Consider the following 72,089-nt stretch of genomic DNA (forward strand, 5'->3'; position numbering starts at 1 on the left):
ATTCTTTCGGCTACACTGCGAAGATTCACAAAAAGAAATGTGAGTGCCTATTGAAAGAGCCAGTGAACTCAGTAGCGATTTCGGCACTGTTTTCCTAATTCCGCTCTTAAAAGACAAGTTTTTCATAACCAGTGGTGATGTTGGTTCTTTTTTCTTTTCCAGAAACTATTCGTGCGTTAAGAAAATACCGACTCTTCAAGACAAGACGTCAACATTGGCCTGACTGTCTGCCTAATGCTCTTCGACTCTGTGCAATAAATTGTTTTTATGTACAGACCAAGCTGGTTTCGTAGCTTTTTTACTCCTAGGTGCCTAGAAGTGTAAGTAAACGTGGCGGCACCTTTAAGCCACCTCTTCTTAAAGTGCTGTGTAAGTAGAAAATTGAGCTTAGCTTCATTCATATAATATCAATTTCCACCTTAGCCGCGTACACAAACCCAATTTCATGCAGCAAAATGGCGCTAGCTGGTATCCCGCTCAGTTTTTGTGGTAGCCCTTAAAACCGAATTACGCTCTATCCGCACAAAAAAATTAGCACCTAACTCCCAACCATTCTAAACTTGACGGCGACATCAGGTGACGCCATCGCTGCGATCATGTGCCGCAAGATGATCATACAAGGACTGTGGGATTTTACATCGAGGAACTGATATCACGTCATGCTCCAAGATAAGCGTTTAACACAGTATTCCCCTAAAAAGTTAAATCAAGTTGGTAAGCTTCGTCAGAGCTGTTCCAACCAACTGTAAAAAATAAATGGCTTTACTGCTTTACTGCGCACTGCTCAAGCGCTCTAGACAAGGCTGCTCACCACTGTACTTGTTTTGTTTTTTTTTTCAATATCTAGAGCATCTTCACAACAATATTCCTGGACCAAGAAAAAAACAGACTGCTTCTTGGAGTTAGTCCAACGACAGAAGCGTTATATCTGCATATTTTAGCACGTGGCACTGCCTATACCAGATGGAAGGTGCCGAAGAAACTACAACTTCAAGGAGAGAGGCTGTTAGGACATCTTTGGTGGTGGTGGTGGTGGTGGTGGGACACTTTTTATTAGCAGCCTTTATGTTAAAATATCCTGCGTATGCCTTGTGTGCATCTGATGGGCACTTCCACCCCGTGAAAGAAAACGGGTTTGTGTCAATTTCCATGTAACTGCTTATTAATCTACAACGCAGTTCTGTCAGCAAAGCAGTTTGGTATCGTCTGAAACCGACCAGGATATCAGAGTCAACAGTATCCGAAAAGAAATTTTTTCTTGTCGCTAATTAATTTGTCACAATTTGGTCACAGCCGCTATCGAAAACACGTGCGCTAAACTTTTTTTCTGTATATTTACTGTTGTCAGGGCAGCAATGTACTCAGTGGATGGCGGTATTTATTCGTGTCTTCTGTTATTTCTTGTCGGCTTAGGAAAGAAATGACAAGAAAACTGAGAAGCATTAGAAGAGCTTGGCAGCCAACCCTTTATTTTTCATCGACGCAACACATTTCAATGCACAGTTTAGCGCCCCAAAGCTGGATACAGTCAACGAAGGCACGACGCAGTGAAGAGCTCCTGATTAATTTCAAAAACATGCTATTATTTACCACACTCTGATGTCGCATAACACTTGCGCATGTCTGTATATCGCCTCTGTTTGCACACTTGTCATGTGCACTCTAATCAAACATCTTCTCACAGTGCATATAAGATTGCATGCCTCTCGCAAGAAGAAGGGGCGAACGGCAAAAAATAAATTGGGGTTGTGCGGTCAAAAGTTTCACTGACGTCACGGTAAGGCACTGGTGGCAGCGTATTCGACCTGGCGACCTGGCAGATGGCGAAAAGTGCGTGATCTTGTTTGTTTCTTTGCTCGCTCGTTTTATTTTCACTTTTGTTTTTTCTTACATCATCAATAGACAAACAGTTTCAAGCAACAGTTCGGCTAACTCCTCTTGTGTCCTTCTTGCAGGATATAGGTGCAATACATTCCATTCAGTATTCAATTAAACCATGAAAACAAAGGTTATCGAGTAGACCAGCTCCTGATCAGAGATGAAAACAGTGAGAGGAAAGTTGTGACCACTGATAAATTACTGCAATTTTAGTCACGCTGCGCGATTAACTTGCGTTTTAGAGTTCATTTACAGTATTTTGGGGCAGAATGCTCTATTTTGTTTATTATCTTATTGCAATGCGCGCTACTGCCTTCCCCTGCTCGCATCGCGCGAAACTCGAGCGGGAAATTTCTCGTATCGCGGCCTGGAACGATTCCTTTACTGAGATTATCAGTTTGCATTCAGTCCAAATACAAAGCACGTCTTTTATTTTCACTCAGTGGCCAGAATCCGATGAATTCAACCATTAACACCAGCTATCGACAACAGACTCGCGCTTTGGACAAATGCTAATGCGCGCTGTGAATTCTTCTCCACAACTTCACGGCGCCAGTTATGCCTTGGGCAGTTCTGAATTTTCCGAGCCTATTATTTCGCTCTGGAGAGTAAGAAATTTCGTAGATATAACTTCAATATAAAAAGAAGTCGACAGCCATTGTCGAACGAGAACTTGATTAGGACTTTCGTCAGGACCGCTGGATTTATTCACGTGCATGTTCAGTGTCAGACTTAGAACATCCTACAGGGAAGCTATAATATTATGCGCAGAAGATAAGGTAGGGTTATGAAACGAAGGAATGACTGGATTATACCCAGTGGCAAACAGATTGAACCAACCTGTTGAATTCGCGCATTGTAAACAAGGTTTGTTTGACAGGTTCCGCACGTACCACGAGAGAATAGCTTTGAAAACAGAAGGTTAAGATTTTTTTATTTACAAAATACTTGGAAAATCAGTGTTGCGGTGTTCATTAACGGTGCACATGCGGACTTTCAGATATGAACTTAATGTGTTAAATAGGATATTGCAAAGGATCGCAATGGATGTACTGCATCGCACAAAAAATCCGTCAGAAACTTAACATGAGATTTGAAATTCTTAACGTAAGTATGCTGCTACTGAAGCATATTATAAACAAATATGTTCGTTTCAAGTTCTTTCAAAACCAAAAACATAAAACAGCATGACTTACCTGTCACTGAAAAATTTGGTCTACCAAGAGTGTCCTCTAACTACGTAAACAGGAGTCGAGATTATTATATTCATGTCTATAATAACCAACTGCCTCAGGAAACAGCACCAGTCTTTATAAGTAAGGCGATCAAATGAGAACAAGGATGGGATAATGGCTTAGTAATTGAGTGTTTCTACACTCATCATGTGGTTTGTTTGCTTACCTCAACAATCTTTTTAAATTGAAAAGTTAAAATCTCCCGCTTTTTTCTGTTTCGTTACATACCTGTATTTCTACAGAAACTTTACTATTTACGGTGCGTAAGGGTTCTAACTGACTGAAAATCTGTTTTATCTAAATCCACAGCTTTCTTGTCACTGTTCCTTTTTTGCTTGCTTCAGCAGTTGGGCGATATGCTCTGAGCTCACGGCTGTGTATTCATTTGTAGTATTGAATTTATTTGGTCTTGTCCTTTCGCCGTGCTGTTCTGTCTTGTAAAAAAATGTGAAATCTTGTACAAACAGGTATCGGCAGAGAGATTGTAATTTTGTAGTAATAAATAAACACAAATGCAAATATCAAATTCTCTCCGCAAAAAGTGGTAGAATTGATGCAGGGTGGTGATTTCGGCTTGTTGGTTCATCACACAAGAAAATAAGCAGCGCAAAAAAAACGCATAGATGACGGAAGAAAGGCAGACAGCGCTTGTCTCTGTCTTTCTTCGGTCGTCCGTGTGTTTGTTTTTTTTTTTTGCGCTGCATATTTTCCTCTCCTATGGTAGAATGTCTAAGAGGAAATTTTACTTTTAACTGGCACTTTTTACAAATTTGTTTAGATTTTAATGACCCAGACGCCAGCCAATTTGATCAGCGCCAAATGATTTTTTATTTTTTATTTTTCATTTTCCTCTTTCCATATTGTCAGGTTTTTCTCGATTAGCCTTCAGATTAAAGAAAAAAGTGAAAGCGAACGTGATTTCTACCCGGTACAATCCGGCAGCGGCTCACAGTGCCCCACTAGCCGTTGTTTTTTTTTATCGTTTTTCCTCAGTAGCGTACGAGGGGGAAAAACTTTAGTCCTGCAAAAAACCTCGCCTCGCAGTAACTCTCAAGCGTCATACATTGAGAGAATGTCGTCAACGTGCTTCAATAAAGCATAATCACTTCTGCAAGGCGAACTCAAACCCCTCATTTGTGTTTTCGTGCTTTCATTCGTTCAGTATTGCCATCTCAGAAAAATTCCAGCGCGAACTGCCATCCCTCTCTGCTGAAAACATGCACAGTATATAAGCCTTCTGCGTCCGCCTTGAACCAGTGCTCTTCGGAGAGCAAAATTCCAGCAGCCATGATTCTTGCAGTAAGTATCAGCCAACCGTCTAATCTTCATTGTTCTTAATGACATTTATTCTTGTTTTAATAACCAAAATATATGGCAGAAGCGCCTGAAGTTTTTTCTAATAATTGAAAATTGGTAGCAATAAGGTAAAAAAAAACGTTTGCTCCATTTTTAGCGATTATCTTGTCACCTGTCAGAAATTCTTCAACTTTTAAAAATCATCCGAAGCACACTATCACAGATGTTGGGCAAAGCAAAAAATATTTATAAAAAACAGCGCTCAATCGATTGATGTAGGAGCCATATAAAAATTTTTTTTTAACTCGTTCCGCTCGAAAGCGTGCAGTGAACACAACGAAATTCTTTAATTAGCACACGCATTGTTTCTGTTACCTGCTTAAAACATGATAAGACATATTAACAGCACCTGAGTCAGGACTTCATTGCTTGTGTGGTTCGCAGTTTTGAAAGTAGCATCTTTTAGGAGACCTTTATTTTGTAGTGAAAATACTTTCGCAATTCACCACATTCAGGTTCGAGTAACGCTAGTACAGTATCGATATAAGCAAATAAGCAATGTTTTGGTGCCTTCCGGTGAAAGCACGCAAGACTCAACTACCCAGTAATTTGGTTTATTGGTTTATTTGGGTTTAACGTCCCGAAGCAATTCAGGCTAGTAATTTCGCCCTATTGACCGCACGGCATTACAAAATTGACGATGTCAAAAATCTCACCATGGGATAGAACCTTGGTATGATATTACGCTGAATATACTGAGACCTAAAAACAAATAATGCATTCTTTAGCTAGCAGAACAAAAAAAAAACTATTAATGCTTTCGTTAGCCGTTTTCCTTTCTTCAGTCCCTTCCGCAGCCCGTTTTAAGATAACTGCAAAAAGCTCTATGTATCGAACTGAAATATTACTGCCTTTTAGCGTAAGAATTATATATGTGGCCGAATAATAATGAGTAACGTGTTTATTCATTCCCTGCCATTCAGAAAATTTGACGCGACGAAGAAGCTAACGCCGAAAAATGGACGCTAAATCAAGCGGCAGCAGACAGAAATAGCCATTCCTGTAATCAAAGCAGTGCGTTTTGTCAATAATATTAGAATCGAAAAACGCCACCTGTGCAGCCTACAAAGCTCTCTCTGCTCCCGATTCCACTTTCCAAATGTGCTTCCCATCTGTAGACCTGTATCCTTCTGACTCCGCTTCAGGTTCAAGTATTTCTACTGCTGGCTCTGAACGTCAGTTCCTGCGCCGGCTACGCCCCTTACAGTAACTACCGCGTGGGCTACGGACTCGATTCTACGTTCGGATCCTACCCGCTACACCCGTCTCCAGCGGTCGAGTCCTATCATCCCGCTACAGCCTTTGTTCCATCTCATAACGAGGTCACCACTTCGTCTCCAGCAGCTATGACTTACCACGCTGGCGCTGAGCCCTACGTGTCCCGCTTCCAAACGTCCCGTGCTACTCCTGGGGTTAGTTGCGCTGTGGGTGCTGTTCCTTCCTACTTTACCGAAAGCACAACTCCGGCTATCGCCCGTATTTACCAAGCTATACCAGCCATGCACCAGTCTACACCAGTCTACCATTCCGTCTCTAGGGTGACGCAGGAGGGCACCAACACCCAGCTCCAGCTTTCGCTACCGTCGCCGTCACCCTTGCCTTCGCCACCTACCGTTCAGCACCGGTAACTTTCCACCAGTACCACTGCACTCGCGCCTTTGCTTCTTCTGTGTCCACATCCGCTCCTGCCGTCATCGTAAGCAATGTGGCTACCTACAAGACAGCGCCGGCATTCACCACATACCGCAGTGCGGATGCTCACTTGCGTCTACCACAGTGCCGCCGCTGTCGCATCCCCGGCTGTAGCTACAGGTCTTCATGCTTCTCAAGCCGTGCTGGTGTCACTTAGGTCACTACCAACCACTCGGTTCCTGCAGTCACGGTTTACCGTGGCCACGTATAAGACTGCACCGGCTGTCACCGCAGTCAACCATGCCACTTCTGTTGTGGCCGCCGCACCAGCCGCCACCCTTACTGCTGTGCACACTACTCCAGCCTTGGCCGTGCTACACACCGCACCAGCTGTAGAAACCGTCCCTTGAACCAACTACGGCATCTAAGGTGACCAAGGCTGACCCGTTCTACGATCTTAGCGTCACGCCGTCAACACTACCCCTCGGTTACCAGAGTTGCCCGTGCATCTGCTTCGGCAGTGGCCCACCTACCAGCCCCCGGATATGGAGTCGGAATCGTGGTATGCATCCGGTGTCTGCATGAGTACGGCCACAACTACGGGTACAGACTCGATGCATTCGGCTATACTGCCAGAGTCCACAAGAAGAAATGTGAGTACACAATGAAGGGTAGGACTGGATGCAGCAGCTTTAGAGGCAAATCACATTTCTAGGGGTAATTTTGCGCGCGTCGTCATTAAATGGTACGCACCGACAGTGCACATTTGTTAACATTTAAACATAGAAGTACAACCGTTCTTTTAAAGTGGACTTTTGCTGCCCTTTTTTTTTTAAGAACACCTCAAGCACATAGCTAGCCTCGAGCTTTGTTTCGCCATTGCTTGAATATTTTTGTCTTTTATTTCAGAGACGCCTCACTCCCGGCGAAAGTAACGAGATGACGTCGTCAATGCCCATAACGTTGTTGCACCGCTCTGGAGGCGATGTCATCAATTTCCATTTATAAGTATAGTATTTAGTTTTCTTCAATAAATGTTTTGTATCTTCTTTATCTTCGTCATGCTGACTCATACTCTGCCAACGGCACAAATAATATTATTCTGTCCGGTAAAAACGAAAGGGTTCACTGTTATTGGAAAATCCATTGCTTGCTCCAATATCAGGAATCACTTGTATTTAGAAAAACCAGCATCAGAAGCCTTCGTGAAATATGAAGAATATGGCAAGCCTTTATTACAATTATTGAGACCCTAGTACGCAGGTGAAGGCCGGTAAACATCTTAAACTTGCTGGTCTGTACTCTTTTGCGAATGTGGTTTTGCTGTGTGGCACCATTTGCCTATATTGTGTCCTCTTCTATAAACAAGAGATTTACATCCATTGCGGATTTTGCTTTCCTGAATAACTTTATTTTAATTAACGTGCGCTACTGGACCCTCCTGCATTCTGAGAAACAAACTCGGAATACGGCTCGTTCCCTCTTTTAAGCGGCTTTTCTTCAAGAAAGCCTCTATTTGGCCCCTTGCTTACATTATACATGCTCCTCTGCTGAAAATTTCTTTTTCTTTGTCCGCGTGTTCAACACAAAAAAAAATAAGCAAAAACCTTACCATGAACACCACGTGGGGACTCAGCAGTTGTTTACTGTGACTTCCGTTGTTTTGCGCTTAATCTGTCTGACGTGCGCGACAGTTCGCCACCACTGAACCTTGCGGTCATATGCGTCCGCTCAGTACTGCTTGCTTCGTAAAGCAGTGGACAGTCGGTGCTACACATTCGTCGGTACTGTCCTTCAGCTTTCGCTATTGTGCCTGACATGGAGGAAACATAACCTAAAATGGGAGATGGTAGCGAAACAGTGGAAACAGAACTTCGCTGAGATCATTCTACCTATATGCACGTTGCCCGCCTGCGGCAGCAACGGCATGGAAGGGATACTGAGGGCAACACCCTCCACCCTTTGTTCTTAGTCACAAATAAACTTAAGGACCGTTTAGCGTGGTAAGGTCATATGCGAATTAGGGGCGCTCGTCCTGCGGTTTTAGGTATTAGTTTCGGTTACAGGCTCCGTTTAAGAGTGCAATCCGATAGCGGTGTGTTCTGTATTCATTGCGCACGGATGGAGGCTGAATAAAACGACGACATCAAAAGCCCAGTCCGAGAAACTGGTACTTGAACACGCGCGCTCTTTGGCTGCGGCGATGACGTAGAAGTAAAATCCAGTTACCAGCGAAATGTTTTCATGACTCATTCATACCCCGAACTTGTGTCAGCTGGAATCACCTTCCCCACGACATCACAGGTGTTTCTGATAATATTGCATTTCGTAAAGTCCTTAATGTTTTTTCTGAGTATGTGTCGTTTATTCCTGTATAAAAGTTGTATTTCACTGTTTAGACACTGTTTTAATATATCCCCACTGCATTCTAACCTCATTACCTTCCTGTGTTTTCACTTTGTCATGTATTCCTGGTTTATTTTTGTTTTCTCTGCTTGTTGTTGCTGTTTAGGCTGATTTTTTATGTATTCCTACTCCCCTCTGTAATGCCTTCGGGCCCTGAGGGTACAATAAATAAATAAATAAATAAACAAATAAGTAAATAAATAAATAAATAAGCTAATCTGTTCATGCCGCCGCAGCTTCGAGACTGACTCACGGCAGTGGAGTGTTGTGCCTTAAGACGGTTTATGCGGGTTTAACGTCCCAAAGCGACTCAGGAGATGAGGGACGCCGTAGTGAAGGGCTGCGGAAATTTATACTACCGGTGTTTTGTATCCTGCACCAACATCACACAGTACACGGGCCTCTTGAATTTTGCCTCTATCTAAATTCAACTGCCGCGGCTGGAATTGAATCCACGTCTTTCGTGTCAGCAGCCGAGTGATATAACCACTGAACCACCACGGCGGCGATTTTGTTTTAAAATGTTTGGATTATTTGGCCACAAAACCAGCGGGCAGGTTGCCCACAACCCAGCTTCCACCTACGCTTCGGTCGGACAAACATCGGCGAAATCTGAGATTGCGAGTTTTATTGCCAGCGCACTCAAATCAATTCGGTGGCCCTTTTCAGGTTTATTTACAAATGAAAATTGGGTCAGTGACCAAGTCAAAAGATGAAAAATGACGTTTCGGGCCCCATACGGGGCCCTTGTTCACAATAAGGCTGTCACAGTAGAAGGCATGGTTATATACGCTTTAGAATCTTCTGCAATCTTTTCACGTAGATATGATGTAGCGTGCCCTTATTCTTGTTAGCGTGTTGGCCGTTGTCTGGATGATTAGCGATTCTAGATGCAGTCTTGCAGATTTCAAAAGGTTTGTTGGCGCTTGGAAAGGAGCAAAATACGCACTTATTTTTTATGCAAATTTCATATAAAATATTCCCGGCACTATTTCAAACTCGCGACTTTTACGCCAGAAAGTACTCCTTGATCGCCAGTTTGAAACCTGTGGTGGTGCAACCTAACCTCCTGGATCTCCGAAGAAATAGATCGATACAGGCATCCGAGATCAGACGTGATGGCGAAACCTGTGTTTTTTTATGGACTTTTGTAGCTGGCAAAAGCTCAATTTTAATTCAAGGTATCATCTTTTTCGGTAATATGCAGCAATCTGTCAATAAAGCCCAAGTTTGATTTGTCCTCAATGTCTATTTAACAACAAACATCCCTGCCTAATATCAGTATATTGATATGCAGAGTCTGAGACTGGCGTTGCGGCCAACTTCATGAAAACCGCTCTTCGTACGACTAGACCTTGCCGTGCCCCTCACGAAGAGTCAAAGCAAGGACGACGTGTGCGCATAAACGCTGAGCACGCGTCATTTCTTAACTTTCGCTGCTCTTTCTTTTGAATGGTCTCTGCTTCATACCAACCCCCCCCCCCCGCAAAAAAGAAATTGCTTTTTTTTCCCTCCACAACTCGAGGAAGCATCTTAATCTGCATGCCCAGCATTGGAATCCTGTGTAAATTTCCAGCTAATGCGGCAGATTCTTACACTCCTCCTGAAGATTCCCCACTGTACAGCGGTGGAGTTTTGTTGTTTGTTATGTGGGCCTGGTAGCTTTTTTAAGGCTTAAAAGGCAAAACGTAAAGCGCGGATTCCGCATTTTGGCGATGAGGAAGGACGTCGAATAAAACGATCGACTTGGTCCGTTGCCAGCAAGCAGCGAACGCTATCCACATCGCTCTGACGTGTATGTGATCACCTGTGTGCTTCTTCGGCGTATAAACAAGCTCCTACCACTTTTTTCTTGTCTTTAATCGCTGAAAATCTCCGATTCTGCACAATGATTTATATTTCGTTCACAACAGGTCCTCAAAATGCATGTAAGATTGCGTGTCCTATTTGCAACAAATAGCGGCGAGTGGGTACACATAAATTACGTATGCGTTATGAAGAATTTCGCTCACATCACAGTAAACCGCTTGTGATCACTTATTCGACCTTAGAAAAGGCGAAAAGAATGGGATCTGGCTTGTTTTTTTTTTCGTTCTGTTTTTTGTTTTGATTTGTTTATTTAGATCCACAATCAATACGAAATTTCGATTAACAACTCCTCTCTACTTTTATTCATTTGTTGCACAAAATGGTTGTGGTAGTAAATTGCATTCAATGTGTTTTTTTTTTTTTAAAGCACGAAGATAAACGTTACCGAACGGGGCCTCTCCTCGATACAAGTATTAAGACTGAAGTGAAAGTGGCGATAACCGAGAAATCACAAAAATGGCCATCTGGCTAAAAGATTACCTTATATTTCAGAATTTATTAAACATGTTTTCGTGAGCACTGGTGTTTTTTTTTTCATGAATATTTCAATGCACGTCATTCTCTTCTCGCGAGCGCTACGGCGTAAAGGCGACCGTGACGTCACTTTTACCGGGGCTTAGCAGTTTTTTGTGGGTGTTTGTGTTTGGAGTTGGAGTTGGTCCAAACAAGAAAGCGTGTATTTTACTGCCACGCAAAGGCGAAATTTTGGCAATTTCAGCCACTAATACCAGTTATGGAAAACAACACCTTGAACACACACCCAATGCACACAGTAAATTGCAAAGAATCCCAAGTAGCCAGGTAAACTTCGAGCAGTTCTTGAACTTGTGAGCTTTAAGTTTCATTCCTAAGAGTAAAGACAGCTGAGACATGTAGTTTGGTTTATTCCGGCCCTGGCTGCCGCACTTTGATTGAGACAAAACACAAAAGGCACCTGTGTAGTTGTTCGCACGAGGTTCGGATTATGCAGAAATAGTCGTCGAAGTACGGCCGTGAATTCTGCCTGCACACACCACGCAGCACTGCAGGAACGGCACTAGAGTGAGGATCGGCAGAAACCGACACACACCCGCCGTAGAGTTTCAGCGGTCATACATCTGTCAGGAGTGTCGATGCCTGCAAGCTTTCCCAATAGTATCGACCCGGACATCCACGCGGCTGCAATCAAAACAGCTTGCTTCCATTTCCCGGTAGCGGCTAGCGAGAATTCGTGGTTGTTTTGCAGTTCTTCTCCAACATGTGTACTCGTTGTCTCGAAATGCTATCATGACAGCCGCGGTTATCGCTCCACGAAGCTGAAGTCTTAGTTTTTATTGACAGTTGAGGCATGATTTCGGACCCCTGCCTCTGAAGTAAGCCATGGATATGCCATGCGCATTCCAAATTACATTCGCAAAGGTCTTTTCGCGCCCATTTTATTGGATTCAGGGGTAACCAAATTTTCCTCCGAGTCTAATACAATAAAAAGTTGCACTCCACCTACACATATGTTCTCAACAAAGCTCCATACGTAGCTTGTGTTTCATGACTACCGCTCGGAGCTTGGACCCCTATGACTCAGGCACTACAATCGGGTTCGTTGCAAAGTAGAATAAAATGTAACACCCCTGTGTTGTAACGCCGTCGTAGAACATCTTATCTGGGGGCGGCTAAACCGAACCGAGATTTTTCTTGGTTCTGGCTTCGTGCTGCATAGGAATACGTCTCCACTAAAATTACACTGCTGGGTCGAAATGAAGACTGCGAAGGCGCCGAAATTCTGGTTCACGCATTTCTAAAACATTTTGTATTTCGTCACTGCTCAGTTCACTATGACACATGGGTAGTAATCTCACGCTATTGAAGAGTTGTAACGAGTAAGGCTCACGCTTGAGCTCCCGTTTTTTTTCCACTATACGCTGCGAAGCGGACCATGGAAAACTGCAAAGCGCCTGCGAACGTCCCTGTCTAAAATGAAAAAAAAAAATAGTTCGTGTTTATTTTATTTTCTGAACTAGAACCAGGGGCCGAGTAAAATAATACTATGAAATAGATATGCCAGTTGTTCTAGCATATTGTATTCAATTCAAGCAACCCGCAAATCGTGTTTATTCCTCGTAAATATTTATCTGCGCTGCGGTCCAAGATTACCGCAGATGTGCATCATTGCACTCCCTTCACTTGGGTGAATATGATGAAAATTTAGCAGTAAGGTAAAAATAAATTCTACGGCTATCGGAGCTTTTACGTCTTTCTTATAACTGACCTTTAACCTTTGGCATTAAACCAAAACACGTTCTTTTTTTTAAGTTTCTGACCCCGTAAGCTTTTTCTATGCCCCTATCGGATTAACTGAAGGAGTTTTTCACTGTCTTAATATCAGGTGCTAAAATAGAGAGAGTCGTAAAATGTGCTTACTGAATCTTTGATACCCTTCGTCAATATGAAAGCAATAAATTTTAACTGATCTGTTTTATATTTTCTACTGAATTTATAAGAGCTTTCGTTATTGGCTTTCTTCCGACGCAAGAGAACCCCTATCTGCAAAATAAATGCAGATGTTAATCCTGGTGATGTGTGAGACAAAATATATATTTTGACTACCACGGACTGATTTAGATAAAGAGGGGTGCGTCCAAACAGAAAGTATATTCCCTGTAATACGAATACATAGCTTTTTAAGACAAAAATAGCAGCACGCGTCCTTGGAAGTGTCATGGACAAACAACTGGCCTAATTATTGGGCCTTGTCACCTTTAAACATTTCAATGTAATTTTAAATAGTACACTCTACGTTATAAAACATCCTCCTCTCATTTCTGAAACAACCAGTGCTAGCTAAATATTGCAAAAAACATAAACTCTTTCAGTTTTCTTTATGCCACTTAAAGCTAAAAAAGCGACAGCTGAAAACCCTAGCCTGATATTCAAGTACAGCTTTGTATCTGCATCATGAAGTTGTTGGCTTACGTCATTGCTTTTATTATATTTTAGCCAACAATGTAGCAAGGGACACAAAACCGCGTGTCATAAAATTTTTCACAAACAGAAATAATAAAAATTGTTCAAAAGACGACGACTTCCGGTCAGAAACTGACCGCCTTTGAGTCTCTTAATTTAAGGCGCCGGCGCTTAAGATTCTCATTGGGTAATCGAGCTTTCCACAGGCGTAGCTCTACTCCATTGACAAAAGTTTTGCGGTTGAGTAGTAACAGGCGAATAATTTGTCGCACAGCGATTGAGAAACCGCTTACGGTGACTACATCACGCTGAAAGCATCAAACAAGCGTCGGAATTTCAGCTTTGCAAACAGTATTTCATACGTTCCCCTCATCTCAACAGGCAGCACTTTTGAAAACGCAAGGCTGCGACCTTCCCCGTTTGAAAAGCGTGACAGAATGGCTAGGACCCAGTGGACTGCTTTATTGATGTTCTGTGCAAATGGACTGAATTCTGATGATCAAGATGCCAGTCAATCTCAACTGTGTTACATTAAGTTTTTTTTTCTTCTTTTTTTAATTGCCGCGTCCGCAGGTATTTCCCGAGCAGCCTTCAGACTCAAAAAACGAACGCGAACGTGATCTCAATCCCGTAGCATCCGGCGGCTGCTAGCAGAGCTGCGCTAGCCGGCGCCTTTTTTATTCTATCGCTTTCCTTCAACAGAGGGCGTGGAAAACACATTGATCCTGCGAAGAACTTGGTCTCGCAGCAACGTTTGAGCGTCCATCTGTTCTTAGGGTGTCGTCATCGTGCTCCGATCGAGCGTAAACATATCTGCCAGAAGGACTCAGGCACCTCATTTGTGCTTTGCCCTTACATTTGCTTAATATTTGAATGTAAGAAAAATTCCAGCGCGAACTGCCCGCCCTCTGTGCGGAAAACATCGGCAGTATATAAACCTCCGACGTCTGACGACAAGCATTACTTTCCGGACCGCACTACCTGAGCAGCCATGATCGCAGTGAGTATCAGCGCCAGTCTTTGAATGTTGTTGCTGCTAGCGGCGCATATTCCGCTTTTAATGGTCAAAGTTTATATAAAGCGGCCGGCAGTTCTTTTATTTAATTAAGCAAGTGGTAGCAACACGACCAAGAATAGTTGCTGTATTTTCAGAAATTATCTTGTCGCAAGTTCTAAACAATTCAAATTTAACTAAGTATATCATGTTTCACTTAAGATGTTCGGTTGTTTTAAGAAACAGGCTTTTCGAGTTAAAAGTGCGTTTTTTTGCGGCACAGTGCTGTGAGCTGTGCAGCTCATTAGAGTACACCTAAGGCTTGCTAACAAGTAGGCTGCCTAACTAATAATGCATATCATGATATGCGTATGTAAACTAATATGAGTAACATATATGTATAACTATGCATATCAATTTTTATAATTTCGAAAAGGCAGATATTATTTCCCACTGAAACGAAAATGGCGCTGAAGCGAGGCATACACAATAAAGGCTTACGTAGGACATGCGCTAACTTCACCTGAATTTATTCACTGCAAAGATGCAACTATATAAAAAATTTAAGCCATGAGCAAAAAAAAAAACAAGAACACGAGGCATAAACAAACACGTTCAAGATATGACATCTCGGTCTTGACGAGGCAAGCCGAAGTATCACTCACACAATGTATTCCCCTCTTTTTTATGTGGAACGCTTCCAGAACCTCCCGTGTCTTTGTACCTCTACTCCCACCTGTCCAGAATCATTAACTCTTGAAGTCATGGTTCGCACTTCTTGCAGTGCTTGCGCCTTTTTTTCCCCCATGAATGTTCTGCCGCACGGTTACACACGAAGAATTCAGTACACTGCTGTGAAATATGTGCACCTCCTAGCAACCATCAGCGCTGTGGCCAAAGAATTTTGTCTACATCGCGTGAAAATACTTTCGCAAGAATTCCATGCAAAGCAAATCCTCTAGTGCACGCAACTCGCAGCAATAGACAAAAATTTATAGTGCAAAAGCGCCGAGGGTAAAGGTTTTTTTTCAAAATTATAAAAATTTATATGGGTGATACTTACGGTATGCTACACATCTTTCAGTAATATGTATAATGTTAACAGCTGAGTATTATTTGACAAGCCTACTAAATAGCAAGTCTGAAGCGTATCCTGATCCGCTATAGCCCGCGCTATGTTGTGCCAAAAAATGGTGTATTCTTGCGAAAAAAGGAGTATTCTAACTCAAAAACACATTTTTTTTTCAATTGCACATCCTAGATGAAACACGCATTATATAGCCCAGTTGCACACGGGTTGTGCAAAGCATGAAAATTCTTAGAACAACAGTGCCTAACCGAATACAGTTCAAGGCAAGAAAAAGTTTCATTTGTTTCGTCTTGCTCCGTTAATGCGAGCTGCGATTAGAAAGAAAGCATTTGATTCAGAAGAGACTTTTATATCCAACCAGTTCGAAACGTAATAAGTTATGATTACAACAACAGCGAATCGTCTCCACAGCGCGTGTGGGTTTCAGTCATTCATATAGCAGCTTTGCGGGAGGTTCATTACGTAGTGAATATATTTTCGCAGTTCAACATGTTATGACTCTTTAATAGAGCTCTCTTACCGAAAGAACATCACGCCGAGCATAAATATTGATATACACATTTAAAGAATGTCTACTGGCCCTCCGGCGGTCGCGCGCAGGCATTGACTAGAAAATATGCTTTTCGCACGTTCTATTTGTTGAACGCAACGATGTACTCTGATATAAACATATAAATTAATAATGTTAGAAATTTCATGACAGGACAAGACCCTACTCACGACATTGCGTAAAATATCCTCAGACATGAAAAGCCTTAATGAATTCTGTAACCAGCTGCATAAATAATTATCAAAAAAGGGCTACATCTCTCTCCCACAACATTTTCCAGTCTGCGTTCTAGCGGTGACCACTGCCCAAAACCTTACATGTTTGAACTCAGATACAGCTGTCTTTCAGTGCAAGAATGTATTTCGCTTATATACGTGACGAGAAAGAAATCAGCAGCATGTTTGCGCACACCCCATTCGTATTTCCTTTCGCACCATCACACATCAAAATTTAGGGCAAACATTCCCCGGGCGCTCATAACAATGGCGAGCACAAGCATTAACCAAAAAAAACACTTAAAAAGCAAAGTTATCCCATTAATCAATACTCTGCATTTTGAAATGCCACTACAGGCTACTAGTGCACTAAGAAAATTCTCACTGTTCCCAATTAGAGCCCCCATATGTGTTCCCCTTAAGCTAACCTCTGTCACTATCATTTCGCTGCAGGTACAAGTCTCTCTACTCCTGGCTCTGGCCGTCAGCTGCTATGCCGGTTACGCCTCTTACCGCAACTACCGCGTGAGCTATGGACTCGGCTCTGCATACGGAGCCTACCCACTGCCCTCCGCTCCAGCGGTCGAGTCCTACCACGCCACTTCTGCCGTCGTTCCATCCTACAAAGTCGTCGCTTCGGCGCCAGCAGCTCTGTCTTACCACGCTTCCGCTGTGCCTGCCGTTTCCCGCGTGCAAACGTACCAAGCTGTACCTTCGGTCCGTGCCGCTGTAGCTGCTGTGCCTTCCTACGCCACCTACGGCAGGGCTCCGGCGATCACCCGCGTTTACCAGGCGGCCCCTACTGTCTACCACTCTGCACCCGTCTACCAGGCTGCTCCAGCCGTCGCCACCGTCTCTAAGGTTACGCCTGTGGGCACCTACCACCAAGCTCCAGCTGTTGCCACCCTCGCTGCCACCCCGGCCTTTGCCGCTTACCGTTCAGCACCGGTGATCACCCGCCAGTACCAGAGCGCCCCCCTGTTCTCTTCCTCTTTTCGCACCGACGTTGCTGTACCAGCTGTCAGTAAGCTGGCCACCTACCAGGCTGCACCAGCTTTCGCCACGTACCGCAGTGCACCCGCTCTGACTCGTGTCTACCAGAGTGCCCCTGTTCTTACCGCGACTCCAGCCGTCGCCACAGCTGTCCACGCCGTGCCCGCCGTGGCTACCTACAAGGCTGCACCAGCTGTCACTGGGGTCTACCATGGCGCTCCTGTTGTGGCCACCGCACCAGCCTCCGGGCTTACAGCTGTGCACGCTGCCCCAGCTTTGTCCGTCGTCCACGCCGCGCCGGCTGTAACAACCGTCCACGCGGCCACTGGAGTCTCCAGGGTGACCAAGGCTGACCCCTTCCATGTATCGGAGCACCACACCGTGCACACCTCCCCTGTGCTTTCTACGGTTTCCCACGCCCCTGTGTCAACTGTGGCCCACCTACCATCCTACGGATACGGGGTCGGAGCCTTGGGGTACACCCAGGGCCTGCCTGTGTATGGCCACAACTACGGCTACGGCCTGGATTCTTTTGGCTATACCGCCAAGATCCACAAGAAGAAATGTGAGTAAATGAGAAAAGCTCGACTGAACACCGCATGTTTATAGATAGATCTCATTTCTCACAGTCATGTTGGGCCGGGTGCCATTAATATGGCTAAACAGCGCAGGTGCACATTTTTTAATATTCAAACACTTAGCACGGGCGTCCTGCTGACAGGTCCTTTTCCTGCCTTTTAAGTATACCTCAAACAAGCAGTGAGCTTCGAGCTTTGACATCTTCGTCTGCCATGTGATCAACTTTTGTTGTTTTTGTTTGTTTTTTTCAGAGAGACCCCACTACCGACGAAAGGCGAAGTAAAGATGAGTCATCAACGCGTCCGACGCCGTCGCGACGTTCCGGGAAGACATCCCAAACTGTCATATATCAAAGTCATGTTCACTTTTCCTTAATAAAACCTTTTTGAGTTTGGCACTCTTTAGCAAGCTGAATTCTTTTTTCATCACGGCACAAATTCGTCGTACCGCATAGTAACAGGCAAAAGTAGTGTTAATGCAACAGGATTGTGTGCCGCCAACGGAGGGATAATTTTTCGGCAACCAAGAGCCAAAACCCAAATCACTCATAACTACAAAAAATATGAAGGACTGTACCACATACTGAGCTTCCGATGGCGAGAGAAGACATGCAAGAGACGTAATCTTCTATGACATCCTGGATGATTTCTTTCTGCTAGTTTGTTATTGAAGTGTTGTGCCACTTGTGTTTTGCCCTAATCTAGCATATGCCCAGCCGCCAGATGAAAGTTGCTGGGCTGCATAATTCTTAATGTACCTGTTCTTTAAGTCTTAAACATTTCTATGTGTAAAATGACGACAGACGTTGAATATGTTCTCTCCTTAGAGAATACTTGAGATTTTTCCTCGTTTTGTTTTTTGCAAATGCCTTACGCTTTGTTACAAGCCCTGGGCGGCAGCTTTACGTCAAGCACTAGTTGGCTTTTAAGATGTGCGCCACTGCAGCAAGGATAAAATCTGAAAATCTAGCACATAAATTCTACTAGCCTTGTCGGAACGTTGCAAGCATCAAAACAAACAGTGTAGCAGAACAGTACTTACTGTTTATATTTCTACCTTCCTCGTCACTGCTGATTTCCACCACACCTGTTAGGCAGGTGGCGCAATGCGACCGACTTTTGCTAATCTGTATTCCGACGAGCAACTTTTAGCTCCGACTTGAAACGATATCTTTCTCTCTAAATCTCCTTCAGGTGCTCGTTAGCCCACATTGCTTCCCTCTTTATACACTGCACTGAGTCTGGAACGCTTAAAGTTTTTCCACTGCTTACTTTGTACAGTCTTGTTTAGCAAAATTTCGTCTAGCTCGTGCACTCCGCAATAAATAAAAGCAGCAAACAGCGCCGTGAACGCTTCTGAACAACTCAGCAGTCGTTCCCAGCAGCATTTTTTTTTTCGAGTGAGGGACAAACCTGCCTGACTTGAGCGATAGCTCGTCGGCACTCACACACCCGTCTATGGATCCGGTCAGTGCTAAGGGTCACTGAGTTCTTGCGCCGTAGAGGAATGGACAGACAGTGCACTGTACTCAGCCTGGTTTCTCTCGTTCACTTTTAATTCGTGTGTATGAGTGCATGGAAGAGGGCAGGGGGGGGGGGGGGAGCGCACGCAACGCATATATTTAGAAAAAGACAGGTTAAAACGGACCCGCCCGGCTTCTGGTTGCTACCATAAATGCCTCCCAGTGCGAACTCTACTGCCCCTGTCTGGTTTTCGAGACCTTGAACTCGACTCCACGATCCTGTCACTAGCCAGCTGAAGCCATGAGTGTCTAGCGAGTCGGCAACCGAACCTCACTTTCCTGCCCTTTCACCCGGTGCATAGTGATATCAGTTACTTTAGATATGCAGACTGAAGTCCTGCAGTGAACTGAGAAAGAAGAAAACCAACGAAATGTGTTTTTCACCATAGATACCGCAAGTGTTGCAAGAGCGAAGAATTAAAGAGGAGATACAGGGCCGGTTGGAGGGGACCCTGGCCGGTGACTTTTTCGTCTATAAAAGGCACTCGCCGCGACTGTCGAACTTGTCCGCAGTTGCAAGCCTCCTGCAGCAGAGCACCTCACCGCCCAAAGCCATGATTTCTGTGAGTACAAAGCTTCACTCATCGGTAGGATTGTTTTTGTTCCCATATCGCAATTTTATTTGGTCAACATTAACACAGGAAGGATCATCTCCAGAGCTCAACTCCTTCTCTATTCTTTACTGGTCGAGCAGTCCGACTATAAACGCCTCTCTTGCTGCAAAGTATTCGACGCAAACAACAGTGTACAAACCGGGCTATCACAAGCAGCAGATTGCATAGGCAATGTCACTTTGAACTTGAGTGAAAGGCTGCGCCGCTCGTTCATCCTGTGTTCTTGACTTGCTCTTGACTGTTCGGCGCTTTGTACTTTGTCATAGGGATTGGCAATAGCTTCGTAGCGTGTATTAATTATATTAGAAGGAAACCTGAGATGTCAAGATTACACTTGTCTCCCAATGAGAAGCTGACACGATGAAATTCACTCATGTGAACACTTGACCATTGTTGCGTTCCGCTCTCGCGAAATCGAAAAAATAATTGAGAGAGGTGGTGACTTTATGAGCGGAATGTTCGCTAATTTCTTTGATCAGCTGGTGAAACCGCTTCCTTATTGCAGACTATTTTATGCTACATCGTTGCTTCGGAGGGTACCATGAATAATATTAATTATAACAACGTCCCCTTAGTTAGGTACCTCCACCTAAAACACGCGAAATTATTGGTTCTTCTCTTGTTCTCACGTGCATCACTAAAGATCACGTCTTCACCAAATTGCATATGCCCACCGTAGTCACAAACCCACTGTCATGATCTCGTTTCGACTTTCTTGCGTTCTACGTAGTTCCTAAACCGTATGGAAATGATCTCGCAACTATATTTTTATACTCTCAATGACCAAACGCATGATTTTCGAATCGAAAGCTCTTTTCAGCTGTTCAATACTACCAACTAAGTGCTAAGCACCCGATATTGAACCTACTTACCTAATTTATGTACACGTGGCGTCAAAAGTCTACAGGGCACGCAAATTTCGAAAATCGTAGATTTTGTGGAGGCCACTGGATTACTCTGGAATGAAAACCTGCAGCCGGCGGTTCAGGGCGGGAACTCAGCATCGCCGCCGTCATTTTGAGGCGATGTGCGCAGGCTGCACGGTAATAGCATATTTCGGTGAGACGTCTGTCCCGCACACTGCACGGCGTCCCGAGGGAAGCAGAGAAGTTGACGTGGCATAAACCATTCCACATGTAGCATAACGTTCTCAGTCATCGGCTGCACTGATATCTCTTTGAGACCACCGCAGCTCTCATCCGTATTACTTTACGGCCTATTAGTTCTCTTACCTGTGCCATTTCCCGAAACTTAGACCTAAAGTTGGGCCTGCAGGCGGCGCCAGCGACCCACGGGTCGGATTTCTAAAGCATGTTGTGCACATACAAACGGTTCAAGACTGCCTCGCGCCGGTACCTTTGGCATTCAACATAAGCGCGGTCGCACCATTCTAAATAATCCCGCAGTCGAGATAGTCCCGTACCATTGGAATACGAGAACAGCATTTTAGAACTCTAGTCATAACGTCTAGTTCGGAGCAAGAAAATTGACGAAGTACTTTCGCATGCTAACGATGTAGCAGTTCTAGTGTGATTGATATATTTCCTTTGCACTGTGTTGCACAGCTGTGCCTCTTCCTTGCCCTGGCCGGCTGTGCCTTCGGCGGCTACGTGCCCGTCCACCACTACGGCGTCGTGGCTCCTGTCTACACGACCGCCCACCTGGTGGCGCCTACTGTTACCAAGGTAACCACGCTGCCCGCCGTTCCATCCAAGGTCGCCGCTTATGTGCCCACCGTGCACACCGTTCCCGCTGTAACAACGACGACTGTGAAGTACCCTACCTACGGCTACGGTTTCGGCTACGGGTTTGGCTACCCCCTGGGAACCTACGCCTATGGTCTCGGCTACGGCCTCAGCCCCTACGGACTGAATTATGGCTACGGCCTCAGCGCTATCGACTACGCCACCCTCCTCAAGAAGAAATGTAAGTATTCGCCAGTGCTCTTCATGCATACATGAGAGGCTCTGCCCGTCGATTTTTTTAGCTTCATTTACCTTTTATTTAATTTCTCATAGACGTCAACTTTCTGGCCAACAGGTTTATTCTCAACCCTCTGACAATGACATGATTTCCGGATATTGCTCCAAGTTCGTTAGGCGCCTCTAAAGGTCATTGGCTCTAGGAAGTTATTTTTCCGAGTACAGAGTGCATAAAAGCATCTAAATTGGTTTCACTTTGGTATAGCTTTACAAGGACATGCATATCAGTCAGTGGTAACATACCTCACGTAAAACATACATATTACGTGTTTCTCTTCTTGATTTCTTCTCAATTGCAAACATTTACTCGCGTTACTTGGTTTTCAGAGACTGCTGGACCGAAATGGAACCTTTCAACCTGCCATGTCGTCCGGCAAGCTTGGCTCTATCATTGAAGCACTCATCAAGTCGCAAAATTACCGCAAAGCAAGCAAAAAATAAAGTCAACTACATCAGTCAACTTCTCAAACTTTTTTGTCACACTGATTCGTAGCCCGGAAACCAATTCTAGTGGCTAAAACTTTTTATGAGCCCTTGCACAAAAGATACCGCAGAAGTCTGATGCCGAAGTTTTTTTACCGATTCCAACTACTTCTCTAGAAAAAAAATTAGAGAAGGGGCAAAGGAAAAGAAAGAGAAGAGAAATGACACTTAAGAGACTTTTTCTATTGATGGTCTTCGAATGTTAACACTTACAGTATACTTAGAAATTTGACATCAAAGCCAAGTGTCTTTCTGAAGAACAGAAGAACACCTTATGAGTTAAAGTCACTGAAAAAAAAAAACATTGCGCTGGCACCTTCGTGTTTACACTTACAATTTTACTCTCGTGGATACGCCGATGCACAACTGTGCACACCCGGTACGCAGTAGAAAATTTTAGCTCCATGGCATTTAAGCCCTCGGGGCACAAAGACCATCAACCGCCAGGGCCAACGGCGGCTGTGCCAAGGCTTCGCGTCAGGAGAACCTTATCTGAGGCGAGTGCTTCGTGATCCCTCAAAGTCCGCAAAGGTTCCCTTTGCAGGCGCCTGGGAGAAATTTGGGCAAAGAAAGCTAGGGAACTGCAGTGGCTCTTGCCGAAGCTCGTCCGTCTTCAGAGAGACGAATTACCCGTACAAAAAAATAAAATAAGTTACCAAGAGTACACAAATAAACATAGAAGCAACGAGCAGGCTTCTAACATCGACTTTTGTGTGTCAGGTCGGTTAGTCTGGTAGACCGAGCGGAATATACCACCGGAGAGGGCCCAGGTTTTTTTCTTAATTGTATTCATCAGGTGAAGAAAGACGTTCTCCTGATGTCCAAGAGATTTTTCAAAGGATGGATCACGAGTGTAAAATAAGCTGGGCACCATCCGGTTATTTTAGAAAGCGCTGCAATCACCACGCACGCACAAAGACATAGGAAAGGACACGCCCGTCCTTTACTGAATCTATCTCTGCGTCTGTGTTGATAGCAGCGCTTTAGAAAATGATGGATAGGCACCAACTAGCCCGATCTGCAAACGCTTCTCCAGTTGTTGGGTTGCTCACTTCATATACACCTCAAGCTCTTCGCTTTCGAAAGGTGGCGCTGGTGGCACTCACAAATGGCTGCAGCCACAAATTACCTTAAGCAAAATAATTGATCACCAACAGCCACGAAGCTTCAGTGTTGGCACTTGAAGCTGTAAAGCTGAGCTGAACCATGCACCTCGATTCTTTTAATATAAAGGAGAGAACTGCTGTTTACAAGATATCGCTTTGTAGCAAATCATATTGGTTAAGAAATAACTTAATGCCTACAGATTAGTGCTAGAAATTGAGTGACACAAAGAATAAACTACCTCTTTAAGGGGTTCGAACTTTACGTAATCCTTCCATACATCTCAATTCGGCTTTTCCGAGCAGCACAAGCACTTTTCATTAAATGCTAACGGCGTGACATCTTTTTAGCCAGGAACGTCTGTTTCTGGCAAGAGCCCTATCACATGCATACCTGGCGCCAATGATGCAGCTCTTACTTTGGCATACCACTGTGTTGAGGAAGACTCTGGCGCTGCTAGAACAGCAGGCTTCTGCTCATCTTTAGCCTTAGTAGTAACCTCAACTTCCCATATCGAATGCCGTGAAATATGAAAGCGCCAAAAGGCACGTAGTGCTGAAAATATATATATATCTGAAATTCAGCATACATTCTTGTTTATATAGAACTTGGAATGTTTTAATCTCGGCAGCATGTAATAAAAGTTCGCGGCGCAAAAAGTATTAAATGAATTTTCAGGTTCCGAATAAGTCCTGCTTGTTTTCCGGAATCCCATGCTAAGTTTTAATGAAGAGTTAACGGCGCACAAGCGTTTTCAACCTGAAATGAATAGATTTGGTTGCAGTGGCGTTAAAAATGAAAAGGTTTTACAGTCGACCGAAAAATTTTATCCTACTTCAAATGTTTTCAGAAGCTGTGGAAAAGTCTAGCACATTATTCCAATTTTTCTTTGCCTTCTAACCTCAGTTTTCTCAGTAAAATCTCATAGTTCGATCTCTCCTCAAGGGCTTTTATCACCACGTCTGCTCTTTCTGTTGGCCACAAAGAACTCCTGCCGCTAGTGCAAGGCAGTGCTCAGCTCATGAATGCTTTGCGCTACTTACACGTGGGTGGCTCAAACAAGTCGAGCCGATTACGAACTGATGTGTTTCGAGTCACTTTTGCGTTCGCTGGCATTATTATTATTGCGGTTGTTGTTATTATTACTAGCATTTCTAATAGCGGCAGTAGTGGTAGTTGTAGAATTAGCATTATTGATTTCGCGGAAAGATTAAGTCTTGGCACTTGCGCAGACTGGTACTGCTTTTTCTCTACATTGACTTTACAGAGTGGTTTCAAACCCCTGAAAGCGATACACTACTTTCTTTTCTCCGTTTTTCTTCGCCGCGATGATATCGGAAGTGGAGCACCCAACAGTCGTCTTAGAAAAACGATGAAATATTTTGAGTGAGAGCGTGTCGTTTCTACAGCCTGCGTTATATCCATTTACACTGCCAAAACTACGGAACAATGTAGTGGATCTAGCCTCTCAAATTTTGCAGTGTCTTCTGGCGTTCCTGGTATTAAATTCTTGTGATGGTCGAATTCTACCCATGCCAGCGGCAGGGGTTCGTTCGTGGACAAGACGACCCCCAGCTAGCACATGAGGCGCTTTGGAATGCAGCCGAACAGATCATTCGGATCAGCTGCCAGGGCTGACATCTGCCGAGCAATCACAAACTCCGTAAAAAGAGGAAGTACGTCTTCTGCCACCAGATGTCTGCTTAAGCACGCAGTGGTGTGGGGGCCGAGCTCTTAGCAATGCCAGTCACGAAACCATCTATAGCGGCCGTCTATCCTAATCCCTTATTGGTAAAAAGTTGAGAGCCGGTTATCTTTCTAGTTGCAACTTCCAAATTAAGTGTTCATGCATGTGATGAAACGAGTTTCTCGCGCAGCTCGTAACTGACAACGCAAGTCAGGAAGGCACCTCCTCAGGCTGACCTCTAGAAACTAGCGGCTGTCTATGCCTGGATTTCTATTCATAGTTGCGTAACTGGAAGTACTGAAGGACTCTGGAGTGACGGCCATGCTAGCCACCCGAGTGAGTAGTGTTAATAAATATGTGGAAGGACTAATACTGTCAATGACTTGTTGCAATTTGAAAATGGAAACATCTCCCGCATTACTACCCCGAAATCTTTAATATGACCCGCCAAAAAATTATAATTTCCGCCAGCAGCATTCTGCACGGAATACTACAGAAAATTGTCCGAAAGCTTTCATTTTAAGCAGCCAAAATTTTATCGTTATAAGCTTCCAACATGGTTTTTTCGTAGTTCACAGCTGTACCTTTGGCATTAGTTAAAGGGAATTAACTTTATGTCTTTGCATTCTAATTGTCTTCATTATTGCAATGGCTCCTTCTTGCTGGGCTTTTCGTGAAAAAAAAGAAGGCTAAAGCATGTGACGACCACGTTAAAGTCCTGCGGTCATAATGACCCGTTTAAACATTTTTCCCCGAACTTTACGAAAAATATGCAAGTAGTTTCCAGATACTCCCGGACAAAATTATAATTCTGCCGTAAGCAACTATTATTATTCCAAATTTCTTTCCGAAACATTGTAAATGTTGCTAATGTTTTTTTTTAAATATCGCTAGTGTCGCTAAGTAACTCAGCCATATTAATTTGCGCGCGTGGCAGCGGCACTGTTATTGAGCATGCATCTTGGCTCAAACTCTCCACCAACGTTGTAGAAACTCCTCCTAGTGACCTGAAAACTCTGGGATGGAAAATGAAACTAATCTTTCAGCCATGTTGTGACATGGCTGGTCCGGTCAAAAATAAGAGGCTTGAAATGTAGAAAGAGAAAAAGTAAACAGGAAGAAAATCTTGGCAGAAAATTACTAGCACACTACCTCCTGAGAAGTTCTTCTTACACAGGCAGAATCTGATATCTTATTTTTCTAGTTCCCCACAAGGAACCTTCAAAACTCCCTCATAGCGAACACATTTGAACAAAATGTTTACAAACAACCACAGCCCCAAACCCCGCAAAGGCTACCCTCGGTCATGAAACGGAGATTCACATCTATGTTTCGGGGAATTATGACGTCGGTTCGATATATATCTCGAAAGTCGAGCCACAGATGCGTACACCTACGATGCGTCAGAAGCATGACGAATCTCTCCAACTTCCATGAGTGACTGTAAGCTCGCCCAAACCGGCCCTTATAATCAAGCTCTACCGCTGTTATGGAAAAGTGCACCTGGGATGAGTTCTGGACTCTGGAAACCCATTTTGCTTTTATGATACCGACGATGCTCCTTCATCACAAAGTTTTCGTGTGGTTTCTTTTTATGTATTCATTATTGATTTCTTTACTATACACTGTTAGCTTCACAATGCCCAAGTTAGAGACGAAGTGTTCTTTGTGTACTTTTAATTTCGCTGTGTTTTAGCGTGAAGTTTCCGCGGTGGACAGAGAGCAATTGAACGATATTCTACGCGACTCCTTTCTGGCATAAAACGCGCACTATGTTTATTAGATATTTGTATGATTCCTAATAACTACTCATGTTTAACTGAATTTTTTTGCAGACTTGTATTCCTTCCATGGCCGCCAGAAAGATTCGCTGTGATTTCTTTGAATAATTTTGCACAAATAAAAGTATTTATACACTAGACTGATAGCAGTTCTGCGGACAATACAGTTTGTTACAAAATGATTCAAACAGTTCGAGCAAGTCTCCCAAAATGCTCTCGCTTTTCTTATAGAAAACCATCCAAAAACGAAATATAGGAACCAACGGTCGTGTTTTGGCGTCAAAACATCCCTTTACGGAGAATCGGTACACACAAAAGGCGCAGATGGTATCTTGATCTAATCCCACCTGCACTGTATACTGCGTTTCTTAAAACAAATACGCATGTATCAAAGTTAAGTTCTGTCGAAAAGATATCGGACGAAGATCATGAATTTATTACGCTGGGCTATCTGTCTCCGCACTGCTCAGGCTTACTCAGCCATTGCGTAGAACCACATGCGAAAACGTCCACAAGCAGCTCGGTCTTGTCCCCTCTGTCTCCGCACCGGCGGCTAAGGTTTCACGGTCGCTCGTCAGAAGCGTGTGTCTCTCTCGTTGTCGTTCCCAGCACACGACTCAGGTGACGGGGGCGGATCCAAGCGCATTAATCAAGACCGCAGAAAATGAAAACAAGGAAACAAGTCCCGGGACGACCACCCTCGACGCGTAAGAAACGCTGCAACGCCCCAAAGCCCCGTCCGACATGAGACGCCATTAAATGCGAGGAACTCTGGGAGTTGCGTCGAGCCAAGCAGTCAACGGCGTCACTCCAAGGTCAGCTGGCTGTGCGTGGGCTATCCGGGTGCACGACCAGCCGTCCCCCCGACTGCATTTGTTTCCCCCAAGTTCGCCAAAGCTGGGACAGCATCGCTTTGCACAGAGTAGGGACAGAAGTCACCTGGGACGCCTGCTGTGTCCGTCGTCTGCTTTGCGGGTATAAGAGTGCGGCACAGGAGTCGAGGACCCCTGGCTGCTCCCCACAGCGCTTTGAGTCGCCGCTCGAAACTCGATTCAAGCCATGATCCTGGTGGTAAGTTCGTGTATGTTGGCTTTGTGCATGCTTGAGGCTGTCCTCCGGCTCCTGGATGAAAAGGGGCTCGTTGGCTGCTCAGAACGCCCACTCTATAGAAGCCCAGGTTAATGAACTCGAAGATCGTGATGATGGATGACAGTGGGACCTGTAAGAATAACCGCGGGGCCTTCGCAGAGCAAGTTCGCGATTCACTTTGCGTCACGAGGTTTTATTGGTTCTGTCTCGTGACGCAGCTTCAGTGGGCCATTCAAGAGGTACCCTTCCTCGTTTCTTTCTGTACGGAAATGCGCTATCTCTTTGCTAAGAGACAACGTTCTGCGGCCATGCACGAAAAGCTTCGAGTGCAAAGCGATGGCTTCTCGACATGTGCGGTGTAACTGCGAGCCTCGTGTTTCTAGCTAAGTGGCTACATAGCCAGAAAAGGTGTTCACCAGCAAACAAAAAAAACAATACATTACGTTTTGCCGCGCATTTTTTTCGTATTGTTTTCATTGCAAGAGCGCGTCATGCATTTTATTGTTGTTACAACAGCTGAGCTTTCAAAGCTATGCTTTTTATTATAATATAGCGAACTCCGTGTATAAAACATATGCACCCATCTAAATAGGAGATTGAACCACTCAAACAGTGGTTCTTCAAATATAAACTCTCGTTTTAAATGGAGTAGCACCTCTTTTGAAGCCCGTCGTATTTTTATTGTGTAAAGAAATAGGAAAATATTTTTTGTATTGACTCAAATGATTGGTTTTGCCGAGCGTATATAGATATCCATAGCATTCAGTCAAGTGAATGCAATCTAAATGTTAAACTAATAATGGTTAGATAACTATGAATGACAGAATCACAGGCGCTTAATTACCAAACTGAGCAATAAAGATTACGTCTGAAGCGCTACATCGAGAACGATAACTCAAAAATAGTTAAAGTGGTCTAAGTTATATAATTTGCCATTCAGCGAGCTGATAACGTTATTGAACTAGCCATTGTGGCAGATTATATTCGTGGTTTAACTGGCTAGAGTGAAAATGCAAGATCACAAAGAAAATAAAGGCCGGCGATATGGCCTACATTGAGCGGTAACTTAAGTACGGCGAAATAAGAATCTATACATTTGTATGCGTTTTTCTTCGTATCTATAGTTACCTGGTTTGCTTCGTTTTCTTTCTAATTGCTAGTAGATAGCAAAGTGTTCACTTCATCGATAGTATTACTTCAGCAGTTCGCAGCACTTTGCCTCGCTCCACAGTTGTGAACAGGCCTATAGAGAAGCATACGCAGCTCGTAACTCTAAAAGATTTACTTTTTTTTTTCTTGTTCTCCCCTTATTTTCAGCTTCCAACGCTGCTGCTGGCCTCCTTATTGGGAGGCTCACGAGCGACTTTCTTCGAACCTCAACCTGTCCAATATGTGCCGCCGGTGACCATTTACCACCTGGTGAGAACGAACGTGGTTCCCGCCGTCACCGTGAACTCGACCGCCTTAGAGCCGAAGACACCGGACATGCCCGAGGGAGACAAAGAGCAGCCTCCACCCAAGCCGCATGCCGAAGAATCCAGTAAAAATGGCACCGCCGATGAAGTCGACGCAAAGAAGCTGGTACCCGCACTCGTGCCCGTAGCATTCGTGCCGGTTCGCCTGCCTTTCGGAGGCGTGGGTCCACTTGTGAGACCTCTTCCCTACGTACCTGGCTTTGGCTCCGGTTACGGCTATGTGCCTTGCTTTAACTGCCCTCGCTTCATCCCAGGCTACGGTGTTTCGCCGTACGGTGTTTACTACAAATGAGAGAGAGCCATCATTTGTTATCTTTGTTGTAATAAAGCCATACCGCAATTAATGGGGCGCAGGCTTGCTTCTAATCTAGTGCATGCCGGTAAAGTGCGTCCATTTATGCGCTTCTTATATTTTATTTCCAATAAAGTATCTGCGGCCTCCGAGGTCGTATTCAGAAGGGTGCTGAGTCACGCTGATATCTTGTAATGTTCACTGCTTACCGCAGTCAAACAATTACAACGATTTACAACTTGCACAAAACCTAAAGCGCACTACATCATTTCTGGGCCGAAAGCAAGGCGTGGCTGTGCGTAGTTTAATGTTCATATTTATTTTCCATTCCTTGTTCTGCTTTTACTATACCTCAGCGGTGACCTACTAGGCCTAGTAATAGCGGTAGGTACGGGGTTGTTCTCCACTGACGCCAGGTACCCAGTGGTTTCCAATGGCATAAGTTCTCCCGGGGTCACGCACTCCGGTACTCATGGGAGGAAGGGGCCTCAGTCCCCGCATTGTGTCGACGGAAAAACCTGGTAACATGGCGCTATTTCATCAAAGCTTGCGCCATTAAAGCTCTTCAGGATCATCATCACAATGTTTTCTGTTTTTTTTTTTTGTCACCTTTTTCTCACTGATATTGGTTCAAGCCCAGCGATTGCAGCTGAGTGGCACCCGTTCACCGTATAACAAAAAGAGTTAAAAAGGAAGCATTGGTGAAAAAGAAGAAACAAAATGCTATATTATACTTGCCAGGAATCACGCATGTCTTCTCCGCCTTATAGAGTAGGATGCGATAAGCGTGAAAGCTTGTTCCGGTCACATTATTTCAGCATCTTTAGAGAGCTCTACAAATTAGGAACAATAAGAAATCATTGCCGCGTTCGTATTCCTGATCTTTCCTTCTTCACACTTCGCAGATGCCTGAAGCACCACTGCCCCCGTACTCATATGATTAACAAATGGTTCAGACGCTGAGAAGAATAAAATACAATGGAATGAAAAGAATAGTTTTATTACATCCGGCCTCGAATTGGAGAGCTCGTCCGAAAGAAGGGAGTATCCTGGCACTAGCGGAAAACTACGGCAAGTGCTATTGACGACCAGCTAACGGCCGCTCATGATGGCTTTTGGAAGGAAAACCGAATCTCCAGTGCGTAATGATCCTCTCTCGGCTATATTCCACTGTCTGTTTGGCGTTCGTCTCTGCCTTCCTCTATAACTGCGGCAGCGCAGCGAGGCGATCATTCAAGAAAAAAACTGCCGCACAAATACAGCTGCGGGTAATCGGCATAAATGCCGACACACTCACGGTTTGATTTACCCTGTGCCTAAACACTGTTGTCAAGGGCAGTGGATCTTGAGCCGTCCGCAATACGTTTACACGCATATGTATTGTGCAGTGCCTTCGTACTTTGCTCCTGCGACTTATCATGCTCAAGTGGCCAGTATGTCTAGTACAGTGCTAGTCACTATACAGACGCGTTCGCACCGGCGTGTCGTGAAGGTTGTAAGACCGGTTGCGACCGACCCGCGACGGGCTCCGAGTTACATCAGGAGTTCACGCAGGTAATTGTGAATTACGATTCGCTTCTCGAAACTTCTCCTTTGGAAAGAGATTTACCAGGAGATGCGCCACTTTTGCGCCATCTCTTGCCTTCGATCTCAGCTCTCCCGTGCTGCCTGATCGATCAAATCGGGCTGATTTTACAGCCATTGACGCCTAATGCAAAATTACCCAAGAAAAGGCAGTTTTGGCCCTACTTACGTGTAGTGTGGATCAGAAAGCTGTACTGCAGCAAAAATAGAAACAGCTGTGACAGTTGCGCAACTGTTTTCAGTAGCCCGAAGTAGGCGGCCATGGAAGCCGTCTCCATACTTCGGCTCCACGAACACACCGCAAGAGTACCATGACGTGTGCGTCTCAGTGGCAACTAGTGCACTGCACGGGCTCGGGCCGGCCCGGGCCCGGCCCGGCCCGCGGGCCGGTTCGAGCCGGGACATGATTTGTTTTGCCGGGCCTGGGCCGAGCCCGGGCCTGAAGTTGCGGGCCCGGGCCGGGCTTGGGCTTAAAGCTGCGGACCCGAGCCGGCCTTCGGTTTGTACAGAAACGGCCGATGTCCGACTATTCATTCACTATTGCAGAGTGAAGTACACAACTGCGGCATTGGAGCAGCGACACGGATGAGCTATGGGTTATAGTACGCGCTGAGAAAAAACTAAGCTTTATTCATTGACTTATTTATTTCCCTATTTCCGTGCCGCGGTGGCTTAGCCGTCAAGTTTCTTGACTACTGAGCCGGTGAACCAGGGTTTGCTCCTAGCCTCGGCGGCGGCATTTTTATTTAGGTGGCAAGCATGACAGCCATGTACTTTGTAGTATCATTGCTCGTTGAAGAAACCCAGGTGGTCGAAATGATCCGGAGTCCTTTGCTTCGGTGTCTCTCACAGCCCCCAAAACATAGCTTTTATTTTTAGCTATATCTTTCTCATCAGAGAAAATTCACAAACTAAAGCGCGTTTGGTTGTCTTTTTGATCAGCAGGCCGGAAGATCTCGTAAATTAGATAGCCACAAAAGCTTGCGAGAGTTTGTAGATCTCATCTGATAACCACATCTATCCCTCCTCGCTTCTTCAAGAGCCTTGTTGTCATGACAAGTGTTCTGCCCTATAACTTATCACGTGGTTCGCGCGTTATCTTTTGGTCCACCAGTAAAAGTAAAATTCAACCTGCCTTAATTGGCCATTGATCGTTCGTCATCCCAAAACATACCTATAAACTATTAGAAATGCATTCGGGAAGAACATATAAGTTTAGGATGCTTACAGTCTTCAAATACACACCGCGAAATACTCAAGCCTTTTAGCTTTTCGTTTCTGCTGAAAGGCGACCAGTTCGGCTATGAGTTCAACCTGAGAGATCGCGTTCACTAAAAAAATGTCATCCCACTGCTTGCTAGCCAGCTTTAATGTTTATACTTCGCTGGCGGCAAAATATAACTGATTAAAATCATGGGGAATGAAAAGTAGTCTATTACTCTCGTATGCAGCCATTTTTATTTGGCTCTCGGAACTTCCGAGTTTAACTTTGCAACCGTACACGAGATCACTGTCTAAAAGACAGGCCTGGCGAGCGCTACTGTTAATCACTTCCTTCTGGGTTAAAAAGAACCAACTTTCTTCAACCCAAACTGTGGTTTCAGAACCTTTGTGGGCGAGTTCCTTATCGATCTAGTCGCAGTCTGCTTGCCCAGAGTGAGCAGTATACCTCAAGCGTTACTGTGATACGGGCCGGGCCGGGCCCGGGCTGGGCCTCACTCCGGGATTCACGGGCCGGGCCGGGCTCGCTACAGCGATAATTTAGCGGGCCTGGGCCGGGCCCGGGCTTGAAGCCGCGGGCCTGGGCCGGGCTCGGGCTTCAGGTCTTGGGCCCGGGCCGGGCTTGGGCCTCAGATTGCGGGCCGTGCAGTGCTCTAGTGGCAACAAGCCGCACCCTTACTGGCGCATGTATACAAAGACTAAAATGCAAAGACGTCATTGAACGGACCGCCGTGAGCGTAGACAAATTTCGAAAAGGTAAATCACTAAGTTTACAGCAGGTAAAATTGCTTGTTGCAACCTTCTCGGTATCACAAAGGGCTTCACTTCATGCAAGAGTCCTATGCCTTCTATAAAGGCGGTGAACAAAACATCGATCTTTCTCCACTCTTCATGTTTTTTCTTCTTACTTTTTTCGATCGTCAGGGCAGTCTAGGTGCTGTTTATACATGAGAAAAGATAACATTTTGATGTTTCTATCAGCGACCAGTCGCTTGTTTTGAAGCACAAAATCAATGTTAATAATATAGAGTGGATATAAGGGAAGGACAGAAGCAATAAGTGTTTCACCCAAAGTAGTCATGCATCCATTCGTGGGCAAAAGGTGAATGAGGCTGTGAACGGAGATAAGAGTAACCGCAGTGGAATGTTGGCGACCTGGGGTTCATTACTGCTCACTGACGTTCCACAGCATGTGTGCCTCTTTGGCATATCGCCTCCACCGATTTGCGGCCGCTGCGGCCAAAAGGCGATTCGGTTCCTTCGTTTCAAAAATAAAAAAAAATGAACTGAGTCTGGCGCACAGGGCACACTTGGGGCCGCTTAAACGTGTTTGTTTTTATTTTACAGCGTAGCAAGAACTCGGACGCAAACAAGCGTCATGTGCCACAGAGTAATTTCAGGCAGAGCAGCAGGCTGTCTGATAAGTTCTAACGCAAGAAACCTATCTGTGAATTGCAGCCTCAAACATGTCTCTGCGTCCTCTTCAGAGTTCGGCGCACGTGAGGAATTGGCAGAATGTTACCGTGCAACATCCTCGACCCACTGATGGCAACGCGCCTTCAGGCGATTTCTATATTTGCAAGAAATTGAGACAATAACTGGAACCTTGTTCCACTGAAGAACACTTACGAAGAATGGGTATTTGTACTCGCTATAAACTGCGGCATCTTTTAGTGACGACCTTATAAATACGTCAAAGCCCTGAAAAGAAAAACCTATCTGTGAGCGGTGGCCCTTCACCATGGCACCTTTTGTTTATTGCCTTTTTAACTGCTGGTGAACCGGGGCGTAGCAATGGTATTGCTGAACTATCGGTAATTGCATGGGGTGTCATATGGCTTAGTGAGGTTAGTAGGACAGTTGGAGGATATATAGGGCTCAAAGTCGGTAACGTGCTATGCTGTTCTAGTATAACTAACAGACGAAAATTAGGTGTGAGATTCCTGGTCGATATGGCTACAGCTAGCAACATGCAGGAATTCTATAGCATGAACAAAAGGGTGGCATTTACTATTATTAAATTTAATAATAGGTACTAATGGAATGCTGCCCAGGCCTACGCGCTTAATTGCCAGTCTTCATGACCAAAAAGTCGAAAGCTTCCGTGAAAACGTACAATCGGCAATGAATTAAGTAAAACACATTACAGTCGCTCTGAGTCTTTAAACTCCCATGATCGAACGAATCAAAATACATTACACTATACTGATGGGCGACTTCAGTCAAGATTGGCAAGAAACCGGCAAGAGACCAGGCATTAGGAGACAATGCCGTGGATTGTAAAATAATAGAGGAGAATTATTAATAAATTCTTGTAGAACGAAATGACTTACATATCAGGAATATCTCCTTCCGCAAGCGGGAGACCCGGGGTGGAATTGGAAGGCACCGAATGGCTTGGCAAAAATAAAATATACACTTAATATTGTGCCCTCACCTTCGTACAGAATAAGGATGTCCTCGGAAAGGAGCGATGTAAAGGCCACAGAATGTCAAGGTCTCACTCGAATTAGCTTAGACTTGAAAAGGAAACGGGAGAAAATAGTGAGGCGAAAGCCCACAACGAGTCAGCGGTAAGAGAGAAAGAAGGGTAAGTCAGAACCTCGCTGCAGAGAAGATATTAGACTTTAACGAAGACGACGGCATTGGCGTTGAAACAATGATTGGCAGTCTTAAAGATGCCATTTTTTTATGGTCTTTCCTGCTTTATATAACTGCCAAGTGTTGTGATACTTATGGTGGACCAAGACGCACGTACACAAAAACATGCGATGAAGATCTGTAATGTGGACCTGCGTTAAAAAAGTTCTTGCTTTTCTCATCTTTTGCCACGTCTTAACCAGCTTGAGAAGTGCGCTGTCAGAAGGAAAACGCACGCGCTATGAGGGGGGCAGGCAGTGGCCGCTTAAAAGACAAGGCACGGGAGGTTTCCACTGATTAGCTTGTCAATAAGATCACGGCTTAGAATCGAAGCATGGGTGTGAAACTGTGCAAAGTTCGCGACGCCACTAACGACCGCATTTTAATATTCCTTTAAGAAAACGCTTCTAGTAAAGCCTCCAAAGCGACAATAAGCACAGCAAAGATTTCATTCTTGTCTCGATCATACGTGATACACATGCTGCAAATATCGCAAATGAAGCAATTTTACTGAGATTTTTCCTTTAATTGCTTTCAAAGAATGTATAAGCCGCATAATTCTTGCATCAAAATCTTTGCTCCGGCAGTATTCTGCATTTTTTTTCTCTTCGCACAGCCGCTCTACTCGGTCTAAATGACAACTAAATTCAGCCGCACTTCATCACTGTTCTTTCGCGTACTTTCGTAATAATACGCAGCCTGCAAGTTACAGATACTGTCAATATGTTGTTCACAAGCTAACCACACGTGCGGAACGTTTAAACATATGTGAGGCGGTCACCAAGTCTTCGGCCTCCCAAATTGTTATTTGATGTGCGTACATTTGCAACCTTATCTAGGCTCTCCTTAAATGAAATCCCTTGATTAAAATATTTGACTTGCTCTCAAAGACGCCTTAAACTCATCAACATGAGGCGCACTAAAATGTTACCCGCAATCCCGGCTCCACATACCTATAACAAATTATCAGCCCTCTTCTATTATATTACCGAGAAGTTACTTCAGTCTCTGCGCCTATTTTGTTGGTACAGCTGACAACAGCTTGAACGCTCTGCTGATGATTATTTATTCGTCGCCGACGAAGTCCGCAAAACGACCTAAAGACGCCAGCGCCAACGAACTGTAATCTCCAATCGAGAGCACACCGGAGTGGCCCTTACACTGAACAGTGGACGAGAGTCATGATAAATGCACACCTGCAAAGAGCAGCGAAGAGATGCGATCTGAGGACGAAAGTGCCCCGCTGAGTATCGCGTTATAGCGATAGAGATCTTCAAAACCCGAAAATGCTCACCCAAAACGGGATGGTCGCTAGGCAGATTTGAAATTCTATGGAAACTGGCACTATACACGTCTCTGGAGTTTCTGCATTCTGCGGTCGGCCTTCAAAGAGACAGCATTATCTTGGCATCAGCTAGTTTACCCGAGTGTGTAGAGTAGGCAAGCTGCGATGCACAAGGCGGTTCGACTTGAAGTCGTCGAACTGCAGCCGACAACGTCACCAAAAATATATGACTCTGCTGAACTACGGTACCGTGTTATATGACGTCGTGGGAAAGGGACTGGACTAGCGCCATTTTGACTGCGTGCAACATATTTTTCTTTCTCCCTCTAGTCTTTTTACTTCAAAACTGACAAAAAGGAAAGGATACGCTTGAGTACCACTCCTAGCAGGCGAGGTATATAAGAAACCCGTGCCAGAGCACCATTACTCTGGTAAGCCTCCTTGGAAGAAGCCAACTCACCTACCAAGCAAAAATGATTGCTGTAAGTGTGCTTCCAAGCTTCATTCGGCGTTCATCAATTGTAATGCATGTTTAGCTGCACTTTGCGCTTCACTTTACAATATCATGCGCATAGGCTCTTCGCACGCATGCATAATAATTTTGACATGCCCAGTAATTCCAAACATTTGTCCACTACGTCTCTTCGCACCGTTTACTTGCGGCGGCAGTACAAATATAATGGAGGCCGTCTTTTCAGTACACATTAAGTGCAAACCAATTTTCTCACCTTCGTTGTAAAGAAACACTATGCATTAGTGTGATACTAAATTACACTTCGCAACAATGCAAGCCCCTGATGGCCTCTGACATTTTTGTGAAGGATGCTTACACAGCGCAGCACAATATGCTTAGAGGCGAAGAACTACGGTTTCATATCATTCTTGAAGTGTACCGCTCCATTAGGGTAGAAAGAAGGCATTTTTTTCAGCGCAAATTTTTCGCTTGAAACTGTTGATCTACCCGCAGGCTTTGAAACAGGCATGAAGACGTATTGACTTCTTCAGAGTTTCTCCCAGTAGCTTCCTCAATCCGGCACAAAAGACCAAATTTCAGCACTAGAGAACCTGGATACAATATGCCTCCCTTCTTGGGATTAAACGAATTGTGAAAACTAAGAACCTTCGCACATAATAAATTTTAGCATTTTACACTCTGCCTCCTTAGTAAAAAGCGTATTTTAACCTTTCTACTGATCAGCTCTAGCCGCGAGGCAGTTAAACTCACAGTTGTCTACAAAGTTGCTCGGGTGATTTGCGAGCCCTGCTCATACAATCAGGTAAAAACAATGCGTTACAAAATACTCCCATCCCTGAAGTAAATTCGTGATGCAATCCGCATTCTTCTCGCCTGTATGCTGGAATAGCCGAAGAAGCTCATTACTCCTTTGTTTGGTAGAAAGAGTTATGCAGTGCAGGTGATTTTTAACATCTATATGACACTGTGCACTGCATTTTTATTCTGAACATGTCTCATTCTTTTCCTTTTCCCCACCCCTTCCCCCTTTTGTAACGCCTCTGGCCGCTCAACTCTCCCATTTTCACTAGTAACGTATTATTTAAGCTCTTGCTTCTGACCCTAATACCAAACAAGGTAGCAAGGCAAGCAGTCAATCCTACATTAAATGAATGAATCACTACAAATCATTTCAGCTCAACGCCTGTCTCCTACTGGCCTTGGCCAGCAGCGCCTTTGCCGGGTTCGTGTCCCCCTATGGCATTCCAGCGGCTAGCTACCACGCAGTGCCAGCTGTCTCCAGGGTGTACGCCACGGCACCGGCTGTGTCCACCGCATTCCACCACGCACCGGCAGTGTCCAAGGCCACCCGGGTGACCAGCTTCCAGACCGTTCAGCCTGGAGTCCCACACACCGTGGCCAGGGTGTCCACATACACTCCCGCTGCCACCGCCGTCCACACTGTCCACGCCTCCGCGCCTGCCGCTGTCGTTGGCGCTGTCCACCACGTTCCAGCTTACTCATACGGCTACCTCCCAGCCCGCTACAGCTACAGTCACCGCTACGACGCTCACCCGCTGCGCTACCGTTACGGGTACGGACTCATGCCGTACGGTCTCAGCTACGGCTACGGACTGGGAGCCTATGGTTACGTCACTCCTTTCAAGAATTGTAAGTGCGCTGTCGTTATTATTTTACAAGTTTGCAGCATTTTAAAACATGCCGAGAAACACAGAGGAAAAAATCTAAACGTATCACTGAATTTTTTTTTTCGCTACAAGTTTTCCGGGAAGATTCCTGCTTTATTGACTGCAACGAGAACAGGAAAGACAATTTAAAAGCAGTTACTTTTTATTTGACGTTCCAGTTCACAGGTTCAAGTTGCGTATTGCCTCTCAGTGCTCACAATTTCTATTCTAGTGTGTGGGAGATATGTTTGCTGTAAAAACCAACGACTTTCGTTATCAGAACGTATCCCGGGTTTCTTCGTACGCCCAGTTGCTCATAGATATGAAGAGAATTTGCAATTTTGCCATTTTCCAGGAAGTATGCCTGCTGTTCCTCCACGACAACCAATTTGGCCACACCGACTCGGATACAAGAAGAAGATTACCAGTCAGAGCTTGGGCATCACTTCTGCAAGATCGTCAATAATCAGATAAATGTCCACAAAAAAATAAATACTTTTCTAATAAATAAAACTTCTCGTTTTTACCCACCTACACTTATTAAGCATGAAATGCTTTTAGCTCCCATTGTCGGCAGTGTGGTGACGTCACGCCGAGACCGAGAGCCATCATCCGGGCACTGAAATCCACTCATCCGGGAACTGAATTCCAGTCATCCGGGCACTGAAATCCACTCATCCGGGCTCTGAAACGAGAACATCCGGGCACCGTACGAGACTTAACGAGATTTAACGAGACTCTCTAAGCCCTCCTACGCGACCGGCATGCAAGCGCCGGTTGGTCTCCAAACGAGACAAAAAATAACTGCTGCCAGTGCCTTCTCAATGTTTATCAAGATATCAGTGGAGCTGTGGGTTTGATAATGCACGGAATTATAATTTCCGATCTCTAATAACGCGTGCAAAAAGCACATAAATGCCACGTTACACTTCGTTGTCATACGTGATCTCTTAGGGGCTTCGCGCATGGAAGCAAAGTCGCGCAGGCGCACAGGGGCCCGGGGGAGAAGAGGTGCGTTAAAAGGGCAAGGCATCGCGTGCAAAAAGCACATAAATGCCACGTTACACTTCGTTGTCATACGTGATCTCTTAGGGGCTTCGCGCATTGAAGCAAAGCCGCGCAGGCGCACAGGGGCCCGGGGGAGAAGCGTTGCGTTAAAACATTGTGTAAACATTTCATGCTTACTCTACTCTCGTTTACGGGAGAGGCAGAGATTTTTTTAAGTTCCCCTTGCAGGCAGCCAAGGGAGCCTTTACCTTGGTATTGAATTGTAAGCATGCAGTTTCCTATTTAGCAAGCATAGAATTCGCAAGTTCCAACATGATTTCCGCTGAGGTAACGACTACAGAGGACACAACAGAAACGACCGGACGGGAGAGCAATTTCCAATTTTCACCACGAAACTTTATTCTAGGCAAGTTTAAATACTGCGCTCTGAAAGAATTAAGAATACAGACAAGCCTGAAGCCCAAAACATTAATGCTTAATGTCTGAAATAGTTGGAAAGGAAATGGAAGTAGTCTAGGGGAATCGGCATGCACTGGACGACATGAGTAGTGGTCAACATAACTATGCAAAGCAATAAAAGAAATGTGTGCAGACAAGGGGAAGAGATGCACTAGAAACAATACTAGAACACGTTCCTGTATGGGCAAAAAATTGCACGGCTAAAAAAAATATGGCAATCTTGAAAACACGCGAATAATGTAACGAGTCTAAAATTCAACATGCAACTACGGCTTAAACAAAAATGAATTAAGAGGGTAAAAGAGATGTAAAAGATGTGAACTACGCACGAAAACTAGCAAAAGGTGTATGATAAGTAAAATGTGCCAGTAATATTGATACGGGTGGCAATCCAAGGAACAGGACGACATAACAGATGAAGCATCATTTTAATGGCTGCGAGCCAAGCACGTGCCCTCCGTTTTGCGCCACTGCCCGCTTTCGTCGTCTGTTTCGTAACAATATAAGGCAGGACTTCAATCAATTGTCTAGATGTTATTTGCCAAAGGGATCAATTCCGATGAGAAGGAAGTGGGTGGGGAGCTAATAGATTAACTTTTTTCGGTAATTACTCTCTTAAGCGCTAACTTTTTAGAGCCATGGACTATCAATGAACCGGAAACAGATATTGTAGAATGGTAAACAATCATAACACAAAGAAGAAAAAGAGAACTGGTGTCACTTACAACGCGTCTGAAACACTTTCTCCCAATATATTGTTACGATGAAGACGACGCTGGCAGTGGCGCGGGACGGAACGCTCGCGCTAGGCCAGCGGCCATTAAATCATCTCTCGTTCATGGTTCACCACGCCTCACTCTTCGGCTGGCCGCCACGTTAAATTTGGTGTGAGGTGCTGGGGTCCCTTCATCGCCATCCTGGTCCCGGAGCTTCGGTGTCCTGCGCCCTGCCGTGGACGTCGGTCGTGAGTACCTGGTCCGCGCCGCCCGGCCGTGCCCCAGCCCGCCCGACTTGAACCGACCTCGCCGCTCACCCCTGCCCCGTCCCCCACCCGGACCGCACACGATGCACTGACGACAGCGACCTTAAAAACCCGACCGCCCCAAGACCGACCCAAGACTCACACGTGAAGACACCGCCCCCCTGCCCCTGCCGTCCGGTGCGTCTAAGGACCTCGGCCGTCAGCTCCTGGCACCCTACGGCCCGGATGCTTCGTGTACCGGGACTCATCTGCCTATCATTTCATCCACCGTGGCGGCCAGCACTTCACCACCCAAATTTAACGTGGCGGCCAGCCGAAGAATGAGGCGTGGTGAACCATGAACGAGAGATGATTTAATGGCTGTGGGCCTAGCGCGAGCGCTCCGTCCCGCGCCACTGCCAGCGTCGTCTTCTTCGTAACAATATGTTCATCCACAGCTCAAGCTATTAAGTAACGAGCACCTCAACCTCCCCAAAGTGCCTATTTCTGCAACGAGGGCGGTGACGCATTCAAGTCTAGGCGCGCACAAGTTCCCACGTGTTGCAAAATTTGTTCAAGAACGATACTCTTCGGGATGGCGAAGGAGGTACCTGGCGTCATAATTTGTTCAAGAACGATACTCTTCGCGATGGCGAAGCAGGTACCTGGCGACATAATTTGTTCAAGAACGATACTCTTCGCGATGACGAAAGAGGTACCTGGCGACATAATTTGTTCAAGAACGATACTCTTCGCGATGGCGAAGGAGGTACCTGGCGACATAATTTGTTCAAGAACGATACTCTTCGCGATGGCGAAGGAGGTACCAGGCGGCATAATTTGTTCAAGAACGATACTCTTCGCGATGGCGAAGGAAGTACCTGGCGACGTACGTGGCACGACCGCCGTGGTGGCTCAATGGTTATGGCGCTTGGCTGCTGACCTGAAAGACGCGTGTTCGGTCACGGCCGTGGAGGTCTCATTTCGATGGAGGTGAAATGGTAGAGGCCTGTGTAATGTGCGATGTCAGTGCTTGTTAAAAAACACCCTGCGGTAGGAACTAACCGGAGCCATCCTCTACGGCATCCCTAGTATCCTGAGTCGCTCTGGTACTTTAAACCTCATAAAACCAAACCAAACATACGCGGCACTGTAAGGGTTCGGTAGCGTTCGCGGGGGTCATCGGAACGCGGCTGGGGGTGCTCAAAGCGAAGCGTCTCCTTTCTTGGAACGCGGCCGCTCGCGAACGCGCCGGGAAGTACGGGTGTCCACCCACCCGCGGTACCGATTCGCACACGTGCTGGCACGGATGTATATTTGTGTTTGTTCTATTTTAATTTTAGGGTGGAGGGAATGTTCTCTGCACGTACTGGCACGACCGTGCGTTTGTATTTGTGGAAAGGGCGTTTTGCACTACGGAAGCTGGAGGGCTGGCCAGGCTCTCGATAAGCCAATCATATGAACATCGCAACATGATTGGAAGCTACGGAATGTGGGCCGGGCCTTTAGGGCTTTAAAACTGGGCCCCGGAGCCGTAAGCAGGTTTCTGGGCTAAGGTCAGATGCAACGCATCTTCGGCAACGCCGAGTTAGGGGCCTCCCCTAGTATTAGCCAGTTCCGCCCTTTTTGTTGTTTGTCCTTTGCTGTTTTAATTTGTCTCGAGTGTCTAAACTTCTGTACGCTGTAAATATCTGTACATAAACCTCAGTTATTGCCTTTCGTTATCCCTGCGTGTCAACACATCTTGAGACCGTCTCTGACGGGCACCCCTGGTGCGAAAAAAATAAGCTTCAGTCTTCGAGTTGAAACCAACCCGTCTCTGGCGGGGCACCGCTGGTGCAAAGAAGAAGAGGAAGAACCTGATCTTTACTGGCGCAGTCGACAGGATCCTGCGGCCATCGGAAGACGGCGCAGGAAGAAGACAAGGCAGGGAGAAAGGTGACGACAAGGCGACAGGTCAGCGTTCGTGAACGGACCTGCGGAGACACGGCGGCAAGGACGCAAGGACCACGGCAGTAGTCCAGCGACGCGGGACTGCGTCCGGTCAAGGAAGCAGCGCGTCGGGAACTCGACGATCACCGGCGGCGGACCAGCGGCGTGCGACAGCTCATCGCAGCGTCCGGGGAAAGTGGCGGTGGACCCCGACGCCAAGGAGCTGGCAATGCGGATCGACGCATCGAAACCGTGAGTTTCCTTGGTCGCATTGTTCACGTCCCTGTGTTCGAGCCGATAGGACATCTGAGGGGTACGGAAGGCGGTATGGAAAGCTATCCAAGCCGGCCCTCACTTGATATGAAGTACCGAGTTGAATTAGCGAAGGCGCGTTTAGCGTACTTTCAGGCCGAACTTGCGAAAGTGAATAGAGGAAAGGCGCCGCTGTGCGAGGAGAAAGCACAGGATGTTAAGTGCGTCTTGGATGAATTAGAAGCAAAGCGCCAGCAGCTAGCGCTGGAGCTCGCTGAGCTCAAGGCGTCTAGGAAAGCTAGTGAACTAACCAGGGAGAACTGCTCCGAGTCGCGAGAGGTGAGGCAGCCTGTGCTGGAAGACAAAGGATTATGCTTGTCATGCACAGGTCAGGGAAAAAGCAGTGAAGACGCTGAAAGCAATCAGCCGGTATGCGGGAACGCATCTTTCTTAGGAAACGCCGCGAAAGGTTCAGGAAGTGAAAACAGGATTCCTGAAGGACGCGGAAATACCACAGCTTTTCCGCCACCACGGGCGTCTAGCAAAGAACAGGAGCAGCCCAATTCTAGTGATCTAGGGCCAATCGTGACCAAGGTGTCCGATAACAAACAGGACAGCGGTGGAATTCCTGTAGGCTCTAAGATTGTGACCTCTGACGCGGAGCTAGTAACAGCCAGTGAAAATCTGGCGTTGCCGCAACCGCACACTGTGTCGGGTATGGAGAATGAAGTGCCCCGTAGCGTTTCTGGTGGCAAGAGCCCTTCATCCGAGGCAAAGAGCGGAGCTGGGCCTGTTGGGCCAACCGGGCAGAACGCCGCGCAGATGAACGCACTCGACGTGTGTCCCACCAGGTCCTTGGAGGACAAGGAGATGCGTGGCGAGTTGCCACAAAACATATTCGGATCAAGCGACTGCGAGAGAGCTCATGCAGCCTCAGACTATGCCACGAAGCCGGCAAGCGCCGATCAAGGAGGTTGCGGCAATTCGAGTGTTTACCTGAGCAGGAACAGGGCAAATGGCTCGAAGACAGGCAAAGTAGAGAGAGGCAGGTGCATGGCTTTCACGCTGAAAGTCGACGCGAGGAACAGTATGTTCCGTGCTAGAGGTCGGCATATCAAGTGTAGCAAGACTGACTGTACTGCTATATTTGGACGGGCCAGGGGCTATGCTCTTTACGCACCACGCGTGTCGTACTGGTGCGCCGGAGAGAGAGTGCTCTCAAGTGCGTCGCATGGTCAGAGATTTTCACTTATCGAAAATCAGGACGTTGTTTTCGATCCTGGAGGGCAGCATTTTTGAATTCTTGCCCCGCTGTGGCACCAGCCTAATGAGCCGAGTGGCAGTTAGGCGTTGTGTTGAGACGCGTAGTGGCTCGAACGCACACAGGGACGCTCGGTGCGACCAAGGCGGCTCACGTGGCCCGTATCAGTGCTACTGAACGCTCTAGTTGCGAGTGTCGGTGTGTGTGTCCCGAGCAGGACGCGGGTGTGCATGCTGGTGAACTGCGTACAGCCCATCAACTTGGACGCTGTGTTACGGCGCACGGCAGGCATGCCGCTGTATGTATTTGAGTGTGCAATTTGCGTAATTTTGTGTTGGTGCCTGTGTACATCTTTTGTTTTTGGTTTTGTTCGTGCGAGTGTTTGTGTAGCTGCGGGATGTCACCCACAGGGTGGTTTTGTGACCCGTACCGATCCCTTTGTTATAATTCTAAAAGTGGCATTTGAGCCCTTTGTAGAATCTTGGGAAGGGCGTGTAAGGGTTCGGTAGCGTTCGCGGGGGTCATCGGAACGCGGCTGGGGGTGCTCAAAGCGAAGCGTCTCCTTTCTTGGAACGCGGCCGCTCGCGAACGCGCCGGGAAGTACGGGTGTCCACCCACCCGCGGTACCGATTCGCACACGTGCTGGCACGGATGTGTATTTGTGTTTGTTCTATTTTAATTTTAGGGTGGAGGGAATGTTCTCTGCACGTACTGGCACGACCGTGCGTTTGTATTTGTGGAAAGGGCGTTTTGCACTACGGAAGCTGGAGGGCTGGCCAGGCTCTCGATAAGCCAATCATGTGAACATCGCAACATGATTGGAAGCTACGGAATGTGGTTCGGGCCTTTAGGGCTTTAAAACTGGGCCCCGGAGCCGTAAGCAGGTTTCTGGGCTAAGGTCAGATGCAACGCATCTTCGGCAACGCCGAGTTAGGGGCCTCCCCTAGTATTAGCCAGTTCCGCCCTTTTTGTTGTTTGTCCTTTGCTGTTTTAATTTGTCTCGAGTGTCTAAACTTCTGTACGCTGTAAATATCTGTACATAAACCTCAGTTATTGCCTTTCGTTATCCCTGCGTGTCAACACATCTTGAGACCGTCTCTGACGGGCACCCCTGGTGCGAAAAAAATAAGCTTCAGTCTTCGAGTTGAAACCAACCCGTCTCTGGCGGGGCACCGCTGGTGCAAAGACGCGTGTTCGGTCACGGCCGTGGAGGTCTCATTTCGATGGAGGTGAAATGGTAGAGGCCTGTGTAATGTGCGATGTCAGTGCTTGTTAAAAAACACCCTGCGGTAGGAACTAACCGGAGCCATCCTCTACGGCATCCCTAGTATCCTGAGTCGCTCTGGTACTTTAAACCTCATAAAACCAAACCAAACATACGCGGCACGATTAACCTCTTTTTCATCCGGACATCGAAATGGTACCCGACGATTACCAGAGCCCAAAGCAGTGCGCCTTCCGTATTGATTTGCACGTAGAAAAAGTCGTAAAGGTTTACCACTCCATGATGCCAAACTCGGTAGGCCCCGTGAACGCAACCCAGTGCGATTTGTCAGCTGTTCACGGTGCGTCTTCTCGACAGCCACCCCTGCCAGCACCTCTGGGTTCTCTCGAGCCTCGCGTAGTCGAAGTCTGGTGTCTTCGGCTTTTTGAGTAGCAAAAGGCATCCTCTGAGGGGCAAGTTGTGCAACTTGTCTTACTTCAGAAAAGGAGCCATAGTGTCTGATTTCAGAGGTAGTCTTAAAGGTCTTCCTAAAACTGCTGTTTAGTTGGTAATCGCGATATGACGCACACTTTCGATTCGCTGCGTAAACTTACCGTGTTAAGTTAAACGCAATCGAGGGCTGGAAAAAGGGACGCATGGCAATGATAGAAAATTTCCTGGGCTGATGAATGGGCACTGATGGCTTAGCATAGAAATCAATTTAGACCAATGAAGGAGTTCTTTGGCATGCTGTGAACGCTGCCTGCCTGATGATGACGGCTGGAAACAAAGACTTTCCACAAGCCAGCCATCGAACATACTTCTTTTAGGTAAGAGTAAATTGCTACATCCAGGGTAACAATTTACGGTAATTGGAGTAGCGGTGTTAAGGATTACATTTTTCGCCCAGTGTTAAATACCACGCTCACTGGTATGTTGCGGCCTGATCTGCCAACTATCAAACATCACATTGGCGTGTTGTATGTTGCTATTCCTGAATGAAACGTGTTCAAATATGCAAATGCATTAGCGCTCAATTAGATGAGCTCTGTTCTCAAAAACATTTTCCTGCACACCATCGGCACGCGCACTGCTTGTTTTTTTTTTTTTATTAACCGTCAAAACTATAATTATTTGTCTCCATCTGAACTGATCTTCACCAGCTAACACAAAGACTCCCCAGAGGATGCCGTGGGCACAACTGTAACTGTTCGGTGCATTTTTCAAAAGCAAACTAGCGATGTATATAAAGCATGCAAAAATAAATAAGGGTCTAGTTTAAGGGTACTCTTGTAGGTTATATAAGCCGTAAATCTCCATGTATGCTATACGATAATTTCCAAATGTGAGTTTTCCTATTCTTTTTTAGTAGCTCGTTTGCAAAGCTCTTAACCTGCTGAGAATTCGAGAAAAGAACGCTGAAAAGCGATCTCTCGAGATAGGGGGCTTGGATGCATGCCGCTGAGAAGTGCATTCTAGAGATAACCATCTGCTAAACACGTGAACACTGATTCAAAACATGGAGTTCGACGTACCGTCTTGGTACTCAAACGAAATTAGCAAGTGTGTGACTTTCCTGCTATTCACCCTTTTCTTATCAGTCCACAAATTTGTCTCTCTTATTTTTCTTCACTTCGTTCCGCGGGGAGGGCATGAAGCACGCATGGTATGACTAACTGTTCTTCTTGGAGCTAGTAAGCTATAAAAGGGAAAATCCGTGGCTCTATATTACAGTCTCTCGTGACGCATTAGGAAAACGAGCGCACAGCGCTGTTTTTCACATTGAACACCTCCAGCTGGTCAGATATGAGATAGCGGTTTCTTTTTAGTTTTACTCATCTCTAGAAAGGAGGCATTCATAGCCGTTACTACACCAGGCGGTGGTCGGCTATATAAGAAAGCATCCGAGCTGAAAGCACCATTCGACTGCGACTCCTTGGAAGAACCCAGCTCAGCCAGCAAAGATGATTGCTGTAAGTGTATTTCTGTCACTAGCAAGCACGAGTGTAAAGTGTCCTCAATTCATGCTTTATTTTGGCCTATGTTAAGCTTTTCTTACTCCTAGCCAGTACACCAGCATGTTAGATAGGGATATTTTCTGAGCACCTACTGTGGCTGCTTCCTCCCAAAAGCGGGCAAGGATTTAAAAGTATTGCTTCTTTACTACTAAAAGCAAACTATTCCCACAAGAACTTGAATATTCAGCATACACTGCATCAGGTTAAATTTGCTTAATATTGCATTACGAATTAAGGTAGCAGCTTAAATAAGCCGTCAAGAAGACTGAAACAGACGGTAGCTACTCCTTGAATAGGAAGTGATTTTGCACATTCTCTGGCTTATTAGGCTTAATCGCGAGCACCGGAGCTATGCGGCCTTGCAGTGTTACGTATACATGCAAAGCTCGTAAATATTTTAGCCTACCTTGTAGCCTCTTTATTATCATCGCAAGAGTTTCACTTGCGCCACCAGATGCCCCGGTGTCTGTTTCGGCCATTGTTTAACATTAACAACATTCTTTCCATTTTCACGCATTCTTTCGGCTATTTGTATGCGCACCCATAGAGAGTTAAAATTTTGTGGGCAAGATTATGTTTTTATTACTACTTTCTAATGTTTATCCTGCCTTTGCCGGTGCCTAAAAGGCAAAGCGAACAAAATAACCACATGAAAATGAATGGAAACCCTGTGCAGCTCAACGCTTGCCTCCTACTGGCCCTGGCCAGCAGCGCCTTCGGCGGATTTGTTTCCACTTACGGTGTCCCAGTGGCCAGCTACCACGCAGCGCCAGCTGTCGCCAGGGTGTACGCCGCCGCACCGGCTGTGTCCACCGCATTCCACCACGCACCGGCAGTGTCCAAGGCCACCCGGGTGACCAGCTTCCAGACCGTTCAGCCCGGAGTTCCACACGCCGTGGCCAGGGTGTCCACATACACTCCCGCTGCCGCCGCCATCCACACCGTCCATGCCTCGGCGCCTGCTGCTGTCGTTGGCGCTGTCCACCACGTTCCAGCTTACTCATACGGATACATCCCAGCCCGCTACAGCTACAGTCACCGCTACGACGCTCACCCATTGCGCTACCGTTACGGGTACGGACTAGTGCCATACGGTCTCAACTACGGCTACGGATTGGGAGCCTTCGGTTACTCCTCTGTCGTCAAGAAATGTAAGTGCGCTTTCTTGCTACCTTACGAGGTCACATTCATAACTACTAGCTGCAGTTCTGTGAATCTGTTGTTTCAATAACAGTAAGAACCACTTCCGAAACGAAAGGTTATTCCTCTGTTTTCAAGAAATGTCTTTTGCGTGGTCCTCATGCAGTCACTTTTCCGGATGCGAAAATTAGACGGGCAGAGATGTCATCTCTACAGCAACAAGTTATATTTCTAAAAGCTAGGAACACTCACAGGTCTCATTAAAGCTGCAACTAAAGGCAGTATAGGAATAAGCTTTGCTAAGCATACGAGGTGTCTATTTTCACAGGAATCAGAAAGCTTCGAAAACTCAGCCAAATTTTTCACAATGATCAGTGGTTCTCTGCTAGCAATTTTCGGCTTACGAAAGGCATGACCATGTGTTCTTGTGGGCGTTTGTTAGCTCGCCATAACAGCATCTCATTTTACCCTTCTTGTGCATTTTACAGGAATGACGTCTTTATCGAAGTCAAGGCGAGTTTTCACTCAGGCACTGAAGATCCGCATCAAGAGATATTGCCAGATGCCGGGTGACATTGAAGGCAGACATGCAAACAACGGCAAATTAGTCTATTAGAAAAATAAAAGAGTCCATGCTAAAACTGTTCCAACGCCCTTCTTCTCCAACGCCCTTCCAACGCCTCTGGATACTGGTTTGTACGTCGAGGCCACTGAACAGGAGCCTGCTTCAGGCTGGAAGGTCTTCAGTGAGTGCAATACATTGCTTCCCCCTCCCCCCCCCCCCCTCCAGCCGACTAACCAGCCATATAGGACTGATTGCAGCTATAGCCAGAATTGGGTATAGATGCAGGTATAGCCCGAAGTACCGACAGAGCCAGCAGAAGTCTAGCTTACCTGGGGCGATACATCGGGCAGTCGACGAGAGAAGGCTCCAAAACGTCCCCCAGCAAAAGGCCTTTACCTTCCAGCTACAAACCCTGCATAGTGCCGCATGCACACAGTTCTTTGGTGTACCGAATTGTTTAACGGTGGATGGTTTTCATTTCAGTAGAATCTTGTCTTCGCCTGAGTTCCTTACCTAAGAAAAGCTAATTGAAGGCACTTCGTGTTTTCGGACAACCTTTGTGTAAGCCAAGGGGAATGTGGCCCTTGGGGTTCCTAGTCCCTCTCTTGGGATCTGGAAAGGGGTTGGACTTTATAAAGCTATCAGACGTCCTCAGAGGGGAGTTCTTTATTTGCAAAAAGTTATTTCAGTATTTCCCACTGTAGTACGAAATCTCCTAGCCATGAAGGTAAAGCAGTGTGCACCTCAAACCAAAACCGCCAGCTTGTCGGCTGCTCCCTTTCTCGCTAGCTGAATCAAACACTAAGTCCGCAACAATGCTCCCACAGTGCTCTATAACGCTACGCATCCTAGTGCGCTTATGACAAGGACTGGTTACGCTTGCGCAAAATGCTTGTTTTTCGTAATTTCTCTCCTAAGGTTTGTCCTCACGAGCCACTGAAAAGAATAGCATGCAGTACTCGATTTTTTCTGTTGTGTCCAGTTTTAGTAGGCACTCATTGCAGGTACGAATTCGAGGTTGCACTTCTTGCTTCCTGCAACTTTTTCACCTGCTACACAGATGTTTGTTTATTGCTTGCTGTTTTCCCTGTTTAAAAAAAAAAAAAAAAAAGTTCGGTCATGAGAAGCAAACGGGCTTGCACGGGCCTTACCCAATGAGCGTCGGGCCGGGAAGGAGCCGGTCATTAGAAATCGATTGCGGGCCACGGTGGGCTCCGGACCACTTCGGTCCGGACCGACTGGGCCCGGACCGAAGGGCCGGGCCCAGTCTAGATACCAGCCCGTGCAGAACTTTAGAACCTAGTATAAAGTTATATTTTGCAGCTTTCCTGGAATCTAAAGACTGTGTTGTGCCGGTTAAGCATTCCACTTCAGTGGTTGTGCTATTTCTACAGCATTCAACCAGCGCCCGCCACGGCAGCTCAGTAGTTAGCGAACGGCTACTAAGCCGGAGTATCCGGGTTCGAACCCCACCGCGACGGTTGCGCTTCGATAGAGACAACGCATAGGTGCGCGTCTGATTTGCGATGTCAGTGCTTAATGATCCCCATGTGGTCGAAATTTTTCCGGAGCCCTCCACTATATGGCACATCTTTCCTCTTTCCTTCCAACCTTCGTCTCTTCCCTCAAGTCGCGACTGGGGAGTCCACAGAGAACTGAGACAGTTACTACGCCATTTTCTTTCCTCAAAAAACCCAACAATTTAACCCGCATAGTTTTCTCGTTCTGTACTCAAGGCCTTCATGTTACTTTGTTCTTGGCGCGAAGGACGCGTGGGTCCGAGATAGCTGAAGAGACATTCGCAATTTTTTACTTGGACTGCCAGTTTTAAAACACTAATAGTGACAGCGGTAGATATTGCTCATTGTTTTGCTTATTTCCTTTTTTAAATTAAGATGGCCAGCTGAGCTGAAGCAGTGTTATGCATGCCACCAAGGCGAGAGTCGCACCTGTCAACGCATGTCTCGCGCACTGCCAAGTCCTAACAAGAAAAATACGCCTAAGAGTGCTTTCAGGCTTTGCCAGGTACCCACCATCGAACTCACAGGACTACCCTTTAACGCCTGTGTCTCAACCGCAGATTAACTCGATGCCATAAAAGCAGAAGCTGGAAGTTAAATACAATCACACGCAGTCATGGCATGTTTTTTGGTTGTTGGCAGACTGTAATTATGACAGCACTGTTTTGTGAGCATCTGATTCTGCTGAGCCGTTCTGCGGAAGAGTAAAGACTACCTAAACGCGGCTTCCCAGTGTTGGGTGCTCTGCTCCTATCATTCGATGCCGACCGAGTAGTCCCGGAACGAATCTCTAGGGGCGGGGGGGGGGGGGGGGGGGGGGGAGCACTGGCATGCTGTGTCTCCCCATCTTAAGCGAAAATTAGTCAGGACCCCCCTGTCCCCTTGCGATTTACGGCACTGCCTTCAGTTCAGGAAAGAGACAGAATTCTCACAGCTCGCCATCGAATGGAGCTGTAATCGCTCATTTATAATCAAGAACAATGGTGCATTAACGCAGCCGATTGCGTTCCTGGTGACACGAAGTGAGAGGCGAAATGGCGAGAACAAACCTATAACAGCTTTCGCCGATTAATGAGGTAAGCCGGTAAGTTTAGTTCCACAGATTTTTTACAATCCTAACAAAAAAAAAGAATCCCGAAGCGGCCATGCATGCAATATTATAGAAAACTTTGTTGAGGTTGGCAAGGCCGTCTACGCGGTAAGCCTTCTGCTGCCTGTGATTGAGTTTTGAGGAATTCCATATCTAACAAAATAAGCAGTGGCTTGCGCTTAGCCATTAACTATGCCTTCCAGGGACTCGGTCAAGAGTAGGTTTGAAGAAGTCTGTGAGCTGTCTAATACACGTGGCTGCATAAAGAAGGTCGCGGCATCAAACTTGCCCCTGAGGCTCGCGAAGCCCATCTGAGAAGGCAATTCGGGGGCTGTGCCTGGCACACGACGTGGTGTTTATTTGCGGCCATACAGGTCCAGCATTCTTAGACAAAATGTTGGAATATTGGAATATTGTCAGGTACTGTTAACTAAATATTGCAGCAATGATCCATTCTTTCGATGCGCAGCAAAATCTTTCTTTTAAACTTTTCCATCGCTTGCATCGAGCTTAGACTGCCGTAGAAAACGAATGGGGAACGTTGTGGACAATAGCAAAAATGTTATAAGCAATATAATGCAAGCCTGCCAGCTGGAGATCTGCGGATACAATAAATGAAGGAAAAATTGGCTGGGGTTCAACCCTGTTGAACCTAGTTTACAAATGGGAAGCTCGATTAAGCATTGTCAGGCACGGTTTGCTGTGGTTTAACTTTATTGCATATCAATGACGAGACTGGGTTGGTGCTTTTTTAAAGAGAAGACTTGATTATAAAAATTATCAGATTAAATCAGCCGCCTACGATACACAGCCGAAGTACCGGTTCAAGAGAGCGAGTCCTCCATGGCTATCTGCGACCGTCAAGCAACACTTCGCGCTTTTTATTACCTTATCAGATCAACGGCTAGTCACATGGTTCAACACAACTGCGCGGTGAGCATTCAATCACGTGGCTCGATGCAGTTACGAAGACGAGTGAACGCCGCCCACTCCGCGCCGAGGCATTAAGAGTCATATGGTATGACGTTACAGTCACACCACAGCTCCGCCGCTTGAAGGTAATTCCTCGGTGTGATATGACCTTAAGGTTTTATATGGGAAGAGTAGAGCTTCAGCTCAAATAATTGCGCTTATAAAATTATTTCCCTTTGAAAAATGCTTTTGTCTGGAACTGCTGGGTATGCCATGGCAATGTAATTTTAAGGGCACTGACAGTTCTAGTGCTCCTATATGATCGGGATCTGTGAAAGTATAATGTTTTTGGTGATATTACGCAATTAAGGTTATGTCTCTAAAAAGAATGTAAATGTGTTTATCTCTACTGATTGTAAGAATATAAATGTAGTTATGTGTACTGATTGTAATAAATGACTTTCTAATGAGTTCATAATTGTAGTTATTCGCATTATGATATGCATCTTTGTGTATTCCCTCAGTTGGATTTTATTGACAATTATTCGCTCTTCCAGTTAAAACACACCGAGAAGTGTGACCGTGGAAATTATTTAACATAACAAAGAAATGTCGCTCGTGCGCAAATTGGGCAGCTGGGACATCAACTTGGTGGCACATTAAAAGAGAGAGTCTGAATCCTCTTGATTAGAGAACACAGCTTAAGCGCACATATGTTCGCAAAATATTATTACATACGCACACAGAAGTAGAGCAGTAAAAGCACAGGCCCTTTACTAACCTTTGCTTTATGATACAGCTCGTTAAATAATCTAGCAGGAATCTTCTGCCAAATATAGCCCAATAAGATTAATTTATGGCCGCAACAACCATATATTCTCTCGATTGTCTCAAGCTTCATTTTATGGTTTCTTTCTCTAGCCCGAGCGAGTGCATTATTTCTGCATACCAGCATACCATCCTCCTCGAGGCGAGGACCATTCAAGCGCTGATTCGGTCCTGCAAACTTTCCGCCTCGGACACGAAACACATTTAAGCATTGAAAACCGTACATGGGACGTCCCGTAATTTCTAATGCTACCGTATAATCCAGCCTTCTACAAGAAATAAGACAATTTTATTTTTCATGCGCCAACCGGATACGTCAATAGAGATCAGAACTAGCCATTCAAGTTTTCTTATTTAAAACGAGATAAACATAAGTAAGCTAACGTCGTTTTTCAGGTACTACTCTCCAACGGTCCCTTTGTGTTCGCAGTACTAAGGAATCGGGGTCTTCGAACGTGCTTCCCAATATTCTAGAAAATAAGGAAAGCAACGCATACTGTGTCCTCAAAATAGGCCAATGGAGGCAGTTGATGTCTTCGGATCTTCATTCTGCATAGCTTGTTGTGCAACGAAAGTTTCCATGGCAAGGCTGTGGTCACGAAGCAAATTGTTTTCCTCTGTTTCCCTCAGCACTTTTCATCAGTGCGCTCATGCAACCGAAAGAGTACATCGGCGCAGCATTGCTCCGTAATCGCTTCTTTAGCTGGCGGATCGTAATTCAGCACACCACCGTCATAACAAAAAACCTTTCTCGGGCTGTTTCCCGCGGCATTACTTTCAATTTTACGCTCAAAGCCGAATTACTGTGGTTCCAGGCAATGCTCATTTGCGTGCTCTTGAAGCCACAGAGGACAATCCGAGCTTCACATGCATTCACCAACCACTTTTAAAGCCAGGTCTCACGAGTGCGCATAATGGCTAAAATTTAATCATAATCTTAATTTCAATTATTTTACTCAGCGTGTTAGCGTTTTGGACACCCATTATGAACTGACCTACAACAGTCACAAATATTTTTGAAAAATCTTTTCGGTCGCCCAGTACCTATGAGCTGTTCAGTAATGACTTCAAGCTGTCAAACACATATTCGCTACTGTGACGTCCTCCACTGTAAGACGCTTTTCCTAACAGGTGGTTCGGCCAGAACGATGCCTGAGATCTACTCACTGCCGTCCCTAAAAAAAGCTGCCTACGGATTCGTCGTCGCGTAGTCCCTCGACACATTCTCCATGCGCCTATGAGTACCTACCTGCGTCGGTTCGTCATTCTTCAAAAATAATATCCCTTCACAATGCTTAGCGCCATCTCCCTCAACCACTCCCATCGAGCGGCATTTCTATCGGTGGGATACAAGCTCGAATGCGGAAAAGAAAGGCATGTTACTCGTGACAACTGACTGCTCCGATGATGCTTCATGCTTGCGAAGTCGCGATGGCTTCTGCATATTGCATCAATATTTGTCCTAGAACTAACTTACCACCCCTTTTATATTGAAAATAGTCCGATGCGGTCCTTCGATTTGACAGTGTTTCTCATGGTGACAATAAATTTCCTAGATGCAGCAGTACGAAAAAACAGGGCAAGGTAGGTTTAATATACAGAGCGCTTCAGCATTGCTTTGCGACGGACCGCTAGGATGGGTGCACGGTGAACTAATAGAAGCAGAAAGAACCTTGAGGTGACATTTTGCGCGAAAAAATATTCGGCGAAAATACCCATGCGTTATACCTAGGCTCGAAGTGTACACGCCGCAGCTCGCGTCTCTTCAATAATCGCGTATTTTTAAAGGGTGCAAAGACTCTATTCTAGTGAGTATTCTATTTGTACAATCTGGCTTTTTCAGCTAGAGTTCTATGAACAACTTTATCCGAATTTAACGGTGTTTCCACTCGAGTCACTCTTGCAGCACAAACGAATAATATTAGGAATTCGCTTATACGGCAATACCGTTACACGCCTTGGGGAGGGTGCTCTCATGAACAAGGGGAGTTTCGGCTAAGCTATCGATATTACTAGCACCGGAAGATAACAAGAAATGTGGAAGTCCTACCCTGTACCTCCGCGTATAGGACTTGAGATAGAGAAGATAAATCTCTGCTTGATCTGCGTTATATTTGCATATAAGCTGAAAAATGAAATATGGTGAATTTTGCTTCTATATATGATTTTAAGGCGAAATCCTTTTATGGCTCTTACTCGCGGTGTCCGTCCATGCGCTGGAATCTTGCCAACTGTGGCCTCTCCTCCGCGCAGTGGCGCAACCTCCTCCCCTCCTTAGCAACCGGCACGCCGGTGAGGGGTGCAGCTGTGCATAGTAACAATGACCTCACGCAGTAGCGGTAGAACAAGCGCGCGCGCGTCGGCGGTGGCAGCTGCACCGCCGCTCCTTCGCCAGTCGTCTCGTTGCAGTCGAGTGAGTGAGGCGCATGGCTCCGATGCGGCCCCGTGATTCCGAGCCAAGCGGTTCGGGGAAGCGGCAGCGGACGCCGGATTCTCCCAACACCAAACGCCAGAAGAACAAGGAGCGAATGCGCATGCGCCGACTGAACATGTCACCACATGCAAAAGCGAGGGAGGCAGAACGGACGAGGCTTTCGCCAAGCGCACTTTAGAATTTCCAAAGTGGCTTCGGTAATTTTGCTCACTTCTGCAACAGCTGCTATGAGCAAACGTATTCATTCTGACACGAAAATAAATTATACGTAATAGCTCGCCTCATTTTCAGCTCTAAAGGAAAATTTGGGCGTCCGCCTTGTAAAATATTTTATTCCGCAATGACTTTTTACCCGACAAAGTTAGTATACGGCTAGCTGGGACAGAAAGTTCCATGTAAATACTGACCATCTCAGGTTCCGAACATGCACCAAAACCCCAGTGGTTATGGCAGTCGGCTGCTGACCCGGCTGCTGACCAGAAAGACGCGGGTTCGATCCCGGCCGTGACAGTCGAATTTCGACGAAGGCGAAATTCTAGAGGCCCGTTTACGTTAAAGAACACCAGGTAGTCAAAATTTCCGGAGCCCTTCATTGCAGCGTCCCTCATAGCCTGAGTCGCTTTGGGACGTTAAACTCCGTACACCTAAACCTAAACAAGTTTGTTTGAATTTCGCCTAAATCGCAAAGCAGCTATCATCCTTGGGCTCTAAACCGGAAACCTCGTGATCATAACCGGTTGCTATGTGTAGGTTAGCTAAACTAATGTTAAAAAGCATTTCTTAGAGACCATACGCCATGTCCTGCATAAGCGTCATGAAGGCTGCTGTAGGAAACATTTGTGTCTATTAAGGTCACGCATTTTCAGTCTGCGTGACCGCCGTGGCTATTGCTTGACTTGGCGGCGAGTTGGTTGCGCTATCGAGTATAAACGCTTCTGCATCGGTTTCGCAAGTGGGGTATGAAGAAAAGAATTACATGCTTACACTGACTGCGTTATCTTTATGATATATTTTTGGTTTATGGGATTTGCCGTCCTAAAGCGACTCAGGCTATGAGAGACGTCGTAGTGAAGGGCACCGGAAATTTCGACCACCTGGGGTTCTTTAACGTGCACTGACATCGCACACTACACGGGCCTCTAGAATTTTGCCTCCATGATATTCAACCACCACGGCCGGGATCGATCCCGCGTCTTTCGGGTCAGCAGCCGAGCGCCATAACCAATGTGCCACCGCGGCGGCCTCTTTATGATATAAATAAATGCTCAACGGCATAGCAAGTAAGGTAATTGAAGCCCACTTGATTCAGCACAAATTGGCTTTCTTACACTGGAGGAAATAGAGAAACAAATTTTCATAGAAAATAAGGTTGTCTCGGCTTGAGTCGTCCTGGATTGGTTATGTTTTGAGCATCCATTTATATCACAAATATAGCTCAGTCAGTAGTGCATACTATTCTTTTTTTTTCATGTGTTCCCTGGAGCCAAGCAAAATTTTGTCCGCACTTGCCATACAAATTCGCCGCTAAGTACAGCGCGAACCACAGCTGTCACGTAGACTGAAAATGGTGGCATTCCTGAAGAAGCAAAAAGCGCACGCCGCCGAGCATGAGATCATCGAGATGGGTCAGCCAGATATACCAACGCCCCTTCACTCTCTGCTGCGCATCTCCTGATAGAGCGCGCTGGCATGCAGTTTTCTTCAGTTCGGCCACCGCTCATGTGCTCCCTTTTGCTTTTGGTGGACCTGTACAGAGAAAATCACACAAAATAAGCCTTGCGTTTTTCCCAAAGAGAAAATCATTCTTGACTTCTTGTTTCGCCGCTCAGGTTCTTAGTTTTGCAATGGTAATGAAAATATTCAACTCGACACCAAAAATATCATCTTCCCTCTCGACAGAACAAATCACCTTTGGTATCATCATCAGTCTGAAATAAAAGAAATTTGGAAGTACTGAAGAGTGATCATAATATTGCGCTTGGTTTTGGGCCATTTTAGAACACTTCAAGTCCGGTCGGGGCGAACTAGATTGCGTGCACGTATAGTTACTTCACGTTCTGCAGAAATTCCAATAGTATTCAAAGCGAGCAAAGTGGCTACATCTGCAGGTTTTATGCTCGATATGTCACAAGACGAGGCTTTTATTTCAAGTTACAAAAGATCCCAATATGCGGCACTTATTGCGTAACGGTACGCTCTTATTTAAGAAACCATCTGTAAGGGCACGAAGGTTTTTGCGGTAGGCTACATCCACTGCATTATTCTTGAATTAACGCACATGCCTCGGAGCGTATTTGTCAGGCTGTTTCGTGGGCTTCCGACTTCTTTGTGATACTATTGGACTAGGAAATGATTTCTAACTGCATGCTCATATGATTGAGTTTCTAGCCTTTTTACATTGAACCGTAAGCCAATATAGGCACTGAACCACGGTCCTGGAGTTTATAACTGCACGAAAAAACAGTGAACGACCAATGTATAACTCAAAGGTTAAAGCTAAGGAAAAATATTTTCTCTCTGTTTGTGTAAACATAACACCCTGCTTGTTTCATTGGCACTTCTTTGTATATTAAATAGAACTAAATAAAGCAGGTTGGCACACGGTTCTCATGCATTAAAAATCGTGTGAAAATTTTTAGAGGTGCACTGAAGCAGAGAGATGTTTTGATATGAGTTGTCCTCGGGTCTCTGCCGCTGAGTATCACGTTCAATCGATAGCCATCTCTCAACTCATCGAATGCACAGCAGGAGTCAGCCAACGCGCGAATTTCAAGCCATTTGGTTTTGATTTTTTTTCCTTCGTTTTTTTTTTTGGTGAGACATCGATCCTTGTCTTCTTGTTTTGCTCCTCTTTCACTATCAAAAGGATCGCCATGCATGTCGAAAAAGCAAATTTCAAACCAGCCAACACCTTTCCCGTAGGCTGCGTCCAGCACTAATGACAACACGCACGCATCTTACAGTTCACAGTGCTTTTTCACGAAGCCCTAGGCCAAAATAAACAACGAAGTACTTAGAGAAAAAATCAGCGCTTGATAGCAGATAGCACTAGGTTACCGCTCTGCAAAAACCACTGTGAACTACGAGAAACTCCATCGACTGATAGCATAATTAGATCTAATATGGAAGGAAGGAGATATGCATGTTTACGCGCCACCTTGAAGAAGTTGTTCTTGCTTATATTTTCGCTTTTAGTTGAAATGCAAAAGTGAAGGAGTGAAAAAGCCTGAGCAAGTCAAACCAGTCTCAAGCTATATAAGAACGAAACTGTGTTCAAACCTTCATTCCACTCAGCTTGCTTGGAACAAGAAGCCTCGAACATCGCCAAAATGGTTGCCGTGAGTACATTTTCACTTTCTTTTATTTCTTTTATTCTTTCACTTTTTCACAGCACACGTTCTTAACATATTGTCAGACTTCGTTGCCTCCTTATGCAAAAAAGATGAGTGCCACACTTAAGACTTTCAGCATTCACAACTATCGCTTTGAGTAAAAACTTTCGGTTTGGCTAGATAGGCCTAAATTCTTTTCTTCAGATAATTAAGTAAATACTCCTATCCAAGAGCATCTACATGTGAAAAGATATCTTTTTGCAGCGCACTGATTACTCCTAGTCCAGAGTTACGTTTACGGGGAGTACAAATTATTTCATCCCAAAACGCTATTAGGCATCTGAGTTCGATGCAAAGATTTTGTCGCCCAAATAAAATTACGCCAATGAAGCAAGTCCTCTCTTTTGAAATACAGTTGATGCGATGAAATTTGCACGGATCCCCAACGATACATTTCTTTCGCGCGCTGATAGTCTTTCTTCTCACAGTGTCCTATATTTGCTTTTAACACGAAACATAAAGAACAAAAACCTAGGGTTTTTTTTTTAATTCCCGTTATTTCTTGTGTGTACTCTATATTTTAGCTTAGCACCACTGATTGCAGGGAAGCAGCAAAAATTTAAATATCAAGGACCAACTGATTGATTTCGATTTGTCCGCAGCTCACCGCCTGCCTCCTTCTGGCCCTGGCCAGCAGCGCCTACGGTGGATTCGTGTCCACCTATGGCGTTCCAGTGGCCAGCTACCACGCAGCGCCAGCTGTCGCCAGGGTGTACGCCGCGGCACCGGCTGTGTCCACCGCATTCCACCACGCACCGGCAGTGTCCAAGGCCACCCGGGTGACCAGCTTCCAGACGGTCCAGCCCGGAGTCCCACACGCCGTGGCCAGGGTGTCCACATACACTCCCGCTGCCACTGCCGTCCACACCGTCCACGCCTCGGCGCCTGCTGCTGTCGTTGGCGCTGTCCACCATGTTCCAGCTTACTCATACGGCTACCTCCCAGCCCGCTACAGCTACAGTCACCGCTACGACGCTCACCCACTGCGCTACCGTTACGGGTATGGGCTCATGCCATACGGTCTGAACTATGGCTACGGACTGGGAGCCTTCGGTTATTCTTCTGTCGTCAAGAAATGTGAGTGCGTTTTCTTGTTCACTTAGGAGGTCACATTCATTACTACTAAACGCAGTTTTGCGGTTATATTGTTTCAATTGCACCAAGAACTACTTCCGATACGCAAGGCCGGCTGAAAGGTCAAACGAGGCTCCACTAAGAACAGTGGAAATTTTGAACGCTAAGAATAGTGTTAATATGTGCTACATGTCCACTTAAATGGTTTTACTTTCGTTTCGCTTGGTTGGGTTTGCTTTAAATGGTGTCACTGAAAGACGTAAACTTGACCTGGAGCAGAGGTGAGTGTTTCCGGGCAAGCCTTATGCCACTTGTAAGGATCAGTGCAATGCGTTCTTCGATACAAGCGGCTACTGCCGGACAACTTTGCATTCCTATTTCATATATTTTTTCCCGCATTTTACAGAAAGAAGGACATCTGCTTCCACTGGATCGGGATTTGCTCGCCAACAGTCACAGAAATAAAGCACATAGAGTTATTGTCGAGGGATGGACGTCATTGCTCCGTTAGGAGCTACGGAGATATAAAATCATAACAAAAATAAAGATACTTCTAGAGGAAATTTTTGTCATGCCTTGTCTATAACGTCTGCGGGTCTCAACGTATAAGTAGAGATAGCAAATTAGACTCCAGCTTCTGGATGCAAAGGCTGGAGATTGTTATTCGAGTCAGTGCCGGGTTCCCGAAGGGTATGTTCCGTACAGGAAAACCTTTATCGCCGGAGCTGTAATTACTCGCTCTTCTAGCTTGTGGAGACACCAAGAAATTGAATTCCTTCTCCGCTATCCTTCATCTTGTGCCCAAGTTTTTTCGCACCACTTCGAACCTCTGTATGTGCCCGTTAGAGAGACTCTAGAGTCATAACTGTTGACTCAGTCTTGTATCGAACGCGTCCTTTTACTCTCTTTTCCTGCCCTCTTATCTAAATAAGCTCTCTCAGCATGACATTTCCTGTAATTTCTCTTGGTCTATCGCCACCATTTTGTTTATAGAGGATCTTTTTTTTTTTAATTTAATAGTGCGAGAGCAGTAAAAGTTTCGTCGGAAAAACATGCGTCGTCTCTCGCAAAATTCGCCTGTTGGCTCGCGGGAAGTTACGCCACCAGACCGAGTAATTCCCATTGGCTGAAGGGAAGTGTGTCAGCACGTCACCACACCGGAAGTGCTGTCAGTTCCGGTGAAGGCATCAACAGCTTCTAATGCTACCGCATCGCCATCACGTAGCGCAATGCTGTGTACCTGAGAATTTTTATCCGGGTGCACTCTACCACTCTTTTGTAAAATTTACTTTCTTCTGGTATGTGCCCTAAAAACAAGCTATGATGAGAAAGTTCTCAAATGTGCTCCAGAAATGCCTCGCCTTAGGAAATCGCTTTTAAAACTCTGTGGGGAAAAAAAATTCGAAGGCAAAATTTCCATGTCCCAATTGTTTGCTAATGTTTTTATTATACTATGGAGTCTTTTCCTTAGAAAGAAACGGAGGTGCAGAGGACATATAGACAGAAGAAAAAAATAATCAGGCTTCGAATGAACTCCTTCTCGTACTTCCAAGGTTCCAGTATTAATTTTTTTTTCCTACATGATGGGAAACTACTATTAAAAGGAACGCTCATAGGTTGTCATCAGAATTTACATGCAGTCACCAAAGGTCATTCAGTACTCTGTATGAGGTATCAGAATTCTGATGGCCAACCAAAACAGCACTCGCACTTATCTTAAGTTCTTTAAGTATAGCATACAGGTACCCAAACTAACCCTCATTTTCGTCGCAACTTGAAAACAGTCTCATACGTATTTTAAAAAAATCCTTCATTTTGCATTCATCTCTTCAGTGGTGTCCCACCTGGGCGACAGGCTCGCAGTCGCTTTCTAAGATCCCTGCCGAGTTTGATCAAAGCTGACGCTATTCTTCTGGCAGCAGCGTATGACAGCCTATTGTCACCGTACGTATTGTTCGGGCACTTAACAATTATTCTGGGCGCTGCTTCCTATCTTGTTTTTCAAAAATTTCATTCCAGCGCACTTTTTCATTGCGAACTTTTCTTCGATGCGTGCCAGAACTGGAGTCCTTCAATGCGGTATTATTTCGGCAGATATATAATTGAAAGCTGAAGGTCTACTGCCTGATTTATGTAAGCGAACAACGTTCCTACCAAGTCGCCGTGGTGGCTCAGTGGTTATGGCGCTCGGCTACTGACAAGAAACACGCGGGTTCGATCCCGGCCACGGCGGTCGAATTTCGATGGAGGCGAAATTCTAGAGGCCCGTGCACTTCGCGATTTCAGTGCTCGCTAAAGAACGCCAGGTGGTCGAAATTTCCGCAGCCCTTGCTATAGGGAACAAATGGCTGCAGTAGACGTTGGAACAAATTCATAATCGCAAGGAATGGGGTGATTGGAAGGGGAGACGCCTCAAAAAAAAAACAGCAAATACTCTATTCACAGCATTGCTGCGGTGCTGGTCGGTTATACGGCTACTGCACTGATCATTAAGAACCGTACTAGTAGAATGATTGTCCATCGCCTGATTGCAAAGTTTTTTTAGACCACTAAAGGAGACCACTAAAGGAGACCACTTCTTTCCTGTCGTCTCTATCTTTTTCCTGTGTACGCCTTTTTAGCGCACACCGTTTCAAATATGAATATGTACCAACTAGCCCGTCAAAAAGCTTTACTAAAGGAGGGATGCTGGGCTCTACTGGTGGAACTCATCTTTACTTTCTATGGGGGCCTTCTTGTACGAGGCACATACAGCAAGGCAAGCATCTGAATGATATGAAGACTGTGATAATTTAGCACACCGGAATTATGTTTGCTTTCTCTTGGTCAAACGTTTTAAGCGTGGACAAAAACATGGAACATTAGAGTTCAGTCAAATGAATTTTAAAGAAATCTGCTTGGCCATTATCGTAGCGACGTTTTTTGTGAATGAGTTAGAAGTGTTTTTACAGGGCTGGGGTTGGAAAACCGGAAATATAGACTGAAATAATTTTTTTTTCATTTCACTGTGTACATATACAAAATTATCGCATCTGTAATCGCGACGGAATAAAGTAGTTCCTTAGTATTGATAGCAGCCTAAATTTTAAAGGAAATAATGAGGGATTAGTTAAGGTGCGCTTGTCAGAAAAAGATCAAAAATTTCAGCAGAATATTGCGTGCCTGGAGTAGGCTGAAGTGCACGTTACTTACGTGTAAAGCTTCGGGATGCTTGCAAGAAACTAGAGCGCTGAAGTGAAAACTACCAAAGGTAGATGATGAATCAATGTTCGAGTTAACTATCATGAAATTTAAATGAACAAAGAAAAAAGCGGCCAGAAAAGCTATTGTTGGGGCTAGTTTGCATATCATTCTTAACTTTTCGAAAGCGCTAGCTACATACAGGGACATAACACACTCATACGACGAAGTGCTGCTAACAATTCTATATTTTTCGGAAGAAACGTGGCTATAAATGCACACCACGACGTCGTACCATGCGCAACAATAGATGCCGCAGCGCTGGTTCCGTACCTTATATGCATGAGAAAAAAAAAAGGAACAGAGGAAATGGAAACCGAATGGACCAACACGCGCTCATTACCGTAGCTGAAGATTACGCTCCTTCAAATAGTTAAATTTGGTTGCACCTGAACGACCGACGGCCTACAGGCGCATTTTTATTTTGCTGCGTTTTTTTTCTTCTCATACATGGGTACACAGATCCAGAGCTGCAGCACGTCTTCCTGCGCCTGATATGACGTCATGAGTGTGCGTCCTTTCCGTGCATGCAGCTAGCGTACATGAAGGGAAACGTGTGTCAAGCTAATTAAAGACAGCAAGTGGGCTCGCCCAAAACGTACTTGGCGAATTTAAGATATAGGAGATCGGACTTGCTGCGGCCGTCACCCATCTTTTCCTTCCGTTTTTATTTTATTTCGAATAATTTACGATAGCCCAGTACATGTCGAGAACGAAGCATCCAATGTCTCACAAAGGAGGCCCTCCAGGCAAAGTCAGGGTAAGCCGATTGTCATGACTTCGTCCTTAAAGCCCTTTCACCTGCTAGCGTGATATCATGTGGGCTTGTACGTGCAAAAGGATTAACTATACGTTAACCATGGTGCTGCGAACACCGTTATAAGCCATTGGTTGGAAAGCCTGCTTTGAGGGGCCCTGACTGCTTCGGTCTCGAGTTTTACCCGAGTATACTGCTACTAATTTGGCGGTCGATAGCAGGCACAGAAGAAAAAATTCTGGAATTCGTTAACGAGGATTGCTCGTACGAGTTTCACAAAGATTGGACTTTAAACTTATAGAGCAGGTGTCGATAGCTTACTACTACGAGCCCACTTTTCCAACAAAGTTTTTTTTCTTTTGGCTTCCCTTTTTCGTAACGATGTCTACATGGTGGCTTCCTCTAGGCCGGTAATTTATCCTCCGGCATAGCTGTCGTCCGATGTCGAAGCCGAAAACTGCGTCGTTCACCCCCGGTTAAAAAAGCACTTCTCCGAGAAGGAAAGGCACAGTGGCCATAATCCTGCATGAACTGGTTCATGTCCACGTGACCGCTTTCTTTGGTAAAGTGGTTATTACAGCTATCACTAAGACTTCGACCTGAAGGATGGCGAAAAGTTCTGTTTTTTTTCTTATTTTTTGTGGGGACAAAGGGGCAGTGGAGGGTGGTCAGTATGTAATATGTAAACTACAGCCCTGACTGCGCGGAAAAACGCACAGGTGTAGTTATTTGATGATTATTTCATTACCAGTACGCGTGCTTGTAATAGTTGCTACGAAGAACTCTAGTGTAAAAATTGAGAAAACAAAAAAAAAGACCACAGCATCCCCTATTTTCCGAAGCGCAGCAAGAAAAGTAAACTAAACTCTTTGCGTCCGCTGTACCATCCTTAAGAAGACGTATGTCTCGGAGACCTTAGGTTCCGTTTTTCTAAAGCATCATCTCTTCTACAGGAGCCAAACTGTTCTGTATGGTCATAAAAACTGCTCACAGGTGTCCCTGTGCAAGTGCCCCTCGATTTCATGTATCGAGTTGTTAATTTCTTCTTACTTTTTCTAGCCCTCAATTCGGTTAACTGTCAACGAATAGCGGTAACATTGAACTTTCCACCAAAACGCCATCTTCAATGCTCACCTGGCTGCCTCCGCAAAATGTCCGATATCGCCACCAATCCTGAGTGAAACACAAGTGGATAGACTAAAAAAGCAAAGCAGAAGAATCTGAAGTTCGATGCTCGCATTTTTCAGACGACACACTGCCTTGATAATTTGTTTTAGAGCGTGTAACGCACGCTAGCGACAAAGGTCGTACTGTACATAGTCAACAGATGTCCCTTTTTATCAAATGTACATGACACGCCGTTATCAATGATCAACCTTAGGCTCCATTTAAAGACTGCGCCACCTATCTGAGAACAGGCAACTTCTCTTGATAGATTACGTTTGGCATGTTACTGCTTGCTGCTTGTAGACATCTTTGAAAGTACCTCCGTGCTGTTTGCATAGAGTCAGCGGGCAAAGTATAAAACCAGAGCACGGACATCGAGTGCAGCTCACTCGGAAAATGAATAAACGACAAGCCACTAGTTCGCAGATGAAGTGAAAACGTTGAGATAATGTAATGTCTGGACCAGGCTGCCGGCGCACTTACACCCAAAAGCGTGCGAGTACTTTGAGAGATGCACCTCGGCAGGGAGATGCATAGAAATCAGCGCCATCTAACTCTACTCGCCGCTGTGGATCACGTTTTAGCGATTGTCATCTCTAAATGCCGTAAACGCTCACCAGAAGCAGAGAGCGCAGTAGCCGGATGGGAAGATTTCGCGCGGTTTTAGTTTCTTTCTTCTCCTCACATTTTTTTTCTTGCCGCCTGTCAAATAAGAAGCTCTTTTCTTCGTTTTTAAGAAACTCCTGCGAGTGCAGACTGAAATCTCACATAGCACTGTGTATATCTCTAGTGGCTTTACGCGATGCTACCGAGCAGCACTAGTCACACAGTCACCTAGAACAAACTCTGCTCACAGATAGCATAATTAGATGTGACAGTCAACGAAATTGTCGTCAATCTTCACGCGCTATCGCGAGCTTGTCCTTGATTTCTCTTTCCTTCTTTAGAATTCAGACCGAAACAGCGCTAACACGTTCAATAAGCCACCAGCTATATAAAACCACTGTAGCGTCCACACCTTCATTCGGCTCAGCTTCCTTGGCAGAAGCCATCTCAACCAGCAGGCAAATATGCGCACGGTAAGTGTAATGAGAAAGTGAGGGTAAAAGAAAGCGAGAGGTGCCTCAACGCATTAGGGCCCAAGTTTTAATTCGACCTCTAGTTCACTGCTATATTGCATGAAGACCTAGGATTCGTGCTCCAGGAGCCTAACGATAACTGCTCGCACGAAGAGGTCCTCTCAACACTAAGTGTCCGAAATTCGTTTAAATTAGCACACAAACTTCGCTCGCAAAACTTTTCACGTGTCTTAAATAGTGTTTTCGTGTATTTATATATTTGGTATACAAATATTGTCAACCCACACCGCATGCTAACTTTGCCTTCTGCGCACGATAAATCATGCGCTAGAGATCCTTCAACCCCAAATTGTCGCTTCGCAGAAAGACTAGGAAATTTCTTCATAATGCAGGTCAACGTGGACTTTTCCATAGCTAACAAGACGCACATTCGCAAAAGGCAGTGCGAAGGAGCAAAACCTTGCTTCTATTATTTACGGCATTTAGCGATGGCAATCGCTAAAACGTGATCCACAGCGGCAAGTAGAGTTAGATGGCGCTGATCTCTATGCATCTCCCTGCCGAGGTTAGAGGAAGTTAGACCTGATCGGAACGGTTCATTTCCGTCCAGTATATCTAGGTCCCACTCAATGCTCGCTTCCCTGCAAGAATTTTCTTGTTCTGCTGCGTGATTTGAACTTCCAGAGAAAGAGAATGTCGAGTTCATTACACATCAGCTCAGGTGGTTCAGTTTTAACCAAGCCCGGTTGCTGAGGACAATTAAGCCGTGGATATGAGCCCTGGCCAGGGATGCTCTATTTCTCTCGAGGCTAAATGCACCAACGGGCATAAAGTGATATCCATGCCAAAGAATGCTGGATGGTCGATATACCAATCCGGAACACGCCATGAATGCGGCACCTCGGCCCACAATGCTGCATTGGCATTTGAAAGCAGTTAGTATGTTATTCAGCTTTAATTGCCGCAGCATTAAAATTTCATGTAGTTATTTTTACCACGTTTTCAAGCTGTGATAACAAGCATACCGCAAGGCCAGCCCAATGATTCTGATTCTCGCACAGTTCACCGCCTCCCTCCTTCTGGCCCTGGTCAGCAGCGCCTTCAGCGGATTCGTTTCCACTTACGGTGTCCCAGGGGCCAGCTACCACGCAGCGTCAGCTGTCACCAGTGTCTACGCCGCGGCGCCAGCTTTGTCCAGTCCGTTCCACATTCCGCCACCAGTGTCCAGGGCCACTCGGGTGACCAGTTTCCAGACTTTTCAGCCGGGAGTCCCACAAACTCTTGCGAGGGTGTCCACTTACACTCCCGCCGCCGCTGCCGTCCACACCGTCCACGCGTCGGGGCCTGCCGCTGTGCTTGGCGCTCTCCACAACGTTCCAGCTAACTCATATGGCTACCTCCCAGCCCACTACAGCTACAGTCACCGTTACGATGCCCACCCGCTGCGCTACCACTACAGTTATGGCCTCACCCCGTACGGTCTCAACTACGGCTACGGATTGGACACCTATGGCTATGTAACTCCACTCAAGAAGTGTAAGTACAAGTTCTAAGAGGTATCGTTTCCTAATTTCCATAGCTCTGTACGATAGCATAACAGTCCAAAAACGGTCCCTTCATGTGTTTCTAGAGGAAGTGATACAACGTTTTGGTAGCTTAAATGGCTCCATGCAAACTGGTTTTCAGAAAAGTATTTATGAATAAGCTAGGGTCTTTTTAGGCTGTGTTTTTAGCCTTCTAGTCGTACGTATCTCAAGTACTTTGAAAGCTGGAACCGGCAGCAATTTTGCTACAGATTCAAAAAGATCGAGTGCGGGCTTCTTAAATATTTGCGAAGTGGCGTGTAGGTCCACCATAATTGTAAAAGTATTTCCACATTTTATGTCTGTCCGCCTTGATCTGCGTGACGAAACGTATCTTCTCTTTTTCAGAAATCACTCCACGAGCAACTCCTCTGAAGGTTTCGGTGTCGTGGCTGCTGAGAGTTGACAAGAGAGAGTATCAATATTTGGACATCAACTATTCAATATTTATAGCATCGGGGCTAATTACGTCGCTGAAATAAATATGCTCTTCTCACGTTTACTGGCTTGTTCTGTGTCGTCAATATTGCGTTTAAGTCGAAGAAAGTACCAACAACCGATATCTTCGCTGCTTTTCTGGAACTGCTTTTTATGTTTGCTGTTAAAGTCTGTGCGTTCTTAAGGGCCATAATTCACAAACAATATTGTTCTAGCACCATTGTTCAGTTTTAAATTTCCTTTCCATTTAGGTCTCCCACTTAAATCTGTTCTATTAAAAAAAGATTCCTCTAATGGCCACGTTTTATTATTTTTAGTGTGTGAAATTCCATGCACTGATTATTCAATCAGAACTTTGTGCCCAGATCTGTGATCGCATCAGGTGTATTTAGCAGGCACGGGGTGAAGATGTCCAAAGAGCCATACGCATGACACCCTCCCTGTGTAGAAAGCCTGACTCATATTTCGTTGCCCTGGCAGACTAAACAGAGGAACATTCTAACGCATTTGTAAAAAGACGTCAAAGCTATCAAGTAGCGACAACAGGTGCTGCAGCATGCATATTTTATACCAGATTTGAATCTTATGCTCCTGTCACGCGGGGACCAGAAAAGCCTTATAGAGTCGCGTCCTTTTCATTTTCATCAAACGAACACTGTACAGACCTAAACGCTATAACTACTGTGCCTTTCCCGGAAAGGGCCTTATAGGCAAAGGCCACAATCCGAGGCATTCAAGCTCAAATGCCGATTTTTCAAGCCTTCGAGGTGCCAAAAGGGTAAGCATGTAATAACATTTGGAAACAGTATGGGAGCGCTTGGGAACATTTGTAAAAACGAACACTTATCCGGAACACTTATCTATATGTTCAATTCTGATTGATTGTCTGACTTATTATTTTTTTTCGCTATGCATATGCTTGTCATTTTTTGTATTTAAAAGTGTTTGAATGTGCCCCTCCTGCTAGGACCATGCATGGTCCGCAGTATTTCAAATAAATAAATAAAATTGACAGTACATATGAAGCTGCACTTCCGCCGTGATAGCAGGAAGAGTGGGTTGATATAGTGACCAGGTTAATAAAAAGCCTGCTGCTGCTGAAGATGGAAGCGGGAGTAGTTCGTTTCATAAGGAATAAAAATAAAATATGCTTCTAAGCTCCATAAACAAATAAAAAACTCCACTTAAGCTTGGAAGATTTAACTTCGGGCACGATATTCGCAGCCAATGGAGTTGAATGTTCAATGACCGTTTAACCTTTAAGCTGCACATCGTGAATGCGTCGTTGCTTATTTCCGACTTTGATTCTCCATTTTAATGAGCCTCCTTTGTTGGAAAGGCCTTCGAGGAGTGCAGTACCAGTACGATTCGGGTATTATTCCTTATATGCACACACGTGTCCTGTGTTCATGACCACAGTGAAAGTACGCAATATCTAGGAAATATATACACACTACAAAATGAAGCCTACATAAATAACCTCGAATAATTAATGCGCACATAAGTAACTTCAGAACATTTAGTACACAACGCATGAAATAATTAAAGTGCTATTTAAAACACGTTTTTCGTTGTTGTTTTTTTTAAATAATTTGCTACCTTTCCTCAGGCGTAAATTGCACGTCATTATTCCGGGGAATTTTTTAAGGCCTTATAAAAATTAGGTGCCGTGAAAAGGCTTGCGTTATGTAGAAGGTTTAAAAAACACCATGAGCATTACACGTGAGAAGCCAAAGTTGAGGACATATTTGTTTCTGTCACTCAAGATGCCGTTCCTGTAATCACGCATTTTTCATGAGTTCAGCTGTGGGAGCGATCTGCAAAGTTATTTATATACACTCTGACAGTAGCGAGATTTTTATAACAGCAAAATATATTTGAATGGCATGCAGGACATTACCGTTTTATTAATCGCGAAACAGCATTACACGAGCCCCAAGAAGCGAAGAGCGCCTGCGGCGGGCATATTTTCGTTCGATGCAAATGCTCGCACCGTGAATCTGGCTGGCGCACTAAAACAAACCGTGTCGCATTCTCCACACACACACTGACATACAATCCTGATCAAACAAGAAAGAACAGAAAACAGAAGCAAACAATGTGAATACAATGAACTCGGAGAAATTCGCCATACTAGCCTAGAACCATCGAGGAGTGCGGCTTAAGTAGCAAACACAACAGCGAAAAAAACCCGCACGGGGTAGACAACGCTCAAACGCAGATATACAGAAATATATGCAGGCTGAAGCGCACGCAAAAGGTGAGGATGAGGTCCCAACCAAAACTAGGTCAGAGCAATGCAGAGCAAAAGAACAGCAATGCACAGGGAATTGGCTAGACGCAATGAATGGGAGTATGCATGTGAAAATGATGGCAAGGTATGTCGAGAACTTTAGAACACTAAAACACTGAAGAAATAGAGACCTAAATAAGAAAAAGCGTTCAATATGCTCGTAGGTTTGCAGAGATTGTCGCATACAAGTCCCATGAAATCCCATGTCCTTTATTGCCATTTCACCGGGGCTGCAATGCAACTGTATCGCTCCACAATAAAACAGAAAATAGAAACTCCAATACTGTGGCAGCCCCGTTATTTAATAATCCGACTAAACAACAACAAAACACGTCTTGAGAGAAGAACTGATGCAGAGCCTTCGTCTGAAAAGTTAGTCCGTGATTACTACCAAGCCATTCCCTTCTCCAAGAATTCCGGTCAGACCTTATAAATCTTTTCTCGCTACAATCACGACCGGCCAATTTAGACGATGAAGTTGAATTGAATTTGACCTCTTTATTAACGCTGTTCATATATTTTTCTCAGTTATTAATTTTTCTCTTCATATCGACAGAAGTCTTTGTTGTTAGATGCAGGCGAAAGGAGATGAGTATTAAACAAACATGGCGAACATTGAAACTTTATTCAAGTATCAGTGTGATATATGAGGCAGTTAGCAAAGAAATACACATCAGGAAAGCATGAAACAAAAACTTGTCATGGTGCCTCAGTGCCTTTAGCTTTCGGGTGTTGATCAGACGTTTGCAGGTGTGATCTCGGCCGCAGGAGCAGTATTTTGATTGAGGCGAGATACAAGAGGCGTTTATAATCAGTAGAAAACACATCACAAAGACGCCTTCAT

At 45.4% G+C, this 72,089-nt stretch overlaps 3 protein-coding genes across 3 annotated transcripts in view; all 3 read left to right on the top strand.

Moving 5' to 3' along the window:
* The window catches only part of LOC149363404 (uncharacterized), an 18,414-nt gene extending 18,316 nt beyond the window's left edge, over positions 1-98 (top strand). The window contains exon 3 of the mRNA XM_089568521.1: positions 1-98. This exon is cut by the window's left edge and continues 840 nt beyond it. Coding sequence (XP_089424647.1) covers positions 1-98 — 98 coding nt within the window.
* A 4,302-nt stretch (positions 99-4,400) lies between these two features.
* LOC149363405 (uncharacterized) lies at positions 4,401-54,999 on the top strand. The gene is made up of 10 exons (XM_089568522.1): positions 4,401-4,412; positions 5,588-5,881; positions 6,623-6,754; positions 16,619-17,723; positions 19,773-19,822; positions 21,439-21,799; positions 22,726-22,814; positions 38,147-38,472; positions 48,517-48,884; positions 54,920-54,999. The coding sequence occupies exons 1-10, from the start codon at positions 4,401-4,403 to the stop codon at positions 54,997-54,999; spliced, it is 2,817 nt and encodes a 938-aa protein (XP_089424648.1).
* Positions 27,533-29,936, top strand: LOC149363406 (uncharacterized). The gene is made up of 2 exons (XM_089573469.1): positions 27,533-27,981; positions 29,317-29,936. The coding sequence occupies exons 1-2, from the start codon at positions 27,970-27,972 to the stop codon at positions 29,764-29,766; spliced, it is 462 nt and encodes a 153-aa protein (XP_089429595.1). The 5' UTR covers positions 27,533-27,969; the 3' UTR covers positions 29,767-29,936.
* Positions 55,000-72,089: the final 17,090 nt, after the last annotated feature.

Source organism: Amblyomma mixtum, chromosome 2 (assembly GCF_055824585.1).
Source record: "Amblyomma mixtum isolate Tamu chromosome 2, ASM5582458v1, whole genome shotgun sequence".
Lineage (NCBI taxonomy): Eukaryota > Metazoa > Arthropoda > Arachnida > Ixodida > Ixodidae > Amblyomma > Amblyomma mixtum.

Coding starts and splice junctions, on each gene's coding strand:
- LOC149363405 (XM_089568522.1), top strand. Junction 5,882..6,622: donor CGTCCCGTGCTACTCCTGGG/GTTAGTTGCGCT, acceptor CTGCTTCGGCAG/TGGCCCACCTACCAGCCCCC. Junction 19,823..21,438: donor CGCCCAAAGCCATGATTTCT/GTGAGTACAAAG, acceptor TGTGTTGCACAG/CTGTGCCTCTTCCTTGCCCT.